Source organism: Argentina anserina, chromosome 1 (assembly GCF_933775445.1).
Source record: "Argentina anserina chromosome 1, drPotAnse1.1, whole genome shotgun sequence".
Lineage (NCBI taxonomy): Eukaryota > Viridiplantae > Streptophyta > Magnoliopsida > Rosales > Rosaceae > Argentina > Argentina anserina.
Window position 1 is genome coordinate 10873681 of NC_065872.1, and position 55471 is coordinate 10929151.

General features: G+C 38.8%; 9 protein-coding genes across 10 annotated transcripts; 4 read left to right on the forward strand and 5 right to left on the reverse strand.

The window, feature by feature from the left end:
- Positions 1–2754: 2754 nt before the first annotated feature.
- Positions 2755–3362, reverse strand: LOC126795917 (protein SKIP34). Its single transcript, XM_050522647.1, has one exon. It carries the CDS (start codon positions 3287–3289, stop codon positions 2996–2998), a length of 294 nt encoding a protein of 97 aa, XP_050378604.1. The 5' UTR covers positions 3290–3362; the 3' UTR covers positions 2755–2995.
- Positions 3363–5699: 2337 nt separating this feature from the next.
- On the forward strand, positions 5700–10097 carry LOC126785745 (protein ecdysoneless homolog). The gene is made up of 5 exons (XM_050511381.1): positions 5700–6877; positions 7191–7529; positions 8396–8529; positions 9179–9345; positions 9625–10097. Exons 1-5 carry the CDS (start codon positions 5727–5729, stop codon positions 9805–9807), a joined length of 1974 nt encoding a protein of 657 aa, XP_050367338.1. The 5' UTR covers positions 5700–5726; the 3' UTR covers positions 9808–10097.
- Positions 10098–10505: 408 nt separating this feature from the next.
- LOC126782216 (nicotinamidase 1) lies at positions 10506–12563 on the forward strand. The gene is made up of 5 exons (XM_050507429.1): positions 10506–10744; positions 10856–11039; positions 11182–11315; positions 11446–11631; positions 12171–12563. Exons 1-5 carry the CDS (start codon positions 10604–10606, stop codon positions 12249–12251), a joined length of 726 nt encoding a protein of 241 aa, XP_050363386.1. The 5' UTR covers positions 10506–10603; the 3' UTR covers positions 12252–12563.
- A 326-nt stretch (positions 12564–12889) lies between these two features.
- LOC126782206 (protein NETWORKED 2D) lies at positions 12890–16514 on the reverse strand. The gene is made up of 2 exons (XM_050507419.1): positions 16222–16514; positions 12890–15816 (listed from the first exon to the last, which is right to left on the reverse strand). The coding sequence occupies exons 1-2, from the start codon at positions 16313–16315 to the stop codon at positions 13112–13114; spliced, it is 2799 nt and encodes a 932-aa protein (XP_050363376.1). The 5' UTR covers positions 16316–16514; the 3' UTR covers positions 12890–13111.
- Positions 16515–18495: 1981 nt separating this feature from the next.
- Positions 18496–21347, reverse strand: LOC126784052 (uncharacterized). The gene is made up of 2 exons (XM_050509556.1): positions 19906–21347; positions 18496–19009 (listed from the first exon to the last, which is right to left on the reverse strand). The coding sequence occupies exons 1-2, from the start codon at positions 20375–20377 to the stop codon at positions 18954–18956; spliced, it is 528 nt and encodes a 175-aa protein (XP_050365513.1). The 5' UTR covers positions 20378–21347; the 3' UTR covers positions 18496–18953.
- Positions 21348–26340: 4993 nt separating this feature from the next.
- LOC126790155 (uncharacterized protein At4g38062) lies at positions 26341–30372 on the forward strand. Its single transcript, XM_050516309.1, has 2 exons — positions 26341–28336; positions 28466–30372. The coding sequence occupies exons 1-2, from the start codon at positions 26347–26349 to the stop codon at positions 30205–30207; spliced, it is 3732 nt and encodes a 1243-aa protein (XP_050372266.1). The 5' UTR covers positions 26341–26346; the 3' UTR covers positions 30208–30372.
- Positions 30373–31773: 1401 nt separating this feature from the next.
- LOC126794257 (uncharacterized) lies at positions 31774–32863 on the reverse strand. Its single transcript, XM_050520924.1, has 3 exons — positions 32540–32863; positions 32321–32437; positions 31774–32126 (listed from the first exon to the last, which is right to left on the reverse strand). The coding sequence occupies exons 1-3, from the start codon at positions 32825–32827 to the stop codon at positions 32010–32012; spliced, it is 522 nt and encodes a 173-aa protein (XP_050376881.1). The 5' UTR covers positions 32828–32863; the 3' UTR covers positions 31774–32009.
- Positions 32864–33939: 1076 nt separating this feature from the next.
- LOC126790526 (mechanosensitive ion channel protein 2, chloroplastic) lies at positions 33940–41434 on the forward strand. 2 transcript variants are annotated; one of them, XM_050516834.1, is made up of 14 exons: positions 33940–33985; positions 34526–34761; positions 34850–34909; positions 35360–35523; positions 36581–36704; positions 36867–36964; positions 37404–37517; positions 37610–37670; positions 38024–38173; positions 38263–38373; positions 38597–38764; positions 38920–39033; positions 39680–39736; positions 40162–41434. In XM_050516834.1, the coding sequence occupies exons 2-14, from the start codon at positions 34684–34686 to the stop codon at positions 41047–41049; spliced, it is 2187 nt and encodes a 728-aa protein (XP_050372791.1). In that variant the 5' UTR covers positions 33940–33985; positions 34526–34683; the 3' UTR covers positions 41050–41434. The 2 variants fall into 2 exon arrangements, with proteins under 2 accessions (XP_050372791.1, XP_050372871.1); XM_050516914.1 differs by having other exon boundaries at positions 33952–33985; positions 34583–34761.
- A 1680-nt stretch (positions 41435–43114) lies between these two features.
- Positions 43115–48158, reverse strand: LOC126782255 (O-fucosyltransferase 39). The gene is made up of 10 exons (XM_050507473.1): positions 47852–48158; positions 46827–46922; positions 46642–46723; positions 46427–46497; positions 46209–46297; positions 45890–46093; positions 45172–45439; positions 44429–44656; positions 44112–44309; positions 43115–43597 (listed from the first exon to the last, which is right to left on the reverse strand). The coding sequence occupies exons 1-10, from the start codon at positions 47990–47992 to the stop codon at positions 43388–43390; spliced, it is 1587 nt and encodes a 528-aa protein (XP_050363430.1). The 5' UTR covers positions 47993–48158; the 3' UTR covers positions 43115–43387.
- Positions 48159–55471: the final 7313 nt, after the last annotated feature.

Consider the following 55471-nt stretch of genomic DNA (forward strand, 5'->3'; position numbering starts at 1 on the left):
ACTGAAAGCGCCCTGGTTTTTTTGGCCGTTGAAGAAACATGGCATCATGCATTATTTTGTGACAGGGCTCTATCAGATGGTGTCGTACCATTAGTTGCCACCTTTTATGTTGATCTGCCATGATTTTTGCTTGTAAGAACTATTGGTACTTAAACATGTAGTTGAATTTCGTTAAGTTATGTGTTTCTATATTCTTATGAGATTGTGGAAATGAGATGTTCCATATAAATTTCTATATTTATTCTGTTAGTTTAACAAGTGCTAGGGTAAAAATAGAAAATGAGATTAATCTAGGTTTTATCAGATTGTGGTCGACTGGTTGTCGGTAGTTCTTTAGTTTAGATAAGAGACACAAATTAAGGAGTATGGAGAGAAAATTGGCGCCAAAATTGGAATTGTTGGGTGTCTTTCTCAAGGTAAAGGGCGGGAAAAACATTGCTCCTCTCAGATGTGGTTAATTTTGTCTTTTAACCCTTTTTGTGGGCCTCACGTACTTGCCACGTCACCAAGATGACGGAAAAGTTGAAAAAAACTGACGGAAGTACTTCAATGATAGCAATACTAGAGTCTGGGTATCACATTGGTACGATTAAGAGTTGAGGTATCACATTGGTAGGTACACCAGAGTTGAGGGACTGTTGGTGAAAAAAACTCTTTTCAAAAATGGTTCGAGTTGGGCTGGAGGGAAAAAAAAAAGGAAAATGGAAAAATGGAAACTCGGTTGATGAATGAGGAATTGAGGGTTATGTGTTATGTTGTGTATGATACTATGATGTAATTGAATACGAAAGAACTTTTTCGATTTTAATTCAGGGTCATACAAGTAATACAATGTTTATCGAAATCATATGGTCAGTAATTGAAGACAATAAATCATATATGTCACTGAATCTTATTATAAAAAAAATAAGTATGTGAATTTCACATAAAATTGAAAATTAAACCAGGTGTTCTTTGGAGAAATGGTACTGACATGTTGATGGTTACTAAAGACCGCAAATATTGGAGACAACAAGGTAACGAATGATAGTGTAGTAGAAACCTTGTTGCTTAAACATTAAGGCAAACATAATCAAGATGCTATTAGTGACTTGGCTTTTGGCCTGAGGCTTGATGGCTTGATGCCATAACAGAATCTATGACTTTGACTTGTCACAAAAGAGAAAATTGACACTAGTTTGTTCTGTAATTAGTCCCACATTCACAGCTGACAACAATTAGTCCAACACTCACTAACAAAAGCTCTATAGAACTTTCCAAATGTCCAAACTCCAGAAGGTTGATCATGAAAAGTTCATAGTCCTGAAAGTTATTGTGAAATACAAGGATCATATAAACGTGTTACAAGTAACTTGGGATAACTATAGCTGCAAATCGTTTTATAAGACTTGCACAGCCTTCTTTTCCTCTCCGATTTGCAGGAAAGGTAGAGGCCAAACAAAAAGCCATTTTGGCCAACAGGAGCATATACTTAATAATAAGCCCTACCAAAAATTAAAGATGAGAAAGTTAAACCTTTTGGTTCTTTAAATTCAGTGGACTACAAAAGAAAAGAAGAGAAGGGAATATGATTCCAAAATGATCCTGAAAAACTGCATAATGAATACAACTTGGATTACATTTCACTAGGTGGCTGAAGAAAAACAAAGGCCTACAGGTCATATTTCCACACTGCAAACTGTGTATTTCCAGCTGAAGTAGCAAGCATGAAACACAGTTTCTCTATTCATGCCGATGTAATTTCAGATCCGGATACAATATGATTGAGATCCGGCAAACTTGTCATATTGGTCATGACCTGCAATTTTTAAAGACAGCTGCTTCTGTCCTAGAATAAAAGTCGAAACCATATAAACATTGCACTGAGATTTGGTTGGCAGCCATCTATTCCTCTGAATCATAATAACATTCTTTGGCTACTTGGACAAACAGCTCCATGTAATAGGCTATCACTGGAAAAACCATCTAACCTGTAGTACCAAGCCTTGAGCAGTTGTTGTCTAGCAATGAATTGGAAGAAGCAAGTACTATGCATTATGACCCATTGATCACAGATCATACCATACAGAGAGAGATATCCTAATCAAATAGAAGAGTTGCATTTGCATAATGAATGTAGAACTAAATCAAATAGTAGAGTTGCATTTGCATAATGGATGTAGAACTAAGAAGCTGGGATAAATTGTCATTATATATCGATTCATAAAGTTTAGTTTGTGTGTTAAACAAATCCTCAGTCGAAGCTTAGAAATATCTAATTAACAGATAAAAGAATGCTTCTGAAGACACATGAAAGTTATATAGCAAGTCTCCAACACTTTGACAAAGGCAACATCCAAGGTCAGCACTTAATTACAATGTTCCCAATACATAACAGGGTCTTTCAATCAGTACAAAACTTAGAGGGTAAACTTTTGCAGTTGCAGCCAATATCCAGAAGAAGCAAAAAAGGAAACACTAACGTGAGCCTAGGGTAAAATAATGGCTTATCCCCCGCGCCCTCCCCCTTCTAAAACAACTGCATAATGAACTAAGTTCATAAATAAACACTGTTCACCCACTACTCTACTCTTGTATACTCAATCAGCATTTCGCAAGTTTAGGCAGCACAAGCTCCTAATGTGCTAAATTCATTTCAGATCGAAAACATAAATACACGCAATTATCTGAAGTTTAGCTAATACACTACTTTTCAGGACGCATAATAAGTAATAACAAAGACTCATAAGCAAATGATCACGGACCAAATGAAGCTGCTCTAAAATGTTTCACACTATACGCAATAAGAACAACATTCACATTCAGATTGAGAGTAACTCTCACAGTAAATCAGTAAATCTCATTTGCTATGAATAATCTTCCACAGTAATAATTTCCATCAAAAATAGTAATGCAACACAAACACAACCAGGATAATCAACCCAGAAAAAAGAGAGTAAAACTATGAACACAAAGTGTTCGATGAAATTGAAGGAGGAGGAGGAGGAGACTGTTTCTATTTACGTGAGGTGGGGAAGAGGCGAGACGCGTGTTCCTGCTGCTCCCGGAACCGTCGCCGGAGAAAGGTCTCGAGGATCTCCATGACGGAGACGAAGCGTTTCATCTCGTCGAGGCGGCGGTTGAGCTCGGCCTCGCGAGCCCTAGCGCGGGTGAGACGCGCCTCCGTCTCAGCGAGCCGGCCGCGGAGATCTTCGACCGCGGCGGCGTTGTGGTAGTCGTTGAGGGATAGGGCGGCTCGCGGTGGGGTCGGGGTGTCTCGGGAGAAAGGTCGTTGCTGGCCGTAGCACATGGTAGTGAAGACGGTGGTGATCGGAGGAGGAGGGTTTTGGATGGAAAGGCGGGAGCGGTGAGAAGGAGAGAGAGACGGAGGTGAAAGCTTTTTGAGGTTTTATTCAATTTGGATCGCTATTTTCTACTGAAATTACTTATTTATCCTTGCGTCACCGCCGCGGCTAATGCTAAATATTTGTCGATAATTTATGGCCGGAAAAAAAAAACGTCTTCGTGCAAACCAAGTGGTTCGTTACCAATGATTTAGTGTAGAGGATTAATGCATCATTCAAGTCATTTGATTTTGCGTTTAGTTTGTATTTCTTTTTATCCGGAGCAATATAGTAAATTACACTGTTGTGATACCAAGTTAGTAACACACCCACGAAATCATGTTCAAAATACTATCTCAGCAAATTTTGCCAATGTTTCATTTTGTTTTCCATATGGGTAATCAGTGAAGTTTACATATTTATGAACAAAAACCTTCTAAACGCATCATAATAGACCGTACGAATGAAAATCAATTTGAATGTTCGATCATTAAAGTTAAATCTGAAATTAAGAATACATTTTTTTAGTGATATTATCCACTACAAGTCAATAACCGGAAACAAATTTGTCGACCACCCAAATTTTGTCCACCTCCTAAATCTACCACATGTGTCCTCTTATTCCTCTTATTTAACTATGATTTAACCATAGTTATCAATAAAAAAATTATAACACCAAATTATAATTTCTTGTAATTTTACTTAAATAAATTCTTAACTCATACTTTAAGTTTAAATCACATCACTTAATTGCTCTATTATTCACTCCCTTGCCAGTGAGGAAGGAACATTTTTTTTCTCTTGAAAGTGGTTTGCTAAAGAGTGATACTACTCCCAGCAAACTATAGTTTTAAGGTGGTTATTTATCCTATATTCTTGCAATAAGACCATCAAAGTGGCAAGGGTATGATACAACAGTATCGTTACTTACGACCAATATAACAAAATTCACTTCATAAAAAAATTGAAACTAGATGGAGCCAAATTGAATTACCTACTACATATGTATCTAACTGGTAGCTTATAAGATAAAAAAATATTATAAGGTAAAAACTCAGGTTTATATTCTAGGAATATGACTTCTCTTATGGAAGCAAATTTGCCGACCACCATTTATTTGTCTATTCCATGTGTCTTTTTTCAACTCATATTTAGATAATAATTAAGCAATTTGACACATGACATGAGTTTAGAAAGATGAGCACAAGATGGGCAAATAGAGGGTGGTCGGCAAATTTGTTTCCATTCTCCTATAGACAACTTCGTTATCTTAAGAATCGATTAATCTAAAAAAATAGTGTTAAGCTTAAAATAAAGAAAATATTTAAAATTTTGTTGTTATATAATTGTTATCTCTTAACCATAGTAAGTCACTTATGTGGCTCCTCTCTCTCGTTTCTCTCTTTCTTGCCCTTGCCGCCATCGTCGATAGGAGTGGGTTCTGGGGATTTGGCGACGGGCCTCATGAAGATAACACTTGCTGGCTGATCGGAAGGTTTTTCCTCCTTTTCTTCTTCTACTTTTGTGTAGGCAGTAGCAGATTTGGTGTTTAGACCAGGGTTGGGTGGGGTGATCCTTGAGGATTTCACCGCAACGATGGAGGTAGTGATCTTGGGGTCGGCTTCTTCATGGGCGGTAGAGGCATGTCTCACGAAGGTTGGGTTGGTGTCGTGGTGTCTGAAGTTGTTGTGGGGGGTTCCTTCACCGACGGCCTTAAACCTTATTTTGGCGCCGGCAGTGGTGTAAGGCAGATGATAGCTGCTAATGATGGTAGGGTGGCTAGGTCAAAGTCAATTCTTTTGGGCTTGGTCTTGGTCTCTTTGGGTTGATGAGTTGGCTTTGGGCTTTGGACCTTAGTTGGGTAGTAGGGTGGTCTCGGGTGTCTCTGAATAAGTTAGTCGTGCTAACATGATATTGTTTCTAGTTATTTTGGGCCGATTGCAGAGATTCAGTATTGAAATGTGGATGTCTAGTTATAGTTTTTTAGTTGTGCTAGAAGTTTTTCATTTCCCAAACTCTTAATTATCGTTGTTTCCGAAAATGAAATAGGAGTTTGTTTATATTATTTCGTGCATTACCTTTTCTATTATATGACAATTCGCCGTTTCTTAAAAAAAATTATTAACTATGGTTATATAAGAACACACATAGATGATCAAATTTTAAATAGTCGGTAAATTTACTTCCGTGTGACCAATCAGTTTTTTGTACATGGTGTACTCAAAACCTTTCACAAATCCCTTCTTTTTTGTCTGAACCTTTCCCAAATCCCAATCCATCTCTAGTTGCAATTTTATCAAGGGATTGGGAGGCCAAAATAGGAATTCCACAAACAAAAATGTATATAAGCTAATAGAGTAGAGTACCGCGCTCTCCAGAACTATCACTGAAACTCTAAGAGCCATGGCGGCACCACCGGACTCGGACCCATCTTCCTCCATTTTCTCCGATAAACACTCCCGCCTCCCAGACGACACCGTTTTCTACGCCGTCTTCCCCGACTCTTCCCTCGCCTCCTCAACCACCACCGCCGCCGCCGCCTCACTCCACTCCCTCCACATCCAAATCCTCCAAACCCTAACTCCCCTCACCTCCGACTACATCTGGCAGCACCAGCCCTTCTCCCTCTCCCCATCCGCCTCCCCCAAGCCCTCCTGCCTCTGCTCCAACCACCTCCCCCACCTCCACGGCCACCTCCGCGTCGGCGACAACCTCGACGACGAGTGGTTCACCGTCTTCCTCCTCTTCCACGTCTCCTCTTCCTTCCCTGACCTCTCCATCCGCGTCTGGGACTCCGACGGCGAGTTCCTCCTCATCGAGGCCGCCTTCCACCTCCCGCGGTGGCTCAATCCCCAGACCAGCTCCAACCGCGTCTTCATCCGCCGCGGCGAGCTCCACATCGTCCCCCGCCACCGCCTCCGCAGCCCTAACCTCGCCGAGGCCCTCAGCTTCATCATAAGCTTCGGAGACGAGTCGGCTGCGGCGCCGGCGGTGCAGGCCGCGGTGAAGAAGAGGATATCCGAGTATCCGGAGAAGGCGAGGAGAAATATGCATTCTGTTAGGGTTAGGGTTCCGGCGGCGGTGGCTCGGGTGCTGAGTCAGGAGCCGTGTATGGTGACATTGGCGGTGGAGGGGTTCTATGACCGTGACATTGACACTATGAAGTATGCGGCGAAGATGGAGAGGTTCCTGAGCAGAGGAAGAGAGGAGGAGCTGGTGCGTGTTTCGGTGAAGATGTCGAGGGCAATGTATGCACAGCTGGTGCAGCAGACGTTTCAGGCGCCGAAATGTTATCCGATGCCGCCGGATAGGAGCGATTCGGCATATGTGGAGGCTGAATTGGGGATGAAGATTGCGTGTGGGTTGGAAATGATGTATCAGCATCGGAGGAAGGACGGGTCGGAAGGGAAGGGGAGTAGTTGGGAGGCGTTTAGGGAGAGTTTGGAGAGGAGTGGTTACTTTGGAGGATTGATTAAGGGGTCGAAAGAGTACCAGAGGTTGATGCAGAATGCCGAGGAGTATTCCCGGAGTAGTGCTTCCTTTTCAAGGGCTAGGTACTGGTTTTCTAACCGTTTGAAGTTAACTTTTTCTGTCACTATAGTTAAATTTCATATCTCTTAGGTTGTGGATTTTACAACGTGCTGGAATGAGTTACTTTAATATGAAACTGATATTACTGGATGGTTACTTCTTATGTGCCCACCAAATGTTGTAGGAAGTCATTTGACAGAGATATAGGTCTTAGTATCTTAAGGCTCCAAATGGATTGCCAGTGGTGTTGGGCTGATGTGTGTACTGTAGTCAATAGATTTTTTTTTCTTTTTTGTGTTTGTTTGGGAGTTTAACTAATGTGCTACTTTGTTGCAGTGAGATGTTGAGTGCTCCAGTGAGGCGCATAGATGAGATTCTTGCTTTACCCTATTCTGTGGATGATTTTAAGCGTGTTGATGTTCCGCCTTCTGACGATGATTATTGGCTTTACAATGGAGAGGATGAATTGAACTCTGAACTCCTAGAGAGACAAAAAGAGATGGAACTTTATGATTTAAAACATAAGAAGAAGCAGAAGTCAAAAGAGCAGGACAATGTTGGTCCATCCTCGAGCTCTGGTGCTGAGGCGTTCAATCCTGGTGATATAGCAAAAACCATGCAGGCCTTTGTCGAAAAGGTGTCAAGCTACAAGGGAGCTGAAGTTCCTGAGAACAGGTTAGTGCATATCTGTCACTCATGTGTGTGTATCAGTTCTTCATGAGTAGTCACTTATTTGTCCCAAACACTGAAATTGGGGCAATTACCATGGATGTGCACATTTGCTAATACTGCTGATTGTTACAATTTATATGATTTGAATCCATGCTGTTAGTTCTGATGTTTGAGTATATATGGAGTCCTTGGATCTTTAAAATTAAATGATTACTTTGTATGGATGTGAAGGGCTCTGAAGGCCTGTTACTGAGGCAAATTTGCCTTTTTTCAGTGAATTATATGGCTCATCTGCATCTAGATGAGTGAAATGACAAATGAGCCGGCCTGATATGTTCAAATGACAATAAGCTACAGGATGTGAATTATAATACATCACTAATATACGGCCTACATGTGGTTCTAGTGCTGTTAGTTCTAATGTTTGAGTAAATTTGGAGTCCTTGCATCTTTAAGACTAAATATGGATCCCTTTGTATGGATTTGAAGGTCACTGAAGGCCTGTTACTGAGGCAGTTTTGCCTTTTAAAGTAAATTATATGGCTTATCTGCATCTAGATGAGTGAAATGACAATTGATCCTGGTTGCGCAAGCCTGATATGTTAAATGACAATGAGCTATAGGATGTGAATTAAAATACATCACTAATATACGGCCTACATGTGGCTCTAGTTTGTAGGCACAACTTAATTACTATTGTAAAAAACTAAAAATCAGCCAATAGTGTATGACCTAAATTTTTTTAAAGTGAATGATGTTTGATGCCTTGCACATTCTTCTTTGTTGTTGTTGTTGTTGTTGTTGCTGTCTTTATTAATGATCAGAGGATGAGATGTTGATCATCTTTATTATTATTATTCCTCGTGAAGGAACCTAAAAGAGGTGGACCTTGATGTGGACCGTTTCTTCAAGGATCTTGAATCAATGATGAAAAGCCATGGTGGTGAAGAAGCTACTAGTGATGCTGACAGTAACGAAGGTTCTTCATCTGACTTGGAATTCGGTAAGTTGTACTATAATCTTTTCCTTTGATAGACCTGATTTTATTTGCTGTTTTTTATTTCCATATCATATGGTTAGAAGAGATAAGTGTAAAACAGACAAGATGTTGAATGAAAAACAAAAGCCCAGGTACACAGGTTTACTCCACTATATGAAAGATATAAATCCAAAATGATGTACCCTAAAACCTATGTAAAATAGCCTACTGTCTCAAGATAACAGCAGGCTCTGGATTTATTATTAGTTTTGTGTGGGTGGGGGGGAATTTCACTGTTGCGTATCCTTCTGTTTTTTTGCCTAGAAGTTTGAGATCTTGTTCTTGGAAGTTGCCACTTTATCTAGCCACAAGCCATGGGTTGAATTGGGTCTTCACTCTTCATTTGTTTAATCATCCTTCCCTCTATTGTAGCTTTATTGATTGCTGATGCCTTAAATTTCTGTCTGAACCATGTGATTCTTTATCTAGATAATATTGCATTGTATCCTTTCATTTATGCTAACTGATTTGTTACTGTAGATCTGTCATTATTAGCGAACATAGTTTACATGAAATTGATACATGTCTACAGTTGATATTCATTACAGGAAGTTGTTATGTAACATTTGATTATATTTGGGGAACGCTGTAATTGAACTTTTGATATTCACAGATGACTCAGAAGATGAAAATGACAGTGCAGAACTTCTTGAAGACATGGAGGATGGGGAGGATACATTCATGCATTCTTACACTGATGCTTTAAATGAAGAATTGAAGAGTACTACACTTGAGAAGAGTTTTGTGCGTGCTAATGAACAAGCCCCAAAGAAAGATGAGGTACATGTTCTCTTATTTTGCTAATGGAGATAGAAAACTTTGTTCTTTAATGGTATTCGATTGTGCAAACACCAATATGCATGCCATACATCGGATATACTCTGGAAAGGTCCGTGTTACCCTTACTTTCATATGCAATTCGTCCTGGAAGGACTATTTAATTTTAACAGTAGTTGTACCTTTTACACGAGGAATTGTCCGATATATTGGTATAATGCATGCATAGTTCTTTGTAGTTTGGTTTAGCACGAAATGCCAACTTTGAATTTGTGTGTACAGGGAACGTCGAATGTCATGGAAGATATGGAGGAGGATTTCACTCCTGTGGATGTGGATGTGAATCTGGTGAAGAGTCTTCTTGATTCCTTCTCTAGCCAACAAGGCCTTCCTGGTCCTGCTTCCAACTTGCTTGGCCTCATGGGTTTACAACTCCCTCAAGACAAGAAAAAGGGCGGCAAATGAGAACTCTCCATGTCAAGTCGTCTAAACACAATTGTACGTTGCTTATCCGACTGGATGCATCTTGTGACCCTGTCCTTATCCCTATGCTTTAACTTCCTTTTTAGTGGTGGTTTATCACCTTCGTCAATTTTTTTTCCCTTTGTAAAGAGCGTCGTCAGTCATGTACATGTCTTTTGGTGGTGATCACTAGGAAGTATGATAGTAAATGCTAGACAATGTGACAGCAATGAGATGTATTTGTTATTGTTAACAAATTTAAGAGATGGCGAATACATGGGAAGCTTTACTCATTGTTTGGAATCCCTGCTGAATGTATGAGAATCCTTTTCCCTGCCAGATTCAGATCTCCGGGATCCGAACTATTTGATCGACTTTGATATCTTAAATGTCGGGCCAAATATAATGAATTAAAGTATTACCTAAAGTCCCAAACCAAACAACTCGTTGGTTTCTTCCTGTCATAGACCGTCGTCTTTGTCCCTACTGATAAAACAACCGAACTCATCTCGTAGTCTACTTAGAATACAAGTCAAAACCCCAGCTTTACGGGGGGAGATGCTCTACCCAATCCCACTCTACCCTCCTTTGTTTGACTACTTTCAACAAATCCAACGGCCTCTTCTTCTTCATTCCGATTCCGAAGATTTCCTTGCCTGCTTTTCTTGACTTCGACTTCTCATCACCTCTCAAAGTATCCCCCCCCCCCTTTTTGTTCTCCATCCAAATCCCATTCTTGATACACTTAGATTCTCTTATCATCTTTGATCACAGCTTTTGCGTCTTTGCCAAGAAAAATATGGTTCCACATACAGTTGATTTGTTGGAGGAGCAGATACCGGTGCACCAGAAGTCTCTTCTTGTCTCCGGCGACGTCAACACCGGCCTTGTCCTCGTCGACGTCGTTAACGGCTTCTGCACCGTCGGCGCCGGCAACATGGTAATTTCAGTCTCTCCCCTCTATGTTTGTTATTATTTCTTTGTCATGATACTGTTTTCTGAAAGAAGCAAATATTGGGTTGATGTAACTTTTGCACGTCTGATTAATTAGGCTCCAAGTCAACCGGACAAGCAAATCTCACAAATGGTGGAGGAGTCGGTGAGAGTTGCTGGAGCTTTCTGTGAGAAGAAGTGGCCTGTTTTGGCTTTTCTTGATTCTCATCACCCTGATATTCCAGAGCATCCTTATCCTCCTCATTGCATTGCTGGGACTGATGAATCAAAGCTTGTTCCAGGTACCCTTTTGTTCATTTGTTACTGGGGTTAGCTCAATGTAGTAAAGCTTTTTGCTTTTTCAGCCTTTTGTTATGTGTTGGTCCGATGAATGGTAAGTTTATTAGTCTTAACTAAAATGCTTGGTTTTGAACCTATGTGCAGATCTTCAATGGTTAGAGAATGAAGCAAATGTGACGCTGAAATGTAAAGACTGCATTGATGGGTTTGTTGGTTCGATTGAGGAAGACGGCTCTAATGTGTTTGTAAATTGGGTTAAGAGCAATCAGATCAAAACTGTAAGCATTTACCACACCCGAAAAGTGTTTGTTTGGTTTTGAGTTTGTGCAATTTGTATTTGTATGTCTTAGTTGTTGGTAGCTTTTGATTATCTATTGCTTTTGTCTAATTTTGAAAATTGTTGTGAAGATCTTGGTGCTAGGGATATGCACAGATATATGTGTTCTGGATTTTGTCTGTACCACTTTATCTGCGAGAAATCGTCGTCTTCTTGAACCTCTGGAGGATGTGGTAGTGTATTCCCGTGGTTGTGCCACTTTTGATCTTCCAGTTGATGTGGCCAAATCTATGAAAGATGTTGTAGCACACCCCCAGGTACTCAATTGATTTTCCTCTTCAACAATCTATATACCTTTTAATCTTTACAATTTCTCTCAAAGGATGAAATATATTTTTTTATATCAGTTTTTTGTTTGTCTCTGAATTTTGTGTTCCAATCCTATTCTTGTCAGTTGTACATATCTACGAAGGTGCTCTTAGCTCAAAGCTTAATGTTTAGAGTATCTAGAGTGTGGGATTATTCTAGATTCTTAGTCTGTAGCGCTATATCAGATATTTTGGATACCCTAGACTGCTCTCTTGTTTGTATTCAAGGTAGTAGCTATATATAGTCATCAAGTCCTAGGAAAGCGTAGGAGAAGGGGAACCTATTATGGGGCATACAGTGCGTTAGACAGAGTTGAGGTTGAAGGAGAAAGCAACTTAGAAATGTTTGATTGTTTTTGTTTGCAGAGGAGTTTCTTGCTATTCAATCCTTTTAAGTACAGAAAGCTAGATTCGACCAGCTTTTTATTACGTAATTGTATTTTAGAATAATAGATCTCCTCATGTTTGATGTCTTCATTACCTTCCAGGACCTAATGCATCACATAGGCCTTTACATAGCCAAAGGAAGGGGAGCGAAGGTTGTGTCAGAAGTGTCATTTGGTGCATAAGAGCGATAATTTGACCTATCTGTGGATTGGCATGAGGGGATTCTTTTATCAATGTGTGAAGAGATGTTTTCTATTCTTCAATTATCGTAGTTAGAAAGGTCAAATGTTGGGGAATGAAGAAAGTAAACAGGTGGTTCATAAAGCTCTTTGAGGATGTATATAAAAGTCTTTCAATCAAACTCTGCCACATTATGTCATTCATGTTTTTGTATACTGGTAGCCTGGAACTACAAGTTTTTCTGAGTTGCAGGATTATCAAGTGGTTTATAAGATGTTAGCCCACGGCATGCAAGAAAACTCTCAGCTAAGTTCTATTGGTTTCATCTGATTACAGTTTCTTGCCTTTTTTTATAAGTCCAAATCTAATTTTCATACAGAAATAAGTGGTATAGAACTAGACACAAACATACATTACTCAAAAAACATACTACAACAAAATTGGAGTTATGTAATCATATCAAAATCATGATAAATGCATTGGCTATATTGATATTTACTAACTACAATACTTGTAAACGCTAAATAATATATCACTCTAGCAGATCAAAAACAGGCATGCCAAAGAACAAAATGGTAGTGATTAAACACTATGCACCTCTAAAGGGAAGAGTTACATGCATGCCAAAATGAGAATAACTGGTTCATGACCCTGTTGTTTTGATATACGCTGTAAAAAACTGTATGGTGATTGACAAATGAATAACAGAGTTCCCAAACAAAAGCTAGAAACAAAGAGACCTAAAAGAATAGGAGAATACTCTAATGAAATCTGTCAAAATTACTGTTCAATGTTGAGATACAAAACCTCTTCATTCAGGAAATGAAGGTGAAAAACACAAGTAGCAAACCGTTGAAATAGTTTACTGCTGGTTGGAGTTGGCTCTAGATTTTGCATGGTATTTCTTATGCATAGCAGGGGCAACAACAGCGAAGATTGATCGCTTTTGCTTTTTTGGTGTGACACCAAAGATAAATGACCGCAAAGGAACTCTGGAGCGGCTCTCAGAATCAGTCAGCTGTTGTTGATTCGGCTGCTGCTTCTTCATTGATGCAGAGAATTTGTACTCCTCGTTCAACTTTCCCATTGCTTTTTCTACTTCAAGTTGGAGTGTTGTCACATGATCTAATCCCGCTTGTAGCTCATCTCCAACCTTGTTGTTCTCTTGCTTCATATTTAAAAGCTCGCCTTTGAACTTTGCAGCTTGGTAGCTTGTAAAGTCAAAGTCTCCATCCTCGGCGCTTGTCTTTAAGGCCTTGGTTATTTCCTCTTGAATGTCACACAAAGAAGAGAATCTGCACTGAAGTTCATCTTTCAGAACCGAGCTCTTTTCCAACCAAACATTTAATTCAGTCTGTATCTCCATTAGGTGCTTGTATAACGGACGTGCATCTGATTTTACAGAAGTTCTTGAATGACTACTTCCTTCTTTCTTTCTCCTATCCTCGAGCTTTGATATGTCGGACTGTAAGTCTTGGATGCTAGTTTCAAACTTCTGTATTTCATGGAATGAAGTGCTAAACTTCAACCAGAAATCCAAGTTTTCCTCCAACAGTTCATCAATGCTAGCTCGGAATTTTTCCTCAATTGCTGATGTAGTGGGAGAATTATCATTTAAAAGGTCCTTAATTGAATCCTCCTCCTTCTCAGTTGGTGTCTGCCCCTGCTCTAAAGCTTTCAGTGCTTCCTGATTATCACCAAAACTCTTTATGAGATTGTCCAATTTCTTATGCAACGCTTTGATCTCTTCATCCTTGAGGGCATTGCTGCTCTTCAGTTCTTTCATCTGCACTGATGTTTCAAAGAGGTCATTCTCAGTCACACTAAACTTCTTCTTGAGATCCTTGAAGTTCCGAAGGGTTGCAGTGTACTCTTTCAGTAGAATCTTTTCTTTGTCAGCCAATCCAGTTGTAAACAATTTCTGCCAGTCCGGCTTATCTTCATGCTTTGTCTCCAGATCATCGGTTAGCTCCATATCAAGAAGACTACCCATTGTCTGCCTTGGAGTACAAACATCTCCTCCTTGATCATCGGCATTTGGTGTTCCCTTCTGTTGTTTACTTGCAGGTGATTGGCAAACATCTTTTCCTCTATCGCCATTTGAATTACTCGGAATATCTATAGCTTTTACTGAACCATCGCCAGGTTTTGGCTTTGCCTCATGTTGCGTAGATTCGTCGTTAGGCTTTTGGCTCTCATCTGACTTCAATTCCCGCACTGGCTTGGAACCATCGACAGGATCAAATGCATTGTCTCCTCTGTCAAGTTCTTTTGATGAGTCTGAGGCACTTGGCTCCTCATCTGGCTTTACAGTTTCTAGCTTATGAGAAATGTGATCAAGGCTGTAATGTGCTTCAGTAAAATGTACTTGGAGATTGTCATTCTGACTTTCAACATCTTTTTTTAGCTCCTGAGCTCTCTGCAACTGTTCCTCCAACTCTTTCAGCTTTTTACTCATGTCATTCCTGCCATCAAGCAGACTTGCCTTCTCATCTTCCAGAGTTCGAATTTGTTCACTTATCTCGTTGTTTTCACTTCTTAATCTGTCGACTAGAGCTGTCTGCAATGACATAGCAGTCTCTAAGCTGATCACTTTACCCACAACCTCGTCGATCTTCTCTGCCATTTCACTTACAGTGAGAGATTCATCTGATATTGCATCATAGTGTTCCTTGATTTTCTCTTGTAACTTCTCTAGTTTCTCTTTCTCATGAGTTTCACTCTCCACTCCCTGGTCTGTATTTGCCTCCTTTACTTCTTCATCTCTTGCATTAGGAAGCTTATTCGTGAAAGACTCGAACTTCTTCCTTGCTTCCTTGACCCTTTGTGACTGAACTCTTGCTTCCTCAGCCGAACATTCCTGTCTCTTCTCTAGCTGAGTCAATGTATCTTGGCATGATTTCAATGCTGCCGCTGCCATCAAACTCCGAGCATCATTGTCTTCAATCACCAGACCCTCACCAAACTCATCTTGCAAGCTGCTTACTTTCTCTTGCATTGCCTTGATGTTATCCTCAATCTCCCAGTACTTGGCAAGTCCATTCTCATACGAGCTCTTTACAAACTCTTTCTCCGTTTGCATTGCCAGAATCTGCTTCTGAATCTTGTCAATCTCTTCAAGTCCCTCGGATTTACTTAAACCAGATTTCGGAACTGCTTTGACGGTTGTTGTTCTTTTTACTGACTTCTGAGGCTGGAATTTCTTTTTGCCAACTGCTGCTCGTGACAAAAGACTCTTCAGCTCCTTAGTTGGACCCTTCGGCACCTGTGGTATGTTCTTTGACATGTCTAGAGTCTTTTTTGGTTTAGGTGTGGGCACTTCCTCTTCATCATCCATTGCAAACTGAACTTGTTCAGGGAAAACAGAAGCAATTGTGTTGTTTGCATTTTGTAGCTCTGTCGAAAGGTGATCATACCTTTCAGCCAAGGACCTGTAAGCTCTGTAGGTCTCTTCCACAAATTGTATCAGTTCTGGTCTTTTCTTGTAGTACATCTCGGCTCTCTTGGCAAACGAGTCACCATCTTCCGTAATGAGTTTAAGCACATGTTGCACCTTTTCCTCCATATCTGCAATTCCATTTTGTAAGATCAGAGCAAGTCCATAATATCTAGTCATTCAAGTGTATGAATGAAAATATTTGTATTCTAAACTTCATGCAGAAATACTGTCACAATGTTTAAAGGAGGAAAAGAAGATAGCCTGTTAATATGTATCAAACTTCAAAGCACAATAAAATCCAAATACTATGATTCTGAATCAGTTAGAGGCTTTTCGCCAACATATATTTGATTCTACATATGCAAGATTTCTGAATTCCAAATAAGCAAAACATGGCATCTCAATGGCATTGGATCAAATCTTATGATTTTTAATTTCTTATCATCAAAACTAGAAGACTTTGTAACAGATCGGTTCGATCATATATATACAAAGACCCCGTATAATATTTGATGGAATACAAATCATATTACCTTGCAGGTTCTGCTCCAACCATTTTGATTGCTTTGTTCTGATGTGACTCGCCCACCACCATGAATATGCATTGCTTGCAGCTCTCTGTAACATCTTTAGCTCTTCCCCGGTTTCTTTTTCCTTTGTTTTTTTTTTTGTCAGACTAAAACCATGCAACTCTACTGCTTTTCCGACCAAGGCATCGGAGGAGTTCTGATAATCAAAAAGTAAAGAGAGAAAGAGGGTGTGTTTGAATCAAAGGGGAAAATTGAAAAGCAAAGGCAGAGTTTGAGGAAGAACAACGTGCACAACAGGAGGAAGGTATCATAAACTTTCTAAATATGATCATGGAGGGGAGCAAACTTCGCCCTAATATTATGTCCAAAGTCTTCATTTTGAAAAGTAAAGACACAATCTTTCCTCTACATAAAGAAGGAAATATTTTATTAAACATCAAAGCTGGACAAAGTTCCTCTATTTTTATAAAATGAAGAAGAAATCTTGAAGAATAATTAGGATGCTGAACCAGTAATGTGGGAGCACATGCCATTTCTTGCTTTTGTGAAAGAGCATTACATTTCTAATTTGCTTGGGAACATTGCATAACTGACTTTTTTGTTTTTCTGTAGTTAAAATTTCTGGATTGAAGTTTGAAGATAAAGGAGAGGGGGAAATGATGGGTAGAAATATGTCATGGACCTAATATTAATTTTTTTTTGTTACAAAAAAGTTTTGGTGAGAGCTTGGTTACGCTACACTATCATCGCCAGGGCATACCCACAACTTCAACCTTAAAGGACTTACGACGGACATGTATCTGTCACACAGCCCTTAAGTATGGATTTTCGCATGAGAATTTACAGAACAAAGTCTGTTGGCAGCGGGGATCAAACATGTGTGGGTGATACACCTGAATTTTCTTTTTAATGCTCTTTTAGAAGAACACTTGGGACAATAGTAATTAGAAAATTGAAAGTGAAAAATATTGAGTGTTCCAGTTTCTACACTTTCGTATGTGGTGTTAACGTTGGAAAGAGAGGCACTTTGTTACTCTCCAAGAAATATTTAATCCTTGATTAGGAATGGAAAAATCAATTACTCTTGATTAAAAAAATCCATCTGAAAATGCTACAAAATCTCATTTGTTACTAAGCATTGTTAGGTGGTGCTACAGTGTCACTGAAAAAAATCTCATTATATGTTTCTTCTCACATGTTGATTGTCCAAAGCTTCTACAAACGTATCACATCTTCATCATAACTCGTAAGTGTCTTCAGTCTAATGGGTTGATCATGTGGAACATGTTTAAAAGATGTATGTATTTGAATATTTTTGCGTATAAAATATGATTATTCATCCACACACCCTAGTCTTACCCGTTTGTGAAATTGACATTTGTTGGTAGCCTAACTATATTGGAAATCACTTGCATTACCACCCATCGAACATGAATGCTTGCCTAACCAATTCAGGATTCATAATATTGCATGGTAGAGGCAATCCAAAGTTCCAAACCCTGCTCTAAAGCCAATATCAATATGAACATTTTGCCTCAACGTAATTTCTCATTTTCTCAATATACACTGTCATCCGACTCTCCAAGTAGCAAAACAAGAAATTAATGATAGATTTGCCTCCACTAGATAATGCTCAGAAATCTTGCTGAAGAAGTATGTTCTGAAGAGAGAACTGTAGTTTGGGGCCATGAGCATCCACAACACTTTGGACACCTTAACTCCTCCACTGAATTGAAATGGCCCTTTCAAGTTTCAACCAACACTTTTGTACAACAAAAGCCACTTGATTCCTAACCTAACCTGCCTCAAGTTAAATCAGTTGCCAACCACACTCCATGGTGGTCCACTTCCAGCCTGACAAAGGGGCCATGCCCCCTTCTAGGCAAGTTGCAGAGCCTTATAAGACAAAATGTGGACACCATATTCATGGCTCATTGTCATCCAGAGCTGGAATCAAAATGCCTGTACCATGTGAATAGAGATTTAAAGAGCTTTCCAAAAGCCAATGTTGGAAGAAGTGACTGAAATGATGACAGACGTTGATCATTTCTTTTTTTTTCCTCCAAAAAAAGAAATGATGATAGACATTTATCAAAATCAATTGCAATGAATGAAATTGACAGCCATATTAATGGATTCAGTGGATAATAATGGGGTAAACAAAGCACGTACCATGACCTATGCATTGATCATGACCGGAATAAAGACAAAGATAATGTAGCTGAAGGCCAAGATGATGCAAGAGCAGAAATGGCAATCTCTAATGACCAAAAAAAGGAAAGGAAGTGTTTACTGCAAACTACAGTAGACTGGCCCTTAATTAAGTTTAGAGGAGTTTATGTACAACAAACAAGCGAAAAGCATAAACAGCATAATCATATTCACAAAAACCATATTTACAATAAAAGAATATCCATCATATTTCACATTGCACTAGATGTGATGTGCGCTTAGTAGTTGAAGGATGACAATTAGAGCATTCAGCATGTTGGAAAACAAGCAGTGGCTTCCCAGCTCTCAACAAAACTAAAGGCTCTTGGTTTCATATCCTCAAGTCTGATACGGGTTAATCTTCTGTGCTTCTATTATAAGCAGGATGCTGATGCACACTGTCTATCCCATTCTAGATTATTTTCTACTTTTAGCTAATTATGTAGCAGCTCTGATTCTTCAAGTGGATCACCGTATGAAGAAATCAGTAGAGTATGACCAATCCATCAGAGATATCAGCTGGTTTAGGCATCAAAGTTTTGAAGAGAAGAGAGCCATTGTTCCATATAGTTCTTGCAATCTGCATAGACAAAAGGAATGCCGAAACTTAGCAAAGGCAACTTATTTCAAGCCCGAAAAACATAACTTAGTATAGAACCAAAATTCACAAGTTGCAGGCTGCATAATTTTACAAAACAACAAGCATGTTCTGTCCTAGTGTAAGCAAATTATATTTTAATCATTCCGAGGTATTGACAAACAAAAACTGGAATAAATAACATAACAAGAACACCATCTAGAGTTGTCAACACGGTATCGATTCTCATGTACAATTTCAGTTATTGCATGCTTCTTTGGTCCAAACACCAAGTGTGTCTTCACTTGCGAGACTTCATGTCCAGAATAAGGATTAGTACTTGTTTACATTATAACAATACAAATTCAAAGTCTCAATTAAGCAGGCGGAGTGTGTTCCACTTCCCAAATGTTTGGTGTTGTTGGTGATGATGCAGGATGCAGGTCGATCCTTCGACCTGTGGTCTTCACAGTAAAGCAAAGACCACCAGGCCAAGAAGGGACCAGCCCCAAATGTTGAAAGCATAGTGAGAACCATTTGCGGCCACAAAACTAAGTTTTATATATCCAACAAGCTACATATATAAGATGTCTTCAGCACCAAGCCACCAACTGATTTTCAGTAAACTATAATCAGGCAAGACAGTGACAGATAAATTTCCTCACTATTACAATAATTGACTCAGGATCCTCCAAAATAGAAAAGATTTGGTCTAAAAGGAATAACCCGACTTTCATATTTGCCAAGAGCGAGTAATTACCAAACAGGGCCAAATTTAGAACCATTTAGATAACAACTAATTCCAACCACAAAATATCTAGAAGATGCAGAATATTTAACAACACCAAAACTCAGCAAGAAGCAATGATTGAACAGCCAGATAAGGACATTTTTCTTACCAGGAGGGAACTCATCAGGCAAGTTCTTGATGGCACTCAAAAGCTCATTGTTTGAGCCTTCCACCACCTCCTTGCAACCAGGGCTATAGCAAGGCACCAGCACTGCAAAACTATTATCCGACTCATCATCACTCTGGAAACCAGAACCATGAGGTTCCAACCACCCAATGGACCAGTCCGAGTCATCAGATTCCGAGCCCGACAAGCAACCACCACCATCTGATGGCACAATTACAACATCATACTCCCTATCAATCCTCCTCTCCTCTCTACTCTGCCATTTCCTCTTCACCTTTCTCGGCGAAGAGGCCATTTTGGTCCCCTTAACCGAAGGGAACTGAACCATTCCAGGCTCCCTCAGGCCCCCAAGCCCCAAATCTAATGAAGAATTCAGTGAAGCCCCATTATTCCCAGGCTCCTTCTCTTTCCCACCCCACCAGCACCATGAAAAACGAGTGAAAGACACTGCCATTTTTTCGACTCCCAAGTTTGTTGGAAAGCTAAAAGATGATCAACCAACAACTTTCTCTTTGAAGGCAAAATAGTTGTGGAGAGTAGAAAGAGAATAGAAGGCCAGAGACTCAAAATTTGTGACCAAAAGAATGGTAAGTTCCAAACCCAAAAGAAATGTGCAAATGGGTTGATAGGCTTCTGCCTGATGCAGTTAACCAGTAAATCAGTAACTGATCACTTCAATCACTAACAAAAACAAATTCATCAATAAATTCAATCTCACAAATCCAGAAACCTCAATGATGATCAAGATAACATAAAACAAAAAGCAAAAATTTTTAGAACAAATCTAAACAAAGCTAAATAAAAGTCCTTGTTTTTTTTTATTTCCTCAAAGATCAAAGAGTCAAAATCCAAAAAAGGCAACACTCTATCCAATAGAATCAAATTAAACTCTCTGATGAACCATCCCAATTTCCCAAAAAAGATCAAACTCAAATTAAACTAAAACCAAACTTGAAGTTGATCACTCAAGCACAAACAAAAACCAACTTGAAGTTAACCACTCGAGCACAATAAACAAAAACCCAACTTTAAACCAATCTCCAATTCAACAAAAAAAATCAAAACTTCTCCAAATTAATCTTCTTTTTCACTTCAAGTTAACCCAGAAAGCTCAAACATGATCGGAAAACTCCGATTTAACACAAACCCAGAACTAAAAACCGATCAGAATTTCCCAGTAATCGACTTGAAGAACAAAACCCCACCAAGATAATCAATCAAGGACGATTTGGGTCACTGTAAATACGACCAAGTCGGGATTTTTCCACGACTTAAAGTGAAATCCGTCATTTTAACCCGTAAAAAAGATCGAAACTTTACGCCGGTAAAGCGACGGTGGTGACCTTAAAACTTAACAGAGAGGAAAAGACTAAGATGGGTCTCACCCACACCCCTAAACCACTATGATCATTTTCTTCTTCTCACTCTGGTTTGAACCAACTGAACCAAAGCTTCCTCTGGTTCTTCATTTATATAGTTGAAAGCTTTCTTTTTGTTTTTTTTTTTGGATTATTGCGTGGAGTAATGGACGGTTGAGATTTGGAGTTTTTGGGTGTTGCGGCGGACCATGGAGGTTACTGTGCTCCTCCAATCATTTGACTTTTGGGGCTCAGGTCCCATCCAAATTTGCTGACGTGGTGGGTGTAAATCCAATACGTGTGTCTGTGGTGCAAGTTATGACAAGTGTGATCTACTCTTATTGTTTGTAGGGAAATTAAAAAATAACATGATGATATATAATGTCTATATAAAAATTAGATTTGAGTTTTCCTCGAAACTTTGGGTGAGTTTCCTAGTCATTGAGTTTAGTCAATTCTAGACATATGATGGTTTTGTGTTATTCATAGGGATAGTAGGGATTTTTTTTTTTTGGAAAGAATAGGGATAATAGGGAATTGGTCATGAGTTTTTCAGGGAGGAATGACGGAGAAGTTTCATAATTGGACTCGGTTTTACACATTTGTTGGGTGAAGTTTACGTGAGCCGTCAAAAATCCTGCTAATTATTATATTATTATGTTTATGGATTGAAACTCATAACGAAAAGTTTAATGTACCGGCAAGCAACTCAAAATATTCGATTTTGATATTCTGATATCTAACCACCGATTGGAAGATTTTTCATAAAGAGTGTGTCGGAATTAATAGTGTTTGTCAACCCAATTACAATGACAATAAGGCAATGCTTCACATCCAACTTACCGGCAAAAGTGCAACTCGTCAAAAGTGCGTATTATTATTATTATTATTATTATTATTATTATTATTATTATTATTATTATTATTATTATTATTATTATTATTATTATTATTATCATCATCGACTAAATTTTTAAAAGTTTAACGTATCGGTGAACAACATAAACGTCTCAATTTGGATATTTTTGGTATCCCATAGGATATTTTCAAAAAAGTATGCGGGCATAAATCATACTGATAATGAAGCGATGCATCTCTTTTAACCTAGGTAAAAAAGGCTTAAACATGTCTAAGAAAACTCACTAGTTTCACGTCGTTCTATCGGATGAAATATCGCATTGCCATATCAAATCCTTAAGGTCAAGCGAAGTTATCACATAACCATCATGGGAAATGCTCAAGCCATCAATTTAATCATTCCCTACATTGTATTCATCATCTATATATGGTGTTTTTTGTTTCGTTTATCAGCAATTCAATGTATACAAGCATGTACGTAGACGCCTAGACGGCAGCTCTTTACTAGATTGGATCTGATATTACTTATTTTTTGTTGTATTTCATTTTCTATTATTATCTGAATATATAATTTCACAAGAGGAATTTAGTGAATGACTCAAGATCCGCAGCCAATTCATAGCTTGCACACTTCCACTTGACCACAGAGTTATTAGTTTGTTTGAACTTTTCTTCCTCCAAGTTGGTTCCTTTCCATGTGCCTTACTCCACCAAATTCCAAAAAGAAAGTTATTAAAGTTTGATTAATTTACTTAATAAATCACATCAAATTGGTGGAAAAACCCAAGGGCATAGGGATATATCATATTATTCATAGGTATTAGTTTCCCAAATCTTAAATTGGGAATATCTAATATAAATGTCCTAATATTCGTTAACTCGTTAAGTGAAGTGAAGTTTTTACGTGTTTGATTGAGATTGGAGTAGATACACTTGTGACTTTTATATTAGGAACATGGATAATAAATTGCTTACATTTGTGACTTCTTCAGATATCTGGATTTTGTAGTTTAATATGGTGTGAAAGTTGGCCAATTTGGAATGGTAACAACAAGCTTTACAGGCAGCTGTGAATTAAGAGGATCTGATTATGACCCCTCCCTCAAAATGATTCACTATAATTTTCAGGATTCTTTAATAAATCTTTCGTCCTTAATATTATAATCATCTCCATTCTCTTATTATCATTCAAGAAATCACACGTGTAATAATTTGTTTGAGCATCGTCAAAAATTTCTTTTATTTCTGTTGGTATAAATGAGACTCGAGCTCTTGTCGTGAGTATATCACAGTTATCACTGTTCCAAATGCATGCTTAGTAGAAAGATATCTAATTTCGTAGGCCGAGCTAGTTCTTGGAGATTGCATTATATGTCAATTTTGCATGTTACCTGAGAATGAAAGATTGAAAAGGGATATTGACCATAAAAGGGCAGAACTGAAAGACAGAGATCGATAGTGCCATGCAGTACAAAGGTAGCCATTAATAATTTACGTATATACACGATCGAGTTGCACAATAAGAAGCTATATATCAAAAACAAATATCAAAGGCTTTCACTTTCAGCTTGGGTATATTGTATGTGGGAGGCTGGGAGCTATATAGTATGTGGTTTATAGTCTTGTTATGCATATGTGGTTGTGCTTAAGCCTCTCTTATCTTACCTTGTGTGGCAAATAAGGGCAAGTCGATCAATTACTTGATGGTTGCGATGCAAGTAAGAGTACCCAAAAATCGAAATCATGAATGAACACGTCCTTGAATTTGTTCTTACCCAATTAAAATTGGTTGGAGAATGATGATATAGATATGGTTGACATATGGGTCACAACCTTAATACCTAATAGAATATAGTGATGAATTGCTAGAAGAAATCCATCTATAGTGCCGTCATACGATCTTATCATGTTGATATAATTTAACCACTCATATAAAGCTTGGATCGATCATACGTACGTACAACAATATCGTGGTATGATTCTTGTGCATAAATTATATTAGCGAATTTGTTTATTAATGGAAACTTTAGCTATCATATGAACCTATTAGTGAAACGTACTTCATATTCATGCAACGTGTGAAAAAATCATGGACTAGACGAGTTAGCTAGGCTATGTGCTTGAGATGGCTCGTGTCGTCTAATTTCCTTAAATAGAGGAAATTTGCCCTTCAAGGAATTAGTGATTTGACACATATATAAATTAAGCTCTCACTCTCTCATTTTCATATAGGTGTGATGGAAGATGCTTGCTAGAAGAGTAGTAAAATGAAATTGAGAATTAGGGTTTAGGATCTACTAATTAGAATAACGCAAATGAAATAATGTGTAATCGCCTTTGGATAATTGGATATAAACTTGAAAGAATAAGAGTGGAAAGTATTACAAGAGCTGCATTATATTCCACCGTTTGATCGACATTAGAGAGTCGTTTAGCTTTAGCATAACTTTCTTGATCATCACGTAAGAGGTACTCGTGATCAATTACTAAACGTAACCCAGTTCGATAAACAAAATGGAAGCACTTGGACTATTTATGGGTTATATATTGGCATATTGCACTGAAGATAAGGGAAACTGCCCCCTAGAAAAAAGACTGTCATAATCCTCAAAACACATAGTTTGGCTATCTCATACTAGAACATTACTAGACCCCAAATGTTGGGATAAATTAACCTTACTTGGAAAAATTATCGGCTAAAAGTTTTTCATGATAATAATCAATAGCCTTTTATTTTTCTTGTTGACCGAATCATACATATGAAAGATTTATGGATTCTAGCTCGGCAATAAGCATCAAATAAAGTGATAATCAACCAATCATAATCCGACTAGACTTTGTATTGGAAATCAATGTTGGCAGACTAGGGGAGCCATGCCGGCCATGACTCCAAACAAAGTAAACACGGACTCAACTTTACCATCCCTTTTGACAAACGCCGAGCAGCATTGTGGCCATGCACCTATAAACGTCGCAAAAAATGGTAAATTTTTTTGTATGCACGACATGTAACTACACGTTGTAATTTTCATGATCCATATATTTTGATCACTATGTATCTATATTTAAGACTTATAGATTCAAACGCCGTAATAAATTATGAAGATCAAATGAAATACCCCAAACTTTAACTTTTGTCCCAACGGATAGTTTGTCCTTTTACGGGAAACACCAACTCTTCCGGGCTAAAGATAACGCCGTTAGTAAAACGTGGGGGTAAAATTTTCAAAAACCACAAAGGGGCAAAATTCCCTTGTTCTATATTCAACGGCTACTTCTCTCCTTCTCTCCGATTCTCTTTTCCCAGATCTCTCACTCTCCAACACCATCAAGAAATGAAGGAAAACCCATAATCCCAAGAACAGGTATGTTTCTGGGCTCTCTTTGTTTTATCCAGATTTTGTTGGGTATGCGAGAATTTAATCTGAAACGAGAACAAGAAATCTGGGGGTTTACATTTTCAATTTGAAGCTAAAATAGACTTGGGTGTAGTTTATATGTTGGGTTATGCTTGTTTTCTTGAGTTTCCTGCTACTTGTGTTTGGGTTCTTTGTTTTGTTTTGTTTTGTGATCTAGAGACTTTGGGAGTGTTTGATGTTATGAATTTCCAGTGTTGAATTGGGTCTAGTTTTCTGGGTTTTTGTTCATTTTATGAGTGATTTTCAGGAAAAGAAGAAAATGTGAGATCTTGATTTGATTTGGTTCTTGTACTAACCCTAGGTTTAAGATTAGGTTTAATTAGCTTCCTTAGTTCCATATGTCTTCAAGTTGCAATTTTTTTACATTCTCTAGGAGTAAACATTGAGAGTTGTCACAGACTAACTGAAAAGGTAAATGTTTGCTCATTTCTGACTCTCATATTTCACTGAAGTTGCACATTCTATTTATCATTTATGTTGTTATGAGTGGGCATTTGTGTTTGATCAATGGTCAGAAATAAAGAGGGGTGATTTTCCATTAGCAGTATTGTAACATTAGTTGCAGTGTTATCAATTTGATGCTTTAATAGTGTTACTACATTGTCATTGCAATTCAAAATGAGTGGTAATGCTATGGGCTTGTGTCTGGACGGGTTTAGCGAGTAACTTGGACTCTGTGTATGTGCTAATGACAGCGTGTTAAAGCTTTGCATTGCCTGCAGAATTAATATTTTGTTTCTTGTTTATTTTTTTTGTTTTACAGACAGTATTGTTGAATACAGAAGAACATGGACAGTGTTTCTGTAGAGTTGGAGGAAGTTAAAGCTGAGATCGAGAAGCTCAGGAAGGAATACAAAAGCAAAGCAGAACTATCTGAGGACTTGAAGAAAGCACACAATGAGCAGCTCAGTAAAGTCCAGGAGGCAAATTTGAAGATTGAGAAGCAGGCTCAAGAACTGAATGAGAATGCAGAAAAGATATCCACAGCCCAGCAGATGTGTGAAGATTTCAAATGCATTTTGAAAGAAAAAGAGTCCATGATACAACACCTCAGAGCTGCGAATGACAAACTCCGAGTTGATTGTGATGAGAAATACAGAAAGTTGGAAGAAACCAACAGAATGTTGGTATTGGCTTTAGATGAGGCAAATGAGAAGAATATGGATGAGGAGCAGACCATTCGTGCCTACAAAGAAGAGATTCAAGGCCTCAAGGGTCGTCTATCTGATTCACAGAAGAAATGTTTGGAAGCAGAGAAGAAAGCTAATTCATCAAAAGCACTAAGGGAAAGGGATGAAATGATTATGAGGGTAGAGGAGGAAAATCGGAAAGTTCAAGATCAGCTAAAGTGGAAGAAGGAGCAATTCAGTCACCTAGAAGAAGCACATGAGAAGCTCCAAGATCAGTTCAAGGAAAGTAAGAAGGAATGGGAGAGGGAGAAGTCTTCTTTGCTTGATGAGATTTGTTCGTTGCAGACAAACTTGGATTCTCAAACCAGAATTTCAGATGATCTTCAAAAGCGACTGCAGATGTGCAACCAAGCCCTGGCCCATGAAGAAAGCCGAAGAAAGCGTCTGGAAGTTCAAGTGTCTGAATTTAAAACACGCTTTACAAGTGATTTTTCGGACAGTGATGATCCAAAATCGCAACTGGAACGCTTGACTGCTGAGAGAGACAAAGAAATTGCATGTCTAAGGCAGTCTCTAAGCACAAAAGCAGCACTTCACAAAGAAATGGAATATCAGACAGGGAAGCTACAGCAAGAAAATGAGGAATTGCGAATGTCCCTCAAAGAACTCCAGGAAGCCCACATCCAGTCTGCACCGGGTTCACCTTCTCTGGCAAAGCTGCGAAGCAAGCTCAAAAGATTGGAGCAGATGCACAGAGATTCTGTTGCAGATCATAGGGCTAAAGAAGCTGAATGGTGCTCTCAACTGGAAAAAGTGACTGAGGACCTGAACAATCGAAAGTCTGAGTTGGAGAGTAAAGATGCCGCAATAATGGGGCTCAGGTCAGAATTGGAACAGATTCGGAGAGACCTCATTTTAGAGTTCAGAGCTAAGGAGTATCAATATAGCTCTCAACTTGAAAAAATGAAAGAGGAATTGAACTTCTGTAAATGTGAGGTAGAGAATAAAGATGCAGCACTAAAAGAACTCAACGTGGAGATAGAGGAGATCCGTGCCTGTACAACAAATGGTGCAGAAGATGCTGAGTGGAGCTCTCAACTTGCTAAGATTGAAGATGAGGTGAAAAGCTATATTTGTGAGCTAGAACGAAAAGATGGAACAATAGCCGAGCTGAAGATGGAAATGGAGCAGATGCACAGGGACTGTACTACATATCGGGGCAAAGAAGCTGAATGGAGCTCTCAACTAGAGAAGATGACTGGTGATCTGAAAAGCCATATTTCGGAACTAGAGAGAAAAGATGCAGTTATAAACAAGCTCAAGATGGAAATGGAGCAGACGCACAGGGACAAAGAAACGGAATGGAGCTCTCAACTAGAGAAGATGACTGGTGATCTGAAAAGCCATATTTCGGAACTAGAGAGAAAAGATGCAGTTATAAACAAGCTCAAGATGGAAATGGAGCAGACGCATAGGGACAAAGAAACGGAATGGAGCTCTCAACTAGAGAAGATGAGAGGTGATCTGGAAAGCAAAATTTATGAACTAGAGAGAAAAGATGCAGTTTTAACTGAACTGAGGATGGAAATGGAGCAGATGAACAGGGACAAAGAAACTGAATGGAGCTCTCAACTAGAGAAGATGAGAGGTGATCTGGAAAGCAAAATTTATGAACTAGAGAGAAAAGATGCAGTTTTAACTGAACTGAGGATGGAAATGGAGCAGATGAACAGGGACAAAGAAACTGAATGGAGCTCTCAACTAGAGAAGATAAGAGGTGATCTGGAAAGCCATATTTCTGAACTAGAGAGAAAAGATGCAGTTATAACTGAGCTGAAGATGGAAATGGAGCAGATGCACAGGGACTTTACAATGTATCAGGCCAAAGAGACTGAATGGATGGCTCAACTAGAGAAGATGACAGGAGATGTGAAAAGCTATGCTTCCGCGCTAGAGAGGAAAGATGCAATAATTAACGAACAAAAGGTGGAAATGGAGCAGATGAATAGAGACTATACAGTTATTGAAGCCAAAGAGACTGAATGGAGCTCTCAACTAGCGAAGATGACAGGTAATGTGAAAAGCCTCAAGTCTGAGCTAGAATGTAAAGATGCAGCAATAAATAAGCTCAAGATGGAGTTGGAAGCTTGTCAATCTCTAACTGTGCAGCTCAAGTTGAAAAACGAGGAGGTTTCTGTCATGTTATTGGTGATGAATCTTGGAATCTCTGAGGCTCAGTTGAAGATTGAGAAAGAACAACTTTTCATGCATGAAGAAGTTGACAGGTACAAGGAAATGCTGGAGGAGTCATCCAAGCATGAATTTTCCTTGAAACAGCAACTTTTGCAGATTAAAAGTGTTTTAGAAAGAGAATGTAGAGAAGTCAGTGATACCTTAGAGAGAGCAAATACTGAATTGGCTGAGCAAATCAGTATAGGATGTGAAATTGAAATGGAACTGCATATATGGAAATCCATCACTGAAACGTTGAGAACTGATCTTGAAGTAAGTCTGGGGATACGTAAAGACTTAGAAGCTTCTCTTCTTGCAGAGGTAGATGTTGGAGAGACCATCAAGCAAGAGAATAAGGGTCTTCATTGTGCTCTAGAGAAGAAAGACAGAACAGTAGAAAACCTACAGCAGCAGATTGTGTTACTGGAGCAGAAGCTCAAGAGAACAGATTCAGATGCAAAGAATGCTGGTTCTGCACAAATAGAGGCAGTAATGTCCTTGGAGAAACTTCGGAATGAGGTCAGCCGGCTAGAGCAAGATTCACTGATGAGAGAGTTCACAGGTGTTTTGCTTGCCCAAATTGGTGCAGAGAGACTTTTTGAGCATGAGAAGGAGAAACTTATCCAACTTGTAGAAGAGAAATACCAGAGAGTGAATGATCTTATGCAGCTTGTGGATTCCCTAGAGCATAATTTTAATAGCTCAGTGGCTTCTTTCTCTTCACAGCTAGGTGAAAAACAAGCAGAAATTAATCTCATTCATGTGGCTTGGGAGGACATCAATGCTGCTCAGATTGTGGCTGCAGTTGAAAATGAAGTAAAGAAGTCAATGCTTGTGGAACTTGAGGATGAAATCTGTCGTTTACAGACAGAGCTGGAATCACAGCAGAAATCCTTGTATGGCTCACAACAGCGAGTAATGGAGATTGAAGCTAAACTGAAAACAAAGGAGCTGGAAGAGCAGAAACTGAGTGATCAAATGAAGACAAAACTGAGTGCTTCAGATGCCTTAATTGAAGAACTCAAGAGTGAAAGAAGAAATGTACTTGAAGATGTCACTAAGTTGTCATCAGAAAGTATTAGTAAATTCTCCAGTACAGACAAACAACTGAGGTGTATGTTGGAAGAGATAGTGCTCTCTTTTGAAAACCAAGGTCAGGATATGGATCTGGAATGGACTGATGAACTTGCTGACCCAGAAAAAGAGAATGTTTCTACGCCTGTCACAGGGAAGAAAGGTGAATTAATTTCTGACGGAAGATCTCCATTTAGAGACCTCAACACTTAGCTGCAGTGTGGAAATGAGTGTGGATTCTCCCCATCTTTAACCTTAATGTTTATTAGTTCATGTGTATGTAAGTATTGTGCCTTTGACAAACAATTTAACCACGAATTTGATTTTGTAAGTCCCAAAATCAGGAAATTCTGTATTTGCGGTTCTAATGGAGGTGACTTATTCCTGAAACGCACATGTAACTCTTTTCTACATTCATTGTTTTGTAGTTCTGATGAATCTATCTATTTTCTGTTGGCTATATAAACTAGTCTACAGTTTGCATCGGATTCGTGACAACCAAAATGTAACGGTCAAGCTAAAACCAAAGTGAAAATGATACTTTAATTTCTTGAGCAGATGCAGCTTTCCTGTAAGAACAGACTTCCCTTGTACACATATTTGAGACTAATAGCATTAACTAACCAGAGAACGCTGTGTGTACCATGGTGATGAGAGAATATGATGTGCATGAATCTTGGACTATGCTATTTAGATTCAAGATTGCTAAATATACCCGGTATAGGTTCTGGTACACTATGGTTATGGAGGAAGGATTGCGATTCTCTGTGCATTCAACTGTTATTCTATCCTCATTTCAACTGCGCTGTTATATTTTGTTCATGTTGTGGTAGCTCCTGCAACAACAGGTTTTGAGTTCTCAATTTTCGAATGGCTTTGCAATTTATACATCAGCGGTTGGCCGGTTGCTAAGCAGGCCATCTTCTTTTACCCTTCAGTTCTCGTCTGCATGTGCGCTTCTTATTCACTGATATGTTGAACAATTAAGCTATACCACCTTGTGTGCTCTTGGAAAACTTCCATAAATACTCGATCTTGACCTCAAGGAGTCGGTTTCTGAGGGACTTGCTCAATGCCTTACTTGTTGTAAGAAGGTTGATTAGTAGTTGGAAGAATTGGAAACATGATCTTGTTCTATATGAACTCAATGACAGATGTTAGAACATTACTCATCATAGAACATTAGGTTTTAATCAGTGAGTGATTTTAAGCAATGATATGGATTGCGGCATTCAAATTTTGCAGGTGGTATCTGAGCAATAAGGATGCCACCACCTCAATGATGTTCTGAGAAACACATCAACCAAGCAGGCCCTTACCTCTGATGAATTCAGCAGAGGTTCAGCAATTTTACCATTTACCAAGACTCCATAGGAGGGACAGGCAAAGAGAGATACGCCTCTTGTCTTGTGGTTTAGTGCTGATTGTTACCATATTGGCCAACCGGTGCTCATGTGCTGAAGTGATAACTCAAATACGAGACGGAGGCTAGCTCGAATCATCCTATATCTCCATGAACTAGGAATCTGCACCTCGGATTATCAGCTACAATTAAAATGGCTGAACTGGATCTCAGGGAACAATATTGCAGGAAATGCTTTGAAGACTCTAAGTCGCTCAAGAATCCCATAACACAAATTGCAGTAGTACTGTGTTGTTTTCCACTTTTATACTGTCCTGAACGCCAGGATAGGAAGATGAAATGTGATTACTCACCAATATTCAACAATTTTGCACTGGACAACCTAAACTGTCTTGGAATCAATGAGATGGACAATCTGCAGCATAATTTTCCGGTACATAACACAGTGCACACAGACGAAAACTTACAAAGAGTGTTCAAGATTCGATACAATATAGCCAATGATTACCAGAATGTATAGGAAATATGTAAATGACATGCTTACACAACCTCAGTAAATCTCATGGTATGAATTGATGTGAACTCTACTTTCAAAGCTATGAAATGAAAGCATGAAACGCATTACAGTTCTGCATTGGAGAGAAAACTATCGCTAAACCCTCCTGCTAGACGAAGCTGACTTCCTCGAAAACTCTGACAATCCCTGTCTCAAAGCTCCAAGGTTCACCCCATTACCAACCAAAATGCTCGTCACCCCCATTTTCGAAACCTGTAAATACCATCCATGCCAACACCATATCTCACCATAGTCAAATTCCTCCAATTGCACCACCAATCAACATTATAAAAGAAACAACAAACACAACTTCAACCTATTTATTCAATCACATTCCAATCATTCCATGAAAACTACCCTACTCTACAAAAAACCAAGTCAAGTAAAATGGGAAAGTCAAATATTACCGCATGAATATTCCTATCCTCGTCATCAAAGAAGAGCATTGAAGTAAAGGGCACCCCAGTTGTCGCATGAATCCTCTGAAAATGCTCTGTTTTATGAGTCCAGCTCGAGAAAATCTCCTACATGTCAAAAAACCAAACCAAACCAAACAAGACTTCACAAACCAAACTAATCTTAACAAAACCAAAAAAAGACCATAAAACTTTGTTGGGTTTTCACACCTGGGTCAGAAAGAAGGAGCTGATGCCCAGAGTCTGAAGGAACGATCTGGCGACGTCGGAAGTGGGGGACCTTGAAGCGACAGCCATTGATATTCCGGTTTGTTTGAGGGCGTGTAAAATGGGCAAGGCTTGTGGGTAGAGGTACGGCATGTCGTCTTCTTCATATTCGCAGTAGAAAGGCCAGAGAGTGTAGTCGAGGTCGAAGACGACGAGGGCTGGTAAGTTGTGTTGGTGTTGGGCGATTATCTGGAGACCTTGGCTCTTCACCTTGTCGTCCTCGTCTCCCATTTTCTCGGGTTTTCTGACTTTCCTTTGCTCTCTAATTGGTTTTGTTCTAATGTTATAACAGGTGACAAACTAGATTGCTCCACTTTAACCAATAGTGGTAAGAGTTACATTTAAAATTCTCATACTTAGGTTTAAATCCGTCAATAATAATTCGTGTCAAATCCTGATTTATCATTGGTGATAAGGGGACGAAACGTTCTGACATGATCCCTGACACTAACACTAATTAGTGTGGGGATCTAGAAAATTGTGGCCTAAGGAATGAATTGTCCAAACATAGTCCACATCTAAGTTGCACGGAATCGGATACGGGTACGTGGAAGCGAAACGTTTGGAAACGCGGAAGCGTGTTTTTCAAAAAATTTAGGAAGCGGGTACGTTTTGGAAACGTCAAAATAAAAAAAAATTATAAATATATATAAATTATACAAAAAATAAATATATATCTCTGAATTTAGAAAGTTACGAGAAAATCGTGTGATATTAAAAAAGAAAAGAAAAAACTTATTGTACTTAGTGGGGTAGTGAAAATATGGCTAAAATTGTATGTTGGGTGAGTGATTTAGATACTTAAAAGATATTTAATGATCAATTATTTGTCTGTGTTCTCGACAACAACAAATAAGGAAGTAGAGTTTGTTACGCATAACAAAAATTTAGATCATTCTAGTTGGACCTCTAAATTTACTCTTTGAACCTCCATTACTTACCAAACATCAATTCGGTTTATTAACACATAAGATCTCTAATTCACTTTCTATTAAACATAAAACAAACAACAAATTAGGTCACTACGCACAAAAAAATGTATGTGACTTGCTCGCGGTGCAACTTGGTGTGCGGAAACGGATGTATTTCAAACACAATTAAACTCCCTTCCCTTACAAACCGGAATGTAAACAATGACTTGATTGGATTCCTTCCTAGATTCGGATTTCTCCAAATGGTAGTTAGCCCATCGTTAGTGACTTGATTGTGGCGATAAAAAAACGAATACTCTTCAGTTCTTTTGCACCCTAAAATTCCACGTGTCCTAAACGCCACATTTTCTCAAGAAAATCGAATATAAACATAGAATAGAATACAAAAGCTCCTCTCTTTATTTCCTCTCCTCTCAATTCCGTCGAAACTCCTTTGAATTTCAATTCGTCGTTCCAGGTAATCTTTCGAACCCAAATTTCTGAGCCCTGTAAACCCTTAAAGTTTCAATCTTTATTTCGTATTCGGTGTTAATCTCAAGTGTATAAGCCAAGTAATCCACTGGGCAGGGCTTTAAGCTTTTGGGGCATTGAAATAGTGAGAATTATGCTATTCATTTGTGTTGTAAACCCTAAAGTTTCAATCTTTGTTCCGTTTGTTTTGATTTGATTTTGAGTTTTGCAAGTTTTGGTGTTTCTGGGTATGTAGAAAGTTCAGGAATTGATGCATTGATTGGGACTAGTAGGGTTGTGTGATATTTGGAATTCTAGTGTGGAATTGGAGTAGTGTAAATGCCGCAAAGCCACGAAAGATTGGCCTTTGCTTATTCATCAAATGGTACACAGGATTGAGTGGTGGAAATGGAATGTGATAGATTGAGTTGTCGATTTTGGTGCTACTTTATGCATTGAGAAATTTCTAGTGTTTGGTCAGTTGTATGATGTTGCATTTAGGAGTGTTCTCGTGTGTTCCGGTGACAAAATAATCTTATTGTTTCAGAGCTGGTGAGGATCGTTTACTGGCGTACACTGATTCTGTGTTGCTGTGTTGGTGAAGATTGGTTGTTCCCTTTGGAGATATTCAGTATCACTTGCGTTTCTGAAGGCTAGGTAGTATTGAGTTGTCTTATGATCTGACGGACTCTTTGCAATTAGAGAATGGTCCTCACTGGTTCATTGCAACTATCCCATGGATTGGGACTTTGCAAGAATCAGGGGTACCAGAAACAGTTTAAGGTACTACAAGATTTTTTTTTTCTCTTTTAGTTATCATCCAGCAATTGATATTTATTGATCCTTGAAGTAATTTCATGTCTTTTTGAAGAGGGGAATAGGGTGGGACAGATTACATCCATCAAGCACTGCCCTTACATCACGAGTCTCGGTATGATTTGTTTCTAAACACTTCAGGTTCTGACCACAGCTAAACAATTCAAGTTAATCAAGCTTTATATTGCAAATAACATGTGATGATTACAAGGAAAACCAAAAGCAGATGCTCTTTTATATGATGTATTTTCTATTCAGGCTCATCAATTGGCCAAACTGTAAAGTCTTCTAACAAGGTTACCTTGGAAAACTGTCATATCTCAGGCTTTATGGAACTATAGAGCCCATTTGAGTGATTAGAAATCTCTTGTTTCCATTTCAAGGTCTAAGACTAAAGACATTAGTCTGGAGTGGATTTTTGAAAGCTGACATTCTATTTAGGAAAACTGTTATGAAAAAGTAGAGGTTTGGCTAGGGTTACATTGTTCTAGAAACTTGCTCTCTTATTGTATGGATTCTTTGGAGACTCGGAAAATAATTATGGGCTTTTCCCTGTCTTTAACAGTTTCAGAAACCGGATTCATGGAGCATTGGTTTATCAGAGAACGTATACAGGCCCATACATACTTCATCTCACAGATGTCAGGCGTTTAAATGCCATTCTTCTATAGCATCAGGCCAATCATTTGGCCAACATGGCTTAGAGACGGCTAGCATGGTGTTTAAAAGGTAACTTTTGTCATTTTATCTAGTGCGGATACTCATATATATATATATATATATATATATATAGGGCTTCTCGGTTGCAGACGTCCGTACGGTGCGGATTTGACGATTCCGGCCACCGGCGACGCGCAACAACGGTGCCGACCAGCAGAGCCGCACTCCCCTCCTCCCAGCGCTCCTGTTTGTGCCGGTCGGAGCTACAGCGCCGGCTGGCCGGAATCTCGAAATTTCAAATTTCTGGGCACTGTACGAAGATTTCGAGATTCCGGCAGCCGTAGGCTGGCGCTGCAGCTCCGGCCGGCACAGACAGGAGCGCCGGGAGGAGGGGAGTGCGGCTGTGCTGGTCGGTGCCGTCCCTGCGCGTCGCCGGAATCGCCGTATCCGCACCGTACGGACAGTGCGAACATCCGCAACTGAGAAATTTTGTATATATATATATTAGGCCTTACACTATGGGGTCTGTTTTTTTTATAAATTTATATTTGACTACGCTATAGATTTCCTGGCGTTACATTCAGTTTCTTTCCAGTGTTCTGTTCTACTCTTATTTGTATTGTTATAGTTCCTTTGGTAAAAACATTGCTTGGCTTGATTATGAAACTTTTTAGTTACAGTAATAAAACATAAGGCCATCTTCCTTTTTTCTTTAAGATGATTTTGCAAACTTTGTCCCCTGTATGATAATTGATATATGGTGACCTGGATTAGTTACAGCAAGTGGACTTTGATGTTTCATGTTTGACCCTGTCATTATATGCTACCCCTCCCTACTTTTGAGCAACAAATTTTTTTTTTTACCTCTATTTAACGATGTAGATGACATAAAACTACTCACAAATTTTCAAGTCTAGACAAGTTAGAAGGATATCTTAGTGCTTATTGCTTGGTTAATAGTTTCCGTGATTTCACAAGGCTTGTATGAGTTGTATGATCACTTGGCACATCTAAATGCAGGCTTTCATGTTTATAAATGTAGTGTATAGTGCCACTTTACCGCTCTATACGATCTGTGTTGTCTTTTTTGTTGATTTATGTGAACAGTATGTCTTTTATTTTGCAGGTCATATGATGTTTTGCAAGGTTATCCTCTTGTGTTCAAATTGGTTCCATCAGTTGGCATCATTATTTTTGCCATATGGGGTCTCGCACCACTTGTGCGTCTGAGCAGAAATCTCATCCTTAGTGTATGTTTATCGACATGTCTGTTCCATCATTGTTTTGCATAGTGGCATAGTGATCACTGACCCGGATTAAATAATGATGCTTACTGTAGTTAAGTTTTTCCGTCGTTCTGGGTTCGGATTTACATTTGAGAATATTAACTAGTTTTTCATAACCTCTTGCAGAAGAGTGATAACAGCTGGAAAAAGAGTAACACACACTATGTTACCAACTCATATATTCAACCTTTGCTCCTATGGACTGGAGCAATGCTCATTTGCAGGTTTCCATGTGTTGTAATATTGTGGTTATCTTTAAATTTTACCTCTGGATAATTATTAAAAAGATCCGAAAACTTCCTCCACCAAAACAATATTGAAATAATAAAAATCTATAAGTTCTTTAAAGGAAGAATTTTGTTTAAAGTGGATATCTAGGCAAAAAACTTATTTAGAACCTTATGGTAAAGAGAAAATTTAACACCAAATTTAACACCATTATAAGTTTTCTTCACCTTCACCCATGTACTCAGCATGTTGTAACAGCTGTTAATCCTTACCAAAAACTTCCTTTTCCTCTATTATAAGAATTTCAAACTTGTTTTAAAGGATTACTGTTTGTACCTTAAAAAAGAGAAATTCGGTGACTGAAGTTCATTCACAACAGAACATGTGGTGACACCGTTGGAAGTAATGTAATGATCACAGTGGTTCTTCTTGCAGGGCATTGGATCCAGTAGTTCTACCTACAGAAGCTAGTCAGGCAGTTAAGCAACGGCTTTTGGACTTTATAAGATCACTGTCAACTGTTCTGTCATTTGCCTATTGTTTATCAAGGTGAGATTTTGTTATTTGTTTCTCTTTTGTTTTTTGTTTTTTGTTTTTCTGAAAATTCACTGCAATGAAATTAACACTTCACTTTTAAGCAGTTTGATCCAACAAACCCAGAAATTCTTTATGGAGAGCAACGAGTCCAGTGATACAAGGAATGTAAGTATTTAGTGCTATAAGTATTATCCAATTTGTTTCAGTTCCAACATTAGACTTAGTTCCTGTGTCAGTTCCTCCACATCTTTTTAATGTGCTTTACCTTAAGCTAATATCTTATCTTTCTCTTTTCTGTCACTGGTCTTTATTTTTTGTTTTTTGTGTATAATTTGTTGAAAAGCCACCCATATATCATCAACATTTGTTCATTCCAGTTCTGGTTACTGCGAAAGCTAAATAGCATTGGCTATAATGAATTTGGATATCTGAGTGCTTTCTCTCTCTCTCTCTCTCTCTCTCTCTCTCAAGTGCTTTATAATTGTCTGTATTACTAATTAGCTCTTCTTTTTGGACAGATGGGTTTCAGTTTTGCTGGGAAAGCTGTGTACTCTGCTGTATGGGTTGCTGCTGTTTCCTTATTCATGGAGTTGCTAGGCTTCTCTACGCAAAAATGGCTTACTGCAGGAGGTCTTGGGACAGTCTTATTGACTCTGGCTGGCCGTGAGGTAAAACCCTTAATTTTCTTTTACCTATCTTCCCCTTTAAATATCTAGTATATGTTATGTATGTACCGATAATTTCGTTCTTACTGTAGATATTTACAAATTTCCTGTCAAGCGCAATGATTCATGCGACCCGCCCTTTTGTTGTTAACGAATGGATTCAAACTAAAATAGAAGGCTATGAAGTATCTGGCACGGTTGAGGTTTGTATTCGAGCACTCCACAATCCTCCTTTGTGTAAAATGGCATCTGAAAAGAAAAATATCTTGCATTATCTTGGTAAAGTGAATAAATATCAGCATAATTTTTTTTTGTTAAAAAGATATTATTCATTGGTGAAATTACTGTGGTGGTGAGGTTTTATCCACATCCGCAGATACTATAAATTACGTTACATAGTTATCTGGGTCCTTTTGTCACATGTAGCATGTAGGTTGGTGGTCGCCAACTATTGTAAGAGGTGAAGATCGTGAAGCTGTACACATCCCAAACCATAAGTTCACAGTGAATGTTGTGAGAAACCTCACTCAAAAAACTCATTGGCGCATCAAAACTCACCTTGCTATTAGTCACTTGGATGTACATAAGATAAATGTAAGGAGTAAGAAATCTTGTATATAGCCTTTTGTTGTGATAAAAAGCTGTTTTTTTTTCCAAAAAGAAAAAAAAATTGTTCATAAGATTACTGTATGATTTAGTACTTATTAGTAGTGCTTGACTGGTTGTTGATATCTCTTATATCTGTTCAGATTATTGTTGCTGACATGCGTAAAGTCTTGTCTAAGAATCCCCAAGTTGAACAGCAGAGGTTGCATAGAAGAGTATTTCTGGAAAACGTTACTCCTGATAATCAAGCTCTCATGGTCAGTACTAATTTCTTTTAAATTCTTACCGAGTTACAGTATCTGACATGTCTAAGTCTCATCATAGGAATCTTTTCAAGTCTTAAATCTGGTTTTCAAGTTAATGCTGAATTCTATTGGAAGGACATTTGGGCCCTGCTGCAGGATCGAAAATGTCCTGAAATGAACAACAAGATGGTGAAGTTATATAATAAAGCAACACAACTAGTCTAGAATCAGAAGGCATATGACTGATGATTGGGCAACTGTTTGCTATTGTTCTTCATTGTCTTATTTGTTAACATTTGATAGAGACAAGGGAGCCTGTATTGGAGAATGTAGCATCAGGTGAGGCAGAGGAAATGAAAGAGGATACAACAAATCTAAAAGGAAAATTTATTTTGCATTTTTGTGGTCTGTCAGTCTGTTAACAAGACAAAATATAAGATATATTGACTTTTTTCGTTGTTTGTATTTTTAAAGAATCCTGTATGTTTCTCCTCCGTCGAAGTTCATCTTCTCTCTTTTCTTTATCATCTCAACTTTGGGTTCTCTTGTTAATGAAAACAGCAAAACCATATGCTCTCTTCTTTTCCTTTTTTTTTTGGGAGGGGGAGGGTGTAAATTGTAATGTGCATTGATATTCCATATCCTTCGTAATTTGCAGATCTTGATTTCCTGTTTTGTGAAGACATCACATCATGAAGAGTATCTCTGTGTCAAGGTAAGCACATTTTGGTTCAGAAATTACTAATGTAAAGAAGGCTTTAGATTATAATAGTCCAAGCAGTTACTGAAATTAAAACTTTATTTTCAATGCTTTAGCCTAATCCAATTTTTAATAGCAACATATATGCTGAAGTTAGAACCCAGATGCATTTAGTCAGTATGACCATATATACAAAGCGTAGTTGAATAACTGGATGCTAGAGGATCACTTTGAATGGATTGCAGTCGGAGCTGTTATCCCATCATGGCAGAAACTTCATTTGTTGTAATTTTTTTGGGACCTCACCTTTTGATTAATTGGATAATTAAAACAAAACTTGCCTTAATTATTGTAGATTCTTTACAGATTTTGACTTTTATATCATAATATGCCTCCAACACACTATTGATGGTTAAGCTTCGTGAATCTCTGACTAATAGGAAGCTATACTCATGGATCTTCTAAGAGTCATCAGCCATCACAAGGCCCGACTTGCCACACCAATCCGTACAGTGCAGAAAATGTATAGTGATACCGATTTGGACAGTATGCCATTTGCGGACTCAATGTATACTCGTGGTGGAGTATCCCCCAGCCGCCCATTATTGCTAATTGAACCCTCATACAAAATAAATGGAGAGGATAAAAAAAGAAGTCGTTCAGCGCAGACCAGTGGAGAACGAGATGGGAAGGCAACAGTGCGGCCATCGCCTGACCCCAAGGTGGATGCTAAAGTTGGTGCAACATCAGTATCTGATTCCAAGAGCAGTGAAGCACCAATTTCTGTGACCAACGGAGATGCCAGAATGTCAATCCCCAAGGATGACCCCAGTGCTTCAAAGTCATCTCCTGATCCCAAAGTAGGTGATAAAGCAACTGTCAAGTCAAAGTCGAATTCCAAGACACATTCCAAAGGTGCAGAAAAGTCTGATTCTGACTTCAAGGCTGCGGACCTACTATCTGAACATTTGACAGAGAAGATATCTGGCAGAAAGCAAGGAGATAATACTCAGAGCAATCCTAGTGATCCTGCATTGTCCTCATCTGCAAGTACTGGTGGATCAATGACATCCCCAGTGAAACACGAAGGTGAAAAGATGCCAGCTGCAGAGTCACCAATGACAAGACCAGCTCTGGAAGAAAATATAGTTCTAGGTGTTGCCTTGGAGGGATCAAAGAGAACCCTTCCTATTGAGGAAGAGATGGCTTCCCCTTCATCTCACACGGATACAAATGATTTGTCTTCTTTCCGGAAAGGAAATGCTTCTGATAAGGGTAAGAAAAATGATCAGGTTCCAGCTGGACCAGGTACAAGTTCTGATGAGTGATTTAGGAAGGATTAGGGGAGGCTGTGGCTGTTGACAAGTAACTCTCTTTTAGATAGTCACCCCATGCAGCCATTCTTTTCAAGGCTGTGTTTCACTCTGTACATTCACTGTATTCTTTATTGGTATTGTCATTGTTATATGGCGCAGCATTTGTTGGCCTTTTTCATCGAGCCATCAACATACCAAAAAGAAAAACAAGCTTCTGTTGAATATAAATAGTTTACTTTAAAGTTGAAAATGTGATCAAGTAAGCCTTTTTGAGGCAAATCTACTTGGTTTTGTAGGATTTTTGTTTTGTTTTTGGAAATGGTCTTGGTTTTATATGATAGTTAAGAGGATTATACACATCCTGGATTTTCTTGTGCGAGTTTCTTAAGACAGTGATGTAAATTACAAGTGCATGTTCCCGTAAAGGCAATGTTTGCTTTTTAGTTGAACTTTATGCTTGAAGAGTTGAAGATGAGTTTGTGGCACATTTGAGTAGAGTTCAGTTGTATTAAATTAGAATGTCTCAGATTACATAATATATTCAGGTATGTAGCCTTTTGGGAATGCAAGTTGACTCTAATGAATCATGATGATTCCTACTTAAGTTGGCCGGAGAAGAACAGCAACCTCTCAGTAAAGACATATTTGCCTGAGAAGTTGAAGAACTGGCAGAGAAAACTATTGAGTAGAGCTGGTAAGGTTCTTAATCTGAGTACTTGCTCAAGCTTTACCTACGTATGCTATGAGTGTTTTCCGTCTTACAAAATGTTTTTGTGAAGACCTGTGCAAATCGCCGGACATCTTTGTGTAATCCTGAGGGGGGTAGGATTTCGGAGGTTAATTATAGGTTCAACTAGACAATGTTAGCAAAACAGGCAGGTTGGAGGAGAAACTTCTAGTTTGGCAAGGGAAATGTTCGAGTGGTGCTGGCAAGGATATCCTTATCAGAACTGTAGCACAAGCTCTACCTAGCTATGCTATGAGTGTCTTCAGGTTAACTCAAAATTTTTGTGATGATTTGGAGCAGATGTGTGCTAGATTTTGGTGGGGGAGTACTCTAGACCAACGCAAAATTCATTGGAAGAGATGGAATGTTTTGTGTAATCCGAGAGAGACTGGAGGGCTTGGTTTTCGGAGTTTGTCTAATTTTAATACTGCTATGCTTGCAAAACAGGCATGGAGAATTGTTGCTGATCCGAGTTCACTTATAGCTTGTATGTATAAAGGTCGGTATTTTCCCAATTGTTCTTTTTGGGAAGCGTTGACACAAGCAACTCCTTTCTCTTGGAGAAGTATATTTTCGACCAGGGATCATCTGAAGGCTAATACCTTTTGGCAGGTGGGTTCGGGGTCGGATATTAGTGTCTTTCATGATAACTGGCTACTGGGCAGTGAGTTGGGGCGGCTAGTTTGTCAGCAGACGGGAGGTCAGGTGGTTGAGTGGGTTAGTGAACTTATGTCAAGTGTGGGTGTATGGGATGCTACAAAGATTTGTGGTATTTTTTCTCCTGCAGATGCTCAACTCATTTTGAGTATTCCTCTCAGTCGTAGGGTTGTTGATGATCGCCTATGTTGGAGATTAGCAAAGGATGGAAAATTTTCGGTCAAGTCAATGTATCGGTATGTTTTCCTTCATTCATCTAGCTATTCTCCAAATATTTCCCAAAGTACCTCTGGGATGGTGGAAGTTCATGCATCTCAGCATCTCCTTGTTCTTGGAGAAGCATTTTCTCTACAGGGGAAATAATTGTACACTAATCTTACTGGCAGATTGGAGATGTGGTCTGGACTAAGCATCTTTCTAAGCAAGGTTTGAAAACTTTCCTGTACTCAAGGATTGCTACTGAAGTTACTTTGCTTTAGAAGCTTGTAGGTAGAAGCTTGTAGGTTGCCGTGTTTAGAACTACTAGGACATTTTAGAATCGTCTTCCAGTTGGTTCATTCCATCCTGAAACCAAGTGGTCAAAAACTTTAGTTAGCTGGAGGGGCTAGCCCCCATAATAATCTACTCTGCTGAGCATGCCGAAGTCTTGACTCGTGAAGCTGCTTTGGAATTGGTCACTTGACACCATCTTACTCGAAGAAAGAAACATATTTTCTATGTATGGAAGTAATCCTACATAAACCAGTAATATTCAAACATAATGACAACTACAAACCCCCTCGTACGCTATCTTTTACCTAATAGGCTAATACCATCCAGAGAACACCTATTGTACCTATTCCAAATAAATCCTATAGTGAGCAAGAGAAATGGGGATCGTTTTATTTACTGATACTACTAGTAGAATTGTGGTGATACAAGAATCAGATACAGAAGGTAGCCTCCTTCAATTTCCCAATAGTCTCCTCATGCTTGGCACATGCAGTCCGGGGCAGGATAAGTGTAAATCGACTGCTTAGGCTTTCTGAACCTGATCTGTCCTTGTCTGTTTTCATGGCCTTCTACTACTGATTGCTGAAAATCTGACCAGGTAATGCTTTTGTTAAGGAAGAGTTGACCCAGTAAGCCCATGCTTGGCCTAATAGTCTTCAAGTTCTCGTAAGTTCGATGCCCTACCTGTTGACACCTCAGAAGTTATTACCTCAAAAAATTAAAAGAACTAGTGCATTGAAAGTACACGCGGCACCATATTCATGTGGGAACCTCTTGATAAATAACTTATAATTGCCATAACATATATGAAAAGTATAGAGAACATAACACAACTCACCAAATTAGTCATCACTGATTACCCTTCAATTTTGTTTTCAATTGACTCGGTAACTGGATGAAACAGAAAAATGAAGAGAATATCTTTCGTAGAGAAATAGATGTTGTCCCAAGATTAGCTAAATATGTTCCATCTTTGCATGTACTGTTCATTTCCCAGGTTTCATCTTTTTTCTTTATTTTTTCCCCTATTCGAGAGTTATGAATCAAAGATGTCCCATGAACTCCACTATGGACATGTTGATCAATTATATTGTTGTTGGTGACAGCGCCAAGTGTAAAACATCATACTGGCCATGTTAACGCAAATATGACCCTAGACTTCTCAATTATTTTCTAGAAATTGAAAAGAGAGTCTTACCAGTGCATTGTGCATATTTCCTGGAGAAGCAGAAATAAAGATGTCACTGTGCATGCTAACATAATAATCAAGTGCAGCTAACAGTGAAGCCTTTCCTTTGATCTGTGCACGTTCTTCTGAAGAAGCAAGGCTCTTTTTGTTTTCCATCAATGGAAACAAGTGTCGCAAATTTGCAATCCTGGCTTCCCCACCATATACCTTAATAAAAGGAACAATTTATGGTGAAATAAATGAGGGGAACTAGTGAAAATTAAACATGAACTTCCAATTGACAATCGCTTATTAGCTACAAATTCAAAAGAAGGAACATTGTGAACCTTGTGCGAAGCAAGATAGAGACGAGTACTGTTGTCAAATCCCAATGCGGCAAGCAGCAACCCAATCTCTTCTGGAGTCAACGGACAACGACCCTGACTCCTCAACTCTTTGTCAGTGAATCGGGAGTTAAGGACCCTTCCCTGCCAAAGCACTTGGCGGTATTTGGCTAGAGCCAGCTTTTCAGCTTTTCCACCACCAAAATCACAAGCTGAATGAGCTGCCATATCCTGCAGAATGACAAGATTTAGAGATGAGTGTACCCAGTAGCGGAACGCCTTTAGGTCCAGAAGGGGCTGTGGCCCCCCAACGTGGTCAAATTTCTTCACTAAACCATGTATAATTACTATAAAAGTCTCTAATTCCTATACTTTGGCCCCCTCAAAAACTCTTGTAATTCTTTTTGGCCCCTTCATTATTTATCTTCTGGTTCCGCCACTGAGTGTACCAATCAAAGTTTGGTACCCAAAGGGTAGGTATTGGTACATTTTGGATACATAATTATTAAAGTTGGAATAGTAATTTTAGTTTCAGTTTGGCCATTAGGCTTTAATGTTATTCAAAAATCGTTCACTGTATGCATGGCAGGTCTGATTTAAATGTTAGTTTAGCACCTAGAGCAAAGTGTGTTTAAGTATCTCTGTAGCCTGCAAGTTAGAGGCTACATAATAAAAAGGGAACCTAAGAGAGAAAACCGGAAGAAAAAGGAAAGCAGAGAAATCGAATGTATAAGCATCAAGTATACCTTGTCGAATCGCAGGTGTAGAACAACAAATTTCCCCTTCCCTTGTTTGCTTTTCAGATTAGTCATCTCCAGCAGGTGATTGGCAATTCCTCCACTTTTGTCAGATGGATACCGAAGGCGGTCAATAAGAGCATCCCCAAGTGCTCTTATATGTGGGACAAAACTTAATGCTTGAAAGTTCACTTTACAGCGTAACCGCTGGATGTCCATAGGTAAGGTATCAAACGTCAGCCGATGAGAGAAAGGGGCAATTGCTGCAATTCCATAGCTGGAGACCACAAATAAGTCAGTTGCCAAACCTCAAATTGGAAATTATAATTATCCATTTCCTACACCTACCCAGACTAGGGGGAGAAAAAGACCCAGGCAGCAATTAAAGGTCATTATAAGCCCCTCAAACCCAAAGAACTGTCGAGCTTATAATCATTGTCACCAGGTAGAATTACCAAAAGTAAAAGATAAAAATAAGCCCCAAGGGAAAACACAAAATAAAGAAAGAAAACTAACAAACGGTCATAATATTGCATTGACAATTATGCTAAAACTGATATTAGGCATTTGAAATATCACATGAACTATACGCAGCTTTTGAGACATACCAGGTGCCAAAAGCCATGTTTTCATTGATTGAGGGCACCTTTATTCTCATGTAATAAATTACCAACCCTTTCGTTAGGAAAACTGAAATTTAAATAAGCAGATGCAGGTAACCACTGACCTCTGAAGTACAGGCAAAACATTCTCCAGGTACCAGTTGGCTGAAGCATGAACAGGTGCTGTCTTAACTCTCGTAGCTCGGATGGCTGTTGCATAGTATTCCCTTGTGCTCCAGGAGAAGTCTGAAGGTAACTCTTTAACTATGGATATATCATCCTTCAATACGTTAATGAAATGATCAACATCAAATATATCCATGAAGGAGCTGCATAGAAATATTGAAAAAGGAAAACCAATATCAGATAATTTCTACATTAAGATTAACCAATATCTTTTATAACCAATTGAAAGATAGAAAAACAGTTGGCCAATACAAGTACCTTGAATCTCGCCAAACAGGATTCACTTCAAGGTATGGAATCACAAGAGTTGCATTCAGTATTCTAGCAACAGCAACTGCATCACATATCTACAGACACACCAATATAAAAAGTTAATCCAGAAGTCATATAATGTGGAAGAACACAAGACAAGGTTGAAAATTCTTAACAAGAACAAATATAGCTATTTTCTGGAACTAGACACTTATAATACCTACCCCCATCCTCTGCTGGTTCAACCCTCCATCAAGAAATACTTGGATGAATCCCTCAGATTTCTCTGGTAATGCTGAATGAGATAAAAGAAATAATTGGGTAAAACTAACACTGAAAGATAAAAAAACAGGAGTACCTCCCTATGATAATTCTTTAAAAATAATAATAATAATAATAATACATTTGTATATATAAGTGTTTTCTGTAAAATACTTACAAGGGGCTATTGATGGTTCTAGGCAAGGTTTCCAAGCTTGATTGGCCAGCGGTGTCCACAACGCCGACAGTTCTTCTTCTGACTACACAAACAAAAGAATTTCTTTTCAAACAATAAATTTACCGCTTACAAATGAGCTAAGTTAATTAACAAACAAATGTATTACTTAATCAACTCTTACTCACAGTTTGGCGTTGTAAAGCGCTCCTGAGAAGCCGTTGGTGCCTAGATTTTGGAACATTCCCTTCTTGTGCATTCGACTTCACCATCACATTCCATTCCTGCAAATGTGATCTATTTAATTCATGCTGAGTTTTGGATAGGTGCAAATGCATGTATAAAATCACTGAGACAGTAGACAGACTGCAAATCAGCAGATATTATGCATTGTAAAGTTAAAAGTACAACTTTGAAAAAAAAACTGTTTCTTGGCACTCTTTTCCATCTTTTGCTCTGTTTCGATGTGGTTTCTCTTTTTTTTTGTTAGCCTATTATATTTTCTGGTTTCTGATAGCATAAAACACAAGGTTTTGAGCTCCAAATCTAATACGAAAAGTCACAGAGAAGTCCAGCAATAATCTTTGATCTTCAGTTTGTTGATGCACGAAATGGCTATTGAAAAAGCCACTAAAAAAATCAAATCCTAAAGCTATATGAGGTCCGGTCCACTCTTCAAGCTAGTCAAAGGAACTACCATAGTTAGATTAAGTTCCTTTACACAATTTTTATTTTACATTACTAAAAGCCCCAGCACCCATCATCTGCATAATCATTTCACCATCAAAGGAAATATACTGCTCATGACTTCTTAGTTCCATTTCAAAACTAGGAAAGAGCTCCCATTCTATATTTGACAAATACAACTTTATGATTACATTCACCAAAACGGCATCAAAGGACTGCATAATCCATAGAGAGAATATATCCTCAAGTCTTCCTTTTCCAGACATTAGAACAAAGCCAACTATAAATAAAGCCACATTCTTTTCACCAGTGCATAATTCCCTCAAATAAGACACTTCGAAACCTCATAGTCAAAATAAGCAGAACAAAGCTACATACAAATAGCCACATTCTTTTCAACCAATGCAACATTTTCCCTCAAAATAAGAAACTGGAAAAACTCAGTTCTGGTTAAAATAAGCAGATGAAGCTAAATAACATTAAAAACTTATTCGTTAACTAACTACCAAGAAAGTGTGAACAATACCGAGAGCATTGAAGGTGAAGCATGACCAAAAGGGCTGAACAAGCTGGGCAAGAAAATGGGAAACAGTAACAGCAAAAGAGCACCAACTGCTCCTCCTCTAGGAGACTGGTACTCATTCTGGAACTGAAGCTTCAGCCCCATATTTCCACCACAACAAAAAAAGGGTTCTTGAACCTTCAAACTGATCTGCAAGTCCAGACACCAAGAAAGGTTCTTGAAAAAAATATTGGTTCTTTACTGATGGGTTTTGCTTGGCAGAGAAAACAACCAAAACCCAGAATAAGAAGAATGAGAAACAACAAGAATTGAAGAAAGAAGAAGAAGCAGGGGCCTCAAATATAAGCAATCACTATCAATGCAATTTAGAGAGAGAGAGAGAGAGAGAGAGAGAGTAAAGGCACTTTTGGATGGACACCTGGCCTCTTAGCTCTGTATTGATTGTGGGGACTGTGTCATTTTGCAGGAAGGCACAGGTGGGTTGATGTGAGAATTAAAGATTGTGGTTACATCAAAAAAGGTGATCAACAAAACAAACACAGTAGTTCTAGTAAAGCTCTGTTTGGTGTTTTTTCTTTAACAAGGCCTTTAACACCAACACAGTGAAAGCATTTGAGGTTTTTGGACCGTTAGGTTGATTGTTGAGAGTGGTGATGATGAGGTCTCTTGTGCAGTTGTGCTTTATTGGAGTGTGGTGAAGCACCGACACTACTAGAATGGCCACTTTCAATGGAATTGGGAATTTTGGGTGAAGAGATAAGAACGTTAAAGACTAAGGAGGAGTGTATCATGTGCGACTCAGGAGTCAAGACAAAGGTCCTCTTTGTGGCACCACATGATTTGTTGTGTTCTATGCACCTATCAATTATTATATCAAATTTGAGATTCTCGTTGTTTGCTTTGCCAAACTTCTCCTTTTCCATTGGTCTGAATAGGATTATGGCGTTCATCTGAAGCATAAAGGATGCTTATTGGCTTGAATTAGTTGCAGTTTGGATTGATTGTGAGAGGGAAGTGTGGCGATGTTTGAGTGTAGGGAAGATGAGGCTATACTTTAGGATTTACACGAAGCTAGTAGGACTAGTATTAACGTGATGAATCAGAGTGAGTCTAATGTACTTGGTTTGCTATTTATGAGTATTTAGAGTGGGGTTAGTGTTAAGCTTGAAAACAAGAAGTATAGTGGTTTGTCTTATTCTCTTTGAATATGTTACGTCTTCTTGAATCCACTATATATGCAAATAGTCTTTATGTTATATAAGTAGAAAGGTTAAATCATTTCTAAATATGAGGAGGTATCCATTTTATAAGTAAGGGAACCGTTTCTTTTACATATTGTTCAATGTATGACAAAATCTCTTACTATAGTCTTTAGAATTATTGTGAAGTCATCTTGGTGAGGCTGGAAATGTGACTTTACGGTAATGTCTTGACGACTTCTAACTTTCGTTGAAAAGGTTGTATGACGAGAGACACTATAGTTGTCATGGTTGAGTCTTATAGTGGCTTATATGTCTGCCTAGAGTGACATGGAATACTAACATGTTAGTGGTGGTTTACCAACAATTAGGAACTCATAAGAGCATTTGATGAGACTTGTTTTTCCATAGAGAAGGAAAAAGTTGTGTTTTGTGTGATACACTTTGATGAGTCTCATGCAAAATAAGTGATTCTCAATAAATCTAGGTCTCTCAAAATTTTTGGTAAATGAGAAGTTCCGCTTAATAGGAAATGGCGAAATGGAATTATTAAAACGTTATGATATATGTGATAGAGAAGAGCTATGTGTAGAACGATAATCTGAAAACCAACAAGAGAATGCAGACACGTGTACAAATAAATGTAATTTATTAAATATCAAGCACGGGGTTACAATCTTTGGGAACTCCTCTGATTCTATCTCCATATATAACTTGGCTCAAGGGTGACGTGCACTTGATCTTGAGAATTTGAGTTTGATTTGGATTTGGATTTGACGAAGAACGAGCGATTTGGCCGCTTGATAATTCTTCGTGGACTTGAGGTTGGATTTGGATTTGATGAAGAATGAGTGATTTGGCCGCTTGATGATTCTTCGTGGATTTGAGAGACTTCAGAATTTGTCGAGAGTGATCTTGCTCAAGTGATTTTTTTTCCTTCTTCTCCACCTAGAAATCCTCCTCTCTTCATGTTGAAGAGGTGTATTTATAGTGTCAAGGTTTCTATTTTGTAGAATATTTTAATGACACTAAAATAATAAATTCTTTAATTGTATAATTAAATCGATATGTATTTTCCGATTAATTTAAAATTAGTTATTCTCATAACTAAATTAAACAGAAAATAATTGATTTAATTATGACCGTTAAGAAATTTATTAATTTAATCAAATGTCCGATTACCATTTCGAATCGTCAATGACATTCAATTTTCTGCTGCAATTCGGAATCACGTAGCTTCGATTACGATCATCCGTTTATGTGCTGACACGAGTTTTATTCGGATCCACACCAACTATGTTGACTTTTGGCCACTTGTGCAATTTTGTCGGGCTCTTGGTCGATTTAATTATTTAACGAAGATAGTTTACTTCATTAAATTTCATGTGTCTACAAATGCCCCCCACTTCAAGTCGTGATGCAGACATGTCGTCGTCACGTGTCGAAAACACAGTTTGAAGTATGTATTTTGATTTGGAGAATTTGTGTAGCTGGCTTCAAAGGCTCCGCAAATTTTGTAGTCTTTCCATCATATATCAGAATTTTTTTTTTCGAAAATTTTTCTATCCATCATTGAAAACGTCTATGCCCTCACGACAGTAATACTGAAAATGTATTGGAATTCACGGTCCACAGTAATAGTCATTTTGTTCATGATGGTGCATAGGGTGAGGCAAATGATATCATTGATGCCCATACCCATCATTTATCATTGATACCCGTCATCCTTTTTTTTTATATCCCATACCCATCATTATTATTGATACCCATCACATCTCACCAAACAACACAAATACTCTATTTCGGCAAAGGCCATCAACACCATTGTGAGTGCATCCTCAATTTCTGGCAAAGATCAATGTGAGTGCGAGCCATTTTCCATCATTTTGTCCCATAAAGTTTTCTTGTAATCTCCTATTTAATCACATGCAATTTTTCTTGATTCAACATAAGCTGTTCAATTTTCATTTTCCTCTTCAACTTGGAGTTCTTTCGTTCTGCCACTCCAGTAACAAGCAATAGAAGGCCATGGATGCAAGGTAATTTTTCTGTTTCCCTTTTTTTCGTAGCTTCTCGGCAAAATTCATGTATTTCAACAATCAATATGCAAAAATTTTGAATTTTGATCCATTTAATCCAGAAAGCTAACAACAAGACTTCACAACAGGTATCAAGAATAATGGAATCAAGCAGAAGCAGCCTTTTCCATCGAAGCTCGAAGAACAACACGGCTTGTTTAGCACGAAGAGGAGAAGAACAAAAGTACCGGAGTTGATCCAAACGGTGGCCGGAGAGGTGGTGGGAGACGCCGGAAAGAGCCGACTGTCTCTTCCTTTGTTCTCCGGTTTCTGGCGGCGGCGGGGCCATCCAAGGCCGGAGGGAGGACGACTACGGCGAGCTGGTGGTGATGCAGGTGGTGCACCGGCCGGAGGTGTAGAGTCGCCGGAGATCGGATTGCAAGAAAGGGGGAGAGCTCTTGTGAATTTTTGGGTTGCTCTCGGGTAGTTTATAAAAAAACAGATCTGGTATGATCCTGTGCGGGCATGCCCACAGGCTTAAGGTGCGACCCCGGCTGATGTGATCCTGTGCGGGCTTGCCCACAGGCTTACGGTGCGACCCTTTTTTTTTTGACTTTGACCAGATTTTTTTTTCTGGGACTTTGACTTTTGTTTTTGGACTTTGACCATTTTTTTCGTCCGAGTTTTTTTGAATCCAAATTTTTTTTTTTGAATTTGACCTCTCTTATCTTTTTGTAGGATTTTGACAATCGATTCAAGCGCTGCGGTCAATCAAACCATTCGACTTCTTTCGAAACGCGTTGATTTCTGGCGGATTTGAAGAACGTAAACGACCTAATCGCTTGATTGCTCTCATTTCATAGACTTGACGGCAATCAACAAAAGCGTATTAGGCTTTACGCATCACATTTACCATGGTGGCTTTCAAGAGTTTCAAGGACAGGACGATCACTATCATCGACGATGTTGAAGATGAGCAAAAAGAAGGCATCACTATAACCGTATATCCCTCTCTTACTGGGCCATTCGCTTTTAAAACTCCATTCTATGGCAGTTCCACTCCCATCTCGCAGTGGACTCACGCAGTGAACCATCAAGTAGCCAGCTTTCGACCGTCTAAGTCAGGCAATGAGGAGTTAAGTTCAGATGTTTTGATGCTGAAGTTTGCACATTGTGACGAAGAGGCTCTCACGGCGTCATTCAAGCTTCTCAACGACTCTATATCCAACAACTCTGCGCGATGGGGTACCTTTCGAACTAACGGCGGTTTTACCTACACGGAGTGCTACTTGGAGTGGGTGAAGGATGTTTTAAGCCGAAACAAAGACCGCATCAAGAAAACGGGCCTCTATCGAGCAGTGTTTGCGTCACTGTTCAGCTATGATCGTTTTCCTCCTGTTGTGCGAGCTTTTTGCGAGTATTGGTGCCCTATTACAAACACTCTGCACACATCGCAAGGGGAGATGTCTATATCCCTTTTGGACCTTCAGCATATTGGAGGCTTGCCTATCCTTGGAAGGTTTTATGACAAAGTTGTTTCACCCATTGCCGAGTTTTCTGCCAAGAGTAAAGAAGGGGAGCTTCTCATCCCCAAAAGCTATCGTTATTTGTTTCTTGCTTACCATAGACTGTGCAAGAGGGAGCGTGGCAACGTGAAGATAGCTACATGGATACAGTATTGGTACAAAGACGAGATGAGATACAAGAGGCCTCCTACCAAGAGTACACGAAATAAGAGGGACCCGCCTATTAATACTCACGATCCATCGGGCGCCATTCCGGGGATTCGCCGGCGAACTCCGGAAGATCTTTTACCATTCGAGGACTTAGGCGTAGAAGAAGCAAGCATGGAATCTGTTTACCTCTCTGCCTTTTATGTGTGCTAGCTTTGTTTATTTGTATTCCCGAAGAGTGATCCAGGTTTTATTCGTCCGGGAGTTTTTAAGATCGCTCACAGAATGGCGCGAGGTCAACACTATTGTCTAGCAGTTCCCGTATTGGCGAATATATATCAGGGTTTAAATACCATATCCGTCTCGAGTGATCCGGGAAACTGTCCAACTGTGCTCCCTTTTCATTACTTGTATGGGTGGTTGGGCGAGTATTTCAACACCCATTTCTTCTCTCGACATCCAGAAAACTTCAGGCCTTTAATGGTTCATATTTCAGGGGAATTGTCAGCAAGAAATTTTGATGATGAACGAGCCCGTGCCTTGTTTACTGCTTGTGATAATGTTCGAATGGGACGATTTGCCAAAGTTTTAAGTGCGCACAAACTGATCGTTGACACCCACGGAGCCCTTCCTTCAGATTCTGCCTATCTCATTAGCCTTCGCTCCGGATTTGTGTCCCTATGGCAAGATAGTTAGCGAGTCGTCGAACCCTATAACCCTCAGCGATTCAGTCAACAATTCGGATATGTTCATGGTGTTCCCGGAGATTTCCAAAGAGATAGTCGACCCATACCTTTGACTCGGACATACTCGCTTTGGGATAGCTTGACGAAGCTTGGCATAAAAGGTGAGGTAATTTTGCCTATGAAAAGTGACATCACCAAGTTTATGGTTACTCAAAACTACATCGAATGGTGGTCCAAAGTTCATCACTCTGCGTCGAAGAGGCCTATGAAGATAACCATTGTAAATTTGCCACAACAAGAGCCTCCAAAAGCTAAAGGAGACGACCGTGCGACAACTCCTCTCCAAATTTTGGTTTCTGCCGAAGCTTTGCCCCCGGTTGATAACTATCAGATTCCACCTCTTCCAGTTTAGGAAGGAATCAGAGATTCAGCAGATTTTCATCCCAAGTCGAAGGAGAAGGTTGCTACATCTAGAAGGCATAGTAGAAGCAGCAATAGTACCCATAGTGACGTGCACTTCAAACGTCAAAATAGGGATGATGCTGATCTTGGACCTATTTACTTCAACCCTAATGCCGACTTTGATCTTGGCGGCAATTTTCTTGGGGATGTTCCTGGTCCTTCAAAACTCGTGCCTGCGCATGTTGAGGTATTCACTTAAACCATTTTTGTTGTATTTGCTTTTGTGCTCGTCCCCTTTAGCTATGTATCATATTCAACAGTTCACTTATCGCTAGGGGTGTTAATTGAAAACCGAAAACCGAAAAATAACCGAACCATAACCGAAAAAAAAACCGGAAAAAAAAACCGCACCAAACCGAAAGATTTGGTGTGGTTTTGGTTTGAGATGTTTGGAAACCGAAACCGAACCGAAAAACCGAATATATATATATATATTATAAAGAAATTATATTATTTATAGATATATTTAATATACATAATTAAATATGTTATCGATCGAGACCCAAACTTTATCAAAATTCGGTGAATTTTTTACCATATCTGTATTTATATATACTGATCACATCCGATGGTCGAAATTTAATAATTTGAATTTTAGATATTGGAACCACAACATGTCTACTAATGTGGTATAACTTGTTTAGTGGTCTTTTTGCAAATGTATGCAGTTGTGAAGCAACTATATCTTATAAATAGAATTTTTGCAAATCTGTCCGCATGATGCGTTACGTATAGTGAAATATGGTTATGGTAAAAAAATCACATATTTTCGATAACGTTTGTGTCCCGATCAAGGCGGTCAACCCTTTTTTACGCTTATTATCCCCTATGGGCCTATGGGTAGCCCTATCCCTGGAAGGTAAAATTTTTGAAAATTTTACACGAGCTGCTACATCACATATATGTGAGAGTGTGTGCGTGAAAGAATCCATCAAAACTAGTCAAGAAGGAGGGGGTAAGAACGAATTCACACTTAATTGGATGAAATTAAGTTAATGTTGACCACATCGATCGAGACCCAAATTTTATCAAAATTAGATGAATATTTTACCATATCCATATTTAAATATGCTGATCACATCTGACGGTCAAAATTTAATATTTTAAATTTTAGACATTAGAACCACAACATGCCTACTAATGTGGTATAACTTGTTTAGTGGCTTTTTGCAATTGTATGCATTTGTGAAGCAACTATATCTTGTAAATAGAATTTTGCAAATCTGTCTGCATGTTCTTTTTATTTCGTTAAGAATCAAGTAGATAGACAAGGAAAGAAACTCCGATTTTCTTTACAAAATAACCGAAAGAAAAACCGATATAAACCAGAGAAAAACCAAACCGAACACAATTGGTTTTTGAAAAAAAAGTGAAAAATCAAACCGAACCAAACCGAATAAATAGAATGGTTTGGTGTTCGGTATCACCTATAAACCGCACCATTCACACCGATTAACACCCCTACTCATCGCCAACTTGATTCGATTTTATTCTTCCCAGCTCGAAGATATCGGTTATTTTGATGAAGTCTGCTCAGGTGACGGCGTTCGATTTCCTTTTGAGGAATGTGTAGCTAACATTTTCC

Coding starts and splice junctions, on each gene's coding strand:
- LOC126795917 (XM_050522647.1), bottom strand. CDS start 3,289: ATGTGCTACGGCCAGCAACGACCTTTCTCCCGAGACACCCCGACCCCA.
- LOC126785745 (XM_050511381.1), top strand. CDS start 5,727: ATGGCGGCACCACCGGACTCGGACCCATCTTCCTCCATTTTCTCCGAT. Junction 6,878..7,190: donor GCTTCCTTTTCAAGGGCTAG/GTACTGGTTTTC, acceptor ACTTTGTTGCAG/TGAGATGTTGAGTGCTCCAG. Junction 8,530..9,178: donor TTCATCTGACTTGGAATTCG/GTAAGTTGTACT, acceptor TGATATTCACAG/ATGACTCAGAAGATGAAAAT.
- LOC126782216 (XM_050507429.1), top strand. CDS start 10,604: ATGGTTCCACATACAGTTGATTTGTTGGAGGAGCAGATACCGGTGCAC. Junction 11,316..11,445: donor AGAGCAATCAGATCAAAACT/GTAAGCATTTAC, acceptor ATTGTTGTGAAG/ATCTTGGTGCTAGGGATATG. Junction 11,632..12,170: donor ATGTTGTAGCACACCCCCAG/GTACTCAATTGA, acceptor ATTACCTTCCAG/GACCTAATGCATCACATAGG.
- LOC126782206 (XM_050507419.1), bottom strand. CDS start 16,315: ATGTTACAGAGAGCTGCAAGCAATGCATATTCATGGTGGTGGGCGAGT. Junction 15,817..16,221: donor GTTGGAGCAGAACCTGCAAG/GTAATATGATTT, acceptor ATGGAATTGCAG/ATATGGAGGAAAAGGTGCAA.
- LOC126784052 (XM_050509556.1), bottom strand. CDS start 20,377: ATGGCAGTGTCTTTCACTCGTTTTTCATGGTGCTGGTGGGGTGGGAAA. Junction 19,010..19,905: donor GCCTGATGAGTTCCCTCCTG/GTAAGAAAAATG, acceptor TTGTCTATGCAG/ATTGCAAGAACTATATGGAA.
- LOC126790155 (XM_050516309.1), top strand. CDS start 26,347: ATGGACAGTGTTTCTGTAGAGTTGGAGGAAGTTAAAGCTGAGATCGAG. Junction 28,337..28,465: donor TCAACTAGAGAAGATGAGAG/GTGATCTGGAAA, acceptor AGAAGATAAGAG/GTGATCTGGAAAGCCATATT.
- LOC126794257 (XM_050520924.1), bottom strand. CDS start 32,827: ATGGGAGACGAGGACGACAAGGTGAAGAGCCAAGGTCTCCAGATAATC. Junction 32,438..32,539: donor GCTCCTTCTTTCTGACCCAG/GTGTGAAAACCC, acceptor TTTGACATGTAG/GAGATTTTCTCGAGCTGGAC. Junction 32,127..32,320: donor AGGATAGGAATATTCATGCG/GTAATATTTGAC, acceptor TGGTATTTACAG/GTTTCGAAAATGGGGGTGAC.
- LOC126790526 (XM_050516834.1), top strand. CDS start 34,684: ATGGTCCTCACTGGTTCATTGCAACTATCCCATGGATTGGGACTTTGC. Junction 34,762..34,849: donor GGTACCAGAAACAGTTTAAG/GTACTACAAGAT, acceptor GTCTTTTTGAAG/AGGGGAATAGGGTGGGACAG. Junction 34,910..35,359: donor CCCTTACATCACGAGTCTCG/GTATGATTTGTT, acceptor TGTCTTTAACAG/TTTCAGAAACCGGATTCATG.
- LOC126782255 (XM_050507473.1), bottom strand. CDS start 47,992: ATGGGGCTGAAGCTTCAGTTCCAGAATGAGTACCAGTCTCCTAGAGGA. Junction 46,923..47,851: donor CTTCACCTTCAATGCTCTCG/GTATTGTTCACA, acceptor TCACATTTGCAG/GAATGGAATGTGATGGTGAA. Junction 43,598..44,111: donor GAAATATGCACAATGCACTG/GTAAGACTCTCT, acceptor AGGTGTCAACAG/GTAGGGCATCGAACTTACGA.